Here is a 71812-nt window from a genome sequence, read left to right on the forward strand (position 1 = left end):
GTCCTCGTCATGCCCGAGTTCAACTCGGGTTCGAGCAAGAAAATCTTGGTAGACTTTTGACGCGTTGCAAAGTCCGTGCGAGAACCGCCTTGAAGTCGAGACTGATTTGGATGCTGACTGGGGCCGTTGAATCTGAAGCGAGTCCGACCCTGAGTCCAGGGGTCGGCTGAGCCCGACCCTGTGAGGGAGTAGCTCCGCTTCGCCTGACCCTGAGTGGAAGTCCGTCTCGCCCGACCCCGAGTCCTGGGGTCGGGAGGGTCTGACCCCTGAGCGAGACTCCGCCTCGCCCGACCCCGAGGCCTGGGGTCGGCGGAGCCCGACCCTGTGGAAGGGTAGCTCCGCCTCGCCCGACCCCGAGGCCTGGGGTCGGCGGAGCCCGACCCTGTGGAAGGGTAGCTCCGCCTCGCCCGACCCCGAGGCCTCGGGTCGGCGGAGCCCGACCCTGTGGAAGGGTAGCTCCGCCTCGCCCGACCCCGAGGGATGCTCCGCCTCGCCCGACCTTGAGTGCTGGGGTCGGCGGAGCCCGACCCTTAAGCGAGACGTTGGCGTAGTCCGAGGCGAAGTCGAATCCGATGCGTAGTCGAACTTGAGCTTGTTGACTTTGAAATCTTGATTTTTTCCGGTCACTTCTTCTGGTTTCATCTCCTGAGTGTTGACGATCTGGCGCCGGAACGATCCCGAGCCTTCGGCGACGCAGAGCCAGGATCCGAAGACGAAGGTGGAGCCGGCTTCGATGAAGAAGACGGGCCTGATGATGACTTTCGCCATTGAGTTCGCGCTGAGAAACTCGACGAGTCCCCCTACCTAGCGCGCCAGCTGTCGGTGTTTTAGACCGGCAACCCGCCTAGGGGGTACCCTAGGTGGTCTTTTATGCGGTAAGGGTCGTCGAGAATCAAGGAATCAATAGTGACGCAAGGAACACGATTTAGACAGGTTCGGGCCGCTAGATCGCGTAATACCCTACGTCCTGTGTGTTGGTTTGTATTGATGTATGTTCTGGTCCTGAGATTGTTGTTTGAGGGGGGTCCCTGCCCGACCTTATATACCCGGGAGGGCAGGGTTACAAGTCTGAGTCCTAGTCGGGTACTATTACAGAGTTCTACTCGGTATCGGCCCGAGTAGTTTTCTATAAACATACAAGACTAGTCCAAGTAGGATACGCCCATCCTTATTCTGATCAAGTCCGAGTACGTCCCTTAGTGGACCGTCCGAGGCCTACTCGTGGGTCTAAGGAGTAGTCCCAACAGGCCCTTTTCTATTGTGCCTGTGGTTGTTCCTTGTCATCGTCACCGTGGATTACTTGCTGCCATCCCATCACTTTGGCTATCATCCAGGCCTTGGTGGTCTGCTGTGCGGAGTTGGCTTTGGGGGCCTTTGGCGAAAGCCTGGCCGGGCATTTGCTGGGGCTGACAACGGTTGCATCTTTGGACGTAGCTTACCTTCTTGGGGGCGTTGTTGTAGCCTCCAAATCCAGTAGTGTTTGCCCAGTGAAGACTTGGTTTGGTCCCCCAAGGACAGACGGGCAATGGTGGTGTTGGCGTCGCTTCCTCCCTGGAGGCATCGTCTTGCAAGACCTTCTCACTCTACCTCCGCTGGCTTCTGGTTGTTAGGCAGGCGGTGATGTGCATGTGTTCGTAGTGTCTTTGTCTCTCCTGCAAGTATCGGTTGTCTTAGTTCATATTGGGTGTGTTGGTGGTGCCATGGTTTTCTTTTCTGTTGTTGTGACTATGTTGTTTCTCGCCGGTGGTGACTCTTGTAACTCTGTGCTTTGGGGTTTCTCCTGAAGTTGCATCATTGTAATTCCCTTCTTCTTAATGAAAAACATGATATGCACATCTTAAAAAAAATGCAATGTATGATATGTCCAAACCAACATTCCCCATCAGGAACTCCAAACTTTTGCAAACCCTTTCCTCAGTTAAATCGAGGATTGTTGGTGCCTAGCTCACTGCTAATGAAATCTCATACCTTGACCATCCAAGCCTCTTAAACAGTTGTATTTTTTTGGCAAGCTTCTCACAACTGAGGATCGCAAATATAGCAAGTGCCCAGGAGAAGCCCCCCTGCTCCGCTGAATTCCAAATTCATCAACACGTGCCAATTAAAGCTTCCTGCAAGTGCTTAGTGTTAAACAAAGTAGCGTGTATATCTTCAAGGTAGTTTGTATTAGGTGCCGTGTAGATATTCTTGTGAAACAATCCAGGTTGTATCGGCTAGAGATAGATTAGTTTGTGTAGATTTTCTGTTGTAACAAACATTTAGCTAGATCTCCTGGATGGTTATCCTCCTATACATGGCGCCTATGTAAAGCCACGCGAGGGGCTGTTCCTTGCTCATTGAATCAACACGCAACTCACCGCTGACCCAAGATAGGCCACGGTGTTTCCATCAATGCGCCTATGATTTTACATGCTAATCAGAGCCAAACCTTCCTAGTTCCCGTCGATCATGTCATCCTCGTCATCCTCTTTCCCATCTAATCCCCTCATTGCCAACTCTGTCACCGAGAAACTCTCCAAGACCAATCATGCGCTCTGGAAGGCTCAGGTGCGCACGGCTATGAGAGGTGCTCACCTAGAAGGGCATCTCACCAGTGCGACGAAGGCCCCTTCGATGGAGATCACTGACAAGGAAGGGAAGAAGACGCCTAACCCAACGTTTGAAGAATGGGAAGCAAGGCATCAACAGATCCTTAGCTTCCTGTGTGCTTCGCTAGGGAAGGACATCATGACGCACATTGCTTATGCAAAAATGGCGGTAGAAGCGTGGAGCTCCATCGAGGCCATGTTTGCCTCGCAGACTTGTGCGAGGGTCATTAATCTTCACAGTGCCTTGTCCACTACAAAGAAAGGCAATATGTCTGCGGCTAATTATTTGGCTAAGATGAAGGGATTTGGCAACGACATGGCGGCAGCAGGACGCTCGCTCAATGATGGAGAACTCGTCGAGCACATCCTTACCGGCTTGAATGGAGAGTTCGAGTCGCTGGTGTCGGCCCTTCTTGCAAGGGTTGAATCCATCTTAGTAGAGGAATTATATTCCCAAATGCTGACCTTCCAGACTAGGATGGATCTCATACATAGAGGAGAAAATAGCTTGGCCAGGGCTAGGTGTGGCGGTCGTGATAGCGTGCCAAGCGGGCACGGTGCTGGACGTGGAGGTCATGGTCGGGGATCCTTCCTTGGCCGCGGTTGTGGAAACGACAGCACCAACAACACCGGGCATGGAGGCTCACCAACAACCGCCAGAACAACTACACCAACAAAAAGCTTGTCCATCAGGTTTGCTTCAAGAAGGGCCACACCACTGTAGAGTGTTGGCATTGCTTTGAGGAGGACTACGCCCCAGAAGAGAAGCACACTGGCGCAGCTACAAGCTCATATGGAGTTGACACCAATTGGTATACTGATACCAGTGCAACCGACCATGTGATTGGAGAGTTGGAGAAGCTACAAGTTAGAGATAGGTACCATGGTGGAGATCAGATTCACACAGCCAATGGTTCATGTATGAATATTAGTCACATTGGTCGTACTACAGTTCATACCCCTAATCGTGATATCCATCTTAAAATATTCTATATGTTCCTGAAGCTAACAAAAATCTAGTATCTGTTCACCGTCTTGCTACTGACAACTCAGTCTATCTAGAATTTCATCCTGATTTCTTTTTGATCAAGGACCAGGCCACAAAGACCATGCTCCTTAAAGGAAGATGCCACAAAGGTCTCTATCCTCTTCCATCGCCCACAATAAAGCAAGCATATGGTGCTGCCAAGATCTCGCTTTCTAGGTGGCATAGTCGGCTTTGTCATCCATCTTCTTTTATTGTTAAACAAGTTGTTAGTAGGAATAATCTCCCATGCTTAGATACATCTACTAGTGAATCTGTTTGTGATGCATGTCAAAGAGCAAAGTGTCATTAGTTGCCGTATCCTAAGTCCTCTACTAGACCCAAAGTTTTCCTCTAAAGCTTGTGTTCTTTGATGTCTAGGGTCCAGCACCAGAGTTTGTTGGGAGAAAATAACATTATGTTAGCTTTATCGATGATTATAACAAGTTTACTTGGATCTATTTGCTGAAGTATAAATCTGAAGTTTTTCAAAAATTCCATGATTTTTGAGCTATGGTAGAGAAGCAATTTGATCAAAAAATTCTCACCATGCAAACAGATTGGGGGGGAGAATACCAAAAACTCCACTCATTCTTTGATCGAGTTGGCATTATTCATCACGTTTCTTGCCCTCACGCTCATCAACAAAATGGATCTGCGGAGCGTAAACATCGCCATATAGTAGAAGTAGGCCTCTCTCTTTTGGCTCATGCATCAATGCCTTTAAAAATTTGGGATGAGGCTTTCATCTCTGCAGTATATTTGATCAATTGAATTTCTAGTAAAGTCATCCAGAATACTACACCTATGGAACACCTCCTATACCAATCTTCTGACTATGAGTCCCTGAGAACGTTTGGGTGCGCATGTTGGCCACATCTTTGGCCATACAATACTAGAAAGTTAGAATTCAGATCAAAACAATGTGTTTTCCTTGGGTATAGTGATGTGCACAAGGGTTTCAAATGCTTGGATGTTGCTTCTGAATGAATCTATGTCTCACAGGATATAATCTTTGACGAAACCATGTATCCCTTTAGCACTCTTCACTCAAATGCCAGCACCAGGCTAAGATCGGAAATTACCCATCTTCCTTCTTCTCTTTTAGAGTAAAATGCATGGATGGTACATGAACTTGGCAGGGAGTGTCATCCAGGTCCCCGAACTCTAAAAATGCACATCTAAGTCCCCAAACATGCTAAACGGTTCACGTGACGTCCAAATCTCTATAATCCGTGTTAAACTACATACATGGCATGCTGACTCTCTCTCCTTCTTCCTCCCCTTCTTCCTCTCTCTCCCCGTCGCATCGATCTGCCGCCAGTCGGTTGCACTCGAGCTCGGGGCATTGGTGAGGTTGAGCGCTAGGGCTAACATGCCCGCATTGGCTCACAGCCCTAGCTGACCGCCCGCGCAAAGCCACCGTCCTCCTCGATGGGGCCATCGTAGACATTGTTTGCCTAAGCCAGGCCGCTGTAGCGAGTTCAATCCACATCCAACCGCCACCACCATCCATCCCACCCGAGCCCACCACCATTCACTCCATCTGCGCGGGGCCATCGCGGTCATCCACTCCTCCTGCTCCCGAGCTCGACTACTGCTGCCACCACCGCCCGCTCCCGAGGAGGGCCCGCTGCCGTCCGCTCCACCCGCGCGGGGCCATCGTGGCCGACCACTCCTCCCGCTCCTGGGTCTGCCACCAGCCGCAACCACGAGTGAGGCGAGCTCCGTGTGGGGAGCTCAATCTCCATCACGGACTTTGGCCATGGGTGTGAATGGAGGGGAGCCGTCGTGCTGCTCAGAGCCACCCCTACCCTACCGCTCGAGTTCAACCGCAACCAAAATGCACATTGAGAGAGAGAAAGAGAGAGAAAGGGATGGAGAAGGTAGGGCCTACATGTCAGATCCACATCATCATACAGCCAGCGTGCCACGCATGCAGTTTAATACAGACTATGGAGATGTGGACCTCACGTGAACCGATTAGCAAGTTTAGGTACTTAGATGTGCATTTTCAGAGTTTGGGAACCTAGATGACACTCCCTGCCAAGTTCATGTACCGCTCGTGCATTTTACTCTCTATTTTAAATCCAGGCTATGGGGAAGAGCTTGTAGTAGATCATGTGTCTAATAATTCATCATCTGAATGTACTAATGACTCTCATGGAGATTGCAGTGAAAATCAGGAGGAAATTCGACATCCAACAACATCAAATAATGCAGGAACGGAGGCCTTGTGCACTAGCACGCAGCTTGGAGAAGATCTTCACGGAAACTCAGGGCATCAGGGGATCCAATCCGCTCTGGGATCGGTGCTTTGTCTGGTGTTAGGTAGCAAATCTGCCTCAGCACTTCCTCTATCCACAAATGACGGCATAGGTCGCGACACGTGCGCCCCGGTTCCCCCGTCTCCCGACCCGCGGCGAGCTATGCGCGAACTAGGGGCGACGCGCGTCACCAGTCTCTACTGGCCAGTGGGGACATTGCTAGGCACCAACGATAGGATCCGCCTCAGGATCAGGCGACTCCTCTGACCAGATCTAAAAGAGCATCTAGGCCCCTAGTGGGTTTTGGTGTGTTGAATGACAACATGATTAAAGGTCTAATGGACTTGTTAAGTTTATGAGCAGGTTAATTACATTTATGTGTAATCTTTGTGGGAAGGATTGTATTAAAAGGCTCATACAATGAAAAGAACAAGTATGGCATATGACATTATTCATTCAAGCTAGCAATGATGTAAAATAAAGATTGATTCTTGGTTGATAGCCTCACATTGCAAGATTTTTCCTGAGTTAAAGACGAATGTCATAAAAAGAAATATTATGTGGATCCCATGATAGTTATATGCGATATGTGACAAGCAAATTGAAGAAAATATAGAGGCACGATGGCATTGGGATATTAGTTAGTCTCTAAATAAAATGAGAAGCTTGTTGTAAATAAATGGGATATAGAAGTCAAAAGAAGATATGATCTTAACTGGATTTCATTCATGATGTCAAAATATAGCTAGACTCAAATGTGGCAGCGATTGGATGAAAAAATCAAGGAAGTGATTAGCAATGAGGCACTAGGCAAAGTTTGGTCAAGTGGTGACTTGGGCAATGAGCTTTGCTAGGGTGAAGGGGCTAGTACTTAGAGGATTTTGAGGTATCAAGTCAAGCCTTACCGAGTATAGCAATGGGATGCATCAAATATTTACTGAGTCATACGAAGAAGTGACTTGTGATCTAAAATTGGGTTTTCATTCATATGTGATTGAATATTGATCCAAGTCACTAGCTCAAAGTTGAAGTGCTCAAACCAAAGAGACAAAGGTGGATGCAGCTCTCAAAAGGATATGCTTATCAAGTATGGCATGGTTAATGATAATGAAGCTCAAGAAGATGAACATGGTTTATTTATTTTGATCTTGAGCATAGTTGTGTTGTACTATCAAGAGGGAAGCATCACATGGTCATTTGACATAGTCTCAGTGCTCAACTATCCTAGGTGAGGGAAGAGACACAAAAACCACACATAACACTAACGGTTAGAATGTTCCGAAAGTTTCCGGAGATGTTTTCGAAACATTCCGGAAGTTCCAGAGTTTCTAAAGAAAGTTCCGAAAAAAATCTGGAACTCAACTTCTAACGGCTAGTTGGTTAGAAAAACTGGAGATTCCGGTTTTGGGAAACCAAAAGTTTCGGTTTCGGTCTGACAAGTCTAATGGCTAGTTTTTGGGGAGTAGGGTATTTATATCCCATGACCCCCTTAGTGGCTGGTTGTTGTTTTGCAGTTGCTACTGTGCTTCTTGCCTGTTCTAAGCTGAACCAAAGCCAAATAGCTCTCCCCAACCCCTCTTTGTGAGGTAGTGTGATCTTTGCTAAGATCTTGTGAGTTGGTGGTAGAGAGGAGTTTTTTGAGAGCACTAGAAGAGCACTTATAAGCTTGACCACTTGTTTACCTTGTCAAGTTATAAGTGAAGAATTTGTTACTCTTCCTCCTAGACGGCTAGGTGTCGCCCAAGAGCTCCCAAGGTATGGTGAGCCACGGGACAGTTTGTGTAGGTCAAGCTTCACCTCCAAAAGGAAAAAGCTAACTAGTGAAGTGGGGAAAGGGTTGAGTGCAACCCGGCTTCCTTGGAAGCACCCAACGGAGATGTAGGATTCATCCGGTGGTAAATCTGAACTTCAGTGAAACAAATCATTGTGTCTCCTCACTGGTTTGTATACATTTGCACTGCACTTCTACTTCATTGTTGATCTCATTACATTGGTTGATCTACTCGGGTGTTAGTGTCTGTGAAGTGCAGGAACTTTATCTTTCTACTAAGATACACCATCTAAGCACATTCTCTAAACCTGGTTTGATCTGTACCTCTCTTACATTGCATAAGGTTTAAGGGGTTCTCTCTGCCCGTTGCAAAACCGGAGGTTCCAGTTTTGAAATCGGAAGTTTCGGTTTCAAGGCTGACAGATTTTCTTTCGCTGTTTAAAGCGTGTGTTTCCTATCTTCAGAGATTCCAGAGATTTCTTCAGAGATCCTGTAAGTTCTGAAAATCTCCGAAAGTATTTCCGGAATATTCCGAAATTCGCTGACAATTTTTTTAATTGGCGATATTTTTAGGTTACGCCTATTCACCCCCCTTTAGGTGACATCAAGATCCTTTCAATTGGTATTAGAGCCTGGACTCACATCTAAGTTTAACCGTCGTGAGATAAGATGTCGACACCATTTGAGGTAACATTTGACTTCAAGCCACTTGCATGTGACGGCTCGAACTATAACTCTTGGTCTGCTTATGTACTTGATATTTTTAGGGCCATGGGTCCTCAAATCGACCTAGTTGTAGTTGTAAGCATTTCTTGTCAAAATGTTGACCGATCAAAATTAACCCAAGAGGAAGAGAAATGCATACAACTCAACACTCAAGCATCTTATATTTTAATTCGTGCTTTGAGTGAAGATGTATTAGATGCTATCATGGATGAGGATGACAATTATCATACAAGTCATGATGCGCATCGTATATGGATTACTCTCAAAGATATGTGTGGTGCTTGTGAAAACTATGGTCAAAACGCAAGTGAGTCAGAGGAAAAGATTCAACGAACTCAACCGAGAGATCACAAGAACTCCTTTGCCTTAGATGATGGATTGAAACCGGAGGTTCCGGTTTTAGAAACTGGATGCTCCGGTTCTGACAGAGTGGCCATTAACTGCTCCATCAGTGAAAATGATTCACGTCATCGGCCTCATGAAGAGTCCACAGCTCCAAGCCACTCTTCTTCACCTCAGTACACCCATAAATACTTCATGGCTAAGGGTGAGAAGAAAAGGAAAGATGAAGATGAAGAGTTTGAGTTTGAGTTTGACAAGATGTCCAAAAGAAACAAGAAAAGGGTGGTCAAGCTCATGGAGACTATGTGCAAGCAAAGAGGAGAGCTTGAGAGACAAGAGAACCATCTTAGTGAAAGAATCAAGGAACTTGAGTCGCTCAATAAAGAAATGAAGAAGCTCAATGAATCCAATGTATCCTTGCTTGATAAATGCACAAAACTAGAAAAAGGGTATGCATGTGCTACTAACTCTCTTTCATGTGTAGCATCATTGGAGGAAGCAAACCAAAAGCTCAAGGTTCAAATTGAAGAGCTCACTAGCAAGTATGTGAACTTGCAAGCTACTCACAAGGAACTAGAGTGTTCTCATGAGAGGCTTGTGGATTCACATACTATGCTTGAAATGACTCATGAGGTTATGATTGCCACGGTAAAATTGTTAGAACCTCAATCGCACAAGTGTACATGCTCAATATCTAGAAATAATATATCTTGTGCTAACCCTTGAAACTCGCAAGCAAAAGTTTCTTGGTATGATCAAGTTCTTGTAGAATCATGTGATGACCTCATTGCACAAGAGAATGATTATTTGAAGCAAGAGGTCAAAAAGCTCAAGATGGACTTGTTCGGGCTAAAGGGCAAGAGCATTGCACAACCTTCTCAAGATAACCATGATGTCATGGTGAAGAAGCTTGAGAGGGGATCAACCTTGCAAAGCTCCTGCAACAATGGTGACAAGTCCACCATAAAGCAGAAGCAAGACAAGAAGAAGAAAAGACTTGATCACAGTAAGTGCTTCGAGTGCTCAAAGATGGGACACTTTGCTTCTATGTGTCCAAAGAAGAAAGAGGACAAGACAGCACTCTCCAAGAGACAAAGAAGCCTATCAAAGAAAAGATGCTTCAACTATCATGAGAAAGGACACAAGATTGCATCATGTACAAGCAGTGGGTCTCACTCTAGGAAAACAGGAGGTTCCGGTTTGGAAAACAAGAGGTTTCAGTTTGGCAAAACTGGAGGTACCAGTTTTGGTTGTGAGACCCCATATCAAGCTAAACAAAGGCTTCCTTAAAGCTCAAGAAAAATATATGGGAGGTGTTGCTGTCAGAAGTCAAGATAAGAAAGCAACAGGAAACATCAAGCACAAAATTTACTATGCATGTCAAAAGAAGGGTCATCTTGGTAAGAATTGCTCAAATGGTAATATTCCTAAGCCCAAGTCCATTCATAATGATTCTAAGGAGCTTAGGAAGAACTTAAATGACTCTTGTGCTGCCAAAGTGACTCACTCACCTAAGGTTAGCACAAAAGCCATTTGGGTACCTAAGACTTTGTTGACTAACCTTAGTAGACCCAACATGGTTTGGGTACCAAAGTATGCTTGAAAGGTCTCTACATGTACTTGTAGGTGCATTGGAGCTTGGCACACTTGAGAAGAGATTTATCTTGATCTTTGGCTCAAGTGGGAACTTCATGTCTATTCGAGAAACAATGCCAAGAGGAAACCTATGAACCATTCTATTCTTCAATGCATCCTTGGTAAAAAGTACCTCGCTCCTACCTTTCTAGCTGGTTGTATATGAACATGCTCATGTGCTAATCACTTATAGAAACTAGATAGCATTCTTGGTCTAGTTAAGTAATATTTATCTCTCATGCCATTAGATGCTCTTGACCGCTTCTTTAGAAGCTCTTGTGATAAATGTACCTGCAGATCATAAATGACAACATCATCTTCAAGAAAAGAAGTACAAGATGACACCAGAACCTCAATGCTGATTTAGCAAAAATCGGAGGTTCTGGTTCCCTATCCGGAAGTTCCGGTTTCTGTGAAAAAGTGGAATCTGCAGAAAATTCCACAGCTTTCTTCAGAAAATTCCGGAAAGTGCGAAAATTCCGCAAGGTTCTACGGATTCTCCGGAACTTTTGTCATCATCGATCTTTTCTGATTGATTAAAGTGGATAAATTGTCATGTGCGTCACATTCACTCATTCTGTTGGTATAAATATCCAAAGAGACCAAAAGAAATTCTTTGTTAAATTTCATCATAGCATAAATTGTCTCCCTTATGAGCCTTAGCTGAGTCAAGTGCATGTTTCAAGAATTCCATCCTTTAGCACTTATTAAGGGGGAGCTCATCTCATAACTTGTGCTCCTGCTACTAACATTTTCCCTTGAGAAGCATTGTGCTTATATGATAACAGGAGGTAAAAGAAGAAAGGAATCACCCAAGAAAAATCATAATATAAAGAGGTTTAGGATACCTCAACTGAAGTTAAAATATTCAAACTGGAGAGACAAAACCGGCAGTTCCGGTTTGGAAAACCGGTGATTTCGATTTTGGTAAGCTGGGTCTAAATCAATGGAATAAAAGTGCAAGTCAACAAAGGTGACTATATTTTTATGATTAAACCTCATGCTTCACCTTAGGTTACATCACTGTGAGCAATTTTAAACTTAATTAGTTTCTTGGCATAATTCTACCTTTGTGACTCAAAATATGGGTCAAGCTTCTCTTGTCCCCTAAATGAACTAAAAGAGCATGTTTCAAGATTCAAATCCTTGATGCACATATTAAGGGGGAGCTTATCTCATATTTTGTGTCCTAGTTACTAACTCCATTTTTTGTGTACCAAATATTTATGTCATATGCTTAAATATCACATCTTCAATAAGAAGCAATATAGTGTTATATTTGAGGGCTTGATGGGCATCTAATGGATCTAGTGCTTGGGTTCAAAAGAAATATCTTATGCAAGAAAATGATGCCATCATTCTTCTAAGTGAAGAAATCTTGTTCTAGGGCTAAGGTATGAAATTTCACAAACTTCTTGTTTTACCTTATGCATCTAGGCTTACTCATGCCAGTGTGTTTGGCATGCAAAGATTACTAGACTCGCCTTTGTGGTTGTGATGGGTTTTGGATATTTAATTGATGTCTCTCTATATTTGTTGATTAGAATGTGTTCTATGTTCTTTTAAAGGGTGAAAGAGGGCATGAGTTAAACATACCAATCCTTATGTTGTCTATATGATCATTGTATGCTCTGAGTGAGATAGGATAGATTTTCAAAAAAAAATTGACTAGCATGATAGGAAGTGTGCCTTTTTGCAAAATTTTTGGATCTTGGTCTTTGTGGCCATGTTGACCCATTTGTGGTTATGGTTATCCTTGCTTGTTTGTTGGCTAAATACAAATGGTGAAACTTTCTCAAGTCCACAGGATCATCTCTCTATCTTATCTCAAGGGCTATATTTTAGACATTCTATCCCAAATCTTATATCCATAGGAAATGTCATCCTCTGTGTTCAAGAACTATCTCATAAGGAACAAATTGATATATGGATCCCAATCTGAGTCTCTAGAACCATCAAATCTAGCTAAGACGAGACAACTTGAATTTTCTCTACGAATTAAGTCAAAACTGGAAGTTCCGGTTTCCCAAAACCGGAGGCTCCGGTTTTGGTCGCCCCCCCCCCAACGGCTATATTCCTGTGGGCCCGTGACTTACCCCCTCTCTCTCTCCCATTCACCCTCATACACCCAGCCCAACCAGAATAGTAAGGAGGGGCAAAGAGGGGGCGATTCAAGGAGATCCAAGGATTCAACGTGGGATTTGAGGATTGGTGGTTGATTCTTGCGATTCAAGATCGGAGGATCCACTTTCCCCTCTGTTTTCTTCCTCAAGAACTCAGAAACCATGTCTCAAGGTTCCCTAAACCGAGTTCATCCTCGATCTACTTTTCTAGGGTTTGTCTTTGAGTTTCCCTTGGTCAAATCATCTACATTTAGACCCTAGATGCTATTCGTAGCAGTGGATTCAGTTTCCCATGGTCAAACAAATGGATTCATGACCTAGGGTTTCCCGGCCCAAATTGGAAGTTCCGGATTTCAGAAACCGGAAGTTCCATTTTTAGCAGGGAAACCCTAGTTCATCCCTCCTCTCTATTCGTATCATGTTCTTAGCTCAAGGAATAGTCTGTTCTATCTATCAGAGGACCTTTTCTGAGTTTGTTGCACCTGTTTGACACAGATCCTCCAAGGGGGAGCAAGGATATTTTTTTCGGAGGAGGGGCAAAGATCTAGAGAAGGCAAATGATCCACCCGTGCAGCCTAGGAGATCACAGAGGACCGCCATCACATGGAAACTATTTAGAGGGACCATCCGCATTGAAACTCAAAGCAATGATGGCAGTGACACATCTAGTGATGATGAGGAGATCGAGGATGAGACTTATGTGGAGCCATCTCATGAGAGTTTGAAGAGGAAAGGCAAAGCCATAAGGACTAACAGCCATAAGGACAGTCAAGGTACAGGCAGCGGTAACAATGACAAAGAAGGTGATGATTTTGATGTGCCTACATCTCGTTTTCAACCTTCTCAAACAAATGTCCTTAGAGATGCAAGGATGAGAGAACCTTAGGCAGCTATTTATAGAGTCAAAGTAAACTGCAAGGCTGCAGGAATGACAGAAATTTACCGGAAAAAGAGAGCAAAGAATCCTTAGAAAATTGGAAAGGCAAATGTGGACTATAGATTCTACACGGATTTTCATCAAAATTTCTATGAGAGTACTATTCTTGCTAAAGGTATTCCAATTGCTCGCTCTCAATTCATTGATTGGTCTCACTTGGAAAATTTGGGAGACCCCATGGTAGATGAAGTCATACAAGTGTGCAAGGACAAGAATGTTTATCACATCATGGGCTTTGAGCATAGTTGGAATAAAGAAATCATTGCACAATTCTATGCCACTTGCTACTTTACTGAGAAGAACCGTGTAAGGCATGTGTATTGGATGACTGAAGGAAATTGGTATGGAATATCCATAAGGGATTTTGCTACATTCCTTGGTTTTCTCGCGGATGATCTTGACCTTGTGAGGATTCACATTGGTAACACCCTCTCAAAAAGTGAAATGTCCGGAATGTATCTCACACCTCAACCGATCTACTATGGAGAGACACACAACATGATCCCATTCTCTGGCTATCTAAACCGGTTGTTTAGAAAGACTCTCGCACCAAGAGAAGGTGATGCTAGAAAGATAACCTTTTATGGTAGAAATTTGCTAGAGGCCATGTCACTTAGTGCAATTGATTTTAGTGTGGTGGATTACATTTGGGAGGAGATAAAGGAGATTGCTAGCTCTTCACAAAAGTGTTGTGGATATGCTCCCTATCTTATGTATGTGATTGAGCATGTGACAAAGGTTCAGTTTAAATATGATCATCCTCACAAGCCTTATCATTTGAAGAACGACATTGTTGGGCCAACACTTGAGCAGCTTTTCAACCCTCCCGGAGATGTTCCTAGCCCATCTCTTGAGCTGGAGGGATCTTCTAGTGCTGCTGCTCCTTCCGATGCTCCTTCTAGGACCGCTGCACCATCTAGGGCAGCAAGGACCACATCTACACAAGGTGGTGCGAGTGGCTCTCAAGAAAGGTATAAGACTCCCTCCCCTCTTTGCAAGATGTTCAACTTCTTCATAGGCATGTGCAATTCTATGAACATCAAGTTGCACAAGGTGAGGCAAAAGAGAAAGAAGGACACCATTTGGCACAAGCAAATGCAAGAGCTCAACATGCCACACAATCCTCCTTCTCCCATTGGCTCATATGGTCAAGAAAGTGAGCCAGAAACTATTGAACAATAGTAGAAGAATGCTCAATCCACTGACTATTGGGGAAGGACCTTTGGTTACCATGATCCCGCTTATGAATCTATGCCAACTGGTGATGGTTCATCCTCCGGTGTTCCTTTTCTTGGTATAGGCACTCCTCAGCCCACCACTATTGATCCTAACATCCTAGAAGATGCAACATAGCAGTTTGCATCGATGTTCTTTGGAGTGGCACCACGTCCTCCTCCTCCTCCTTTCAGTGGCCCAAGTGACAATAATGGTGATCGGGAGCCTCAAGATGATCCACCTGATGATTAGAAAGCTCAGAAAAGCCTCCAGGAACCTTTGTGGTGATGGATGACAAAGGGGGAGATAAAATTCAGATTAAAGCTTCGGGTTAGAGTTTCTGTCAGTAGCAGTATGGAAAAATTGGAGGTTCCGGTTTTCCAGAAACGGATGTTCCGGTTTCTGGTTGTTGGATGCAACAGGCCCTTGTAATATACTCTATCCTAGCTCTTGTGGACTTGAAAATTTGTAATGTGTGCTACTGTGTGTGTTGAACCTGTTTAAGCTTTGTTAAACTCATTTGCATGCTAGTGTGATTTTATTGATTGATGAATGTCTTTGGACAGTGCTGTCAGGTAGAAAACGGAACTTCCGGTTTTCCAGAATCGGAAGTTCCGGTTTTGGCCTGACAGACAGCACCACTTTCCCTCATTTTATTTGATTTTGTGACTATTTACTGCATGCATCACGTGTTATATGTTCACACACTTGTTTTGCACCCCCACGGATGCTGAGATTTAGGGGGAGCTCCATGTTTGTCTTGAAAAATGTGCATATTGGCATTTTAGGCCAAAATTGATGAAAAAGAAATCTATGCACATGTTGAGGGGGAGCTCTATCTAAATCTCAGTACTCAAAAGCTTTAATGTTATATCTTTTGTAAGCTTTAATCAAGGTTGTCATCAATCACCAAAAAGGGGGAGATTGAAAGAGCATCTAGGCCCCTAGTGGGTTTTGATGTGTTGAATGACAACATGATTAAAGGTCTAATGAACTTATTAAGTTTATGAGTAGGTTAATTACATTTTATGTATAATCTTTGTGGGAAGGATTGTATTAAAAGGCTCATACAATGAAAAGAACAAGTATGGCATATGGCATTATTCATTCAAGCAAGCAATGATGTAAAATAAAGATTGATTCTTGGTTGATAGCCTCACATTGCAAGATTGCTTGAGTTAAAGATGAATGTCATAAAATAAATAGTATGTGGATCCCATGATAGTTATATGCGATATGTGACAAGCAAATTGAAGAAAAGATAGAGTCATGATGGCATTGGGATATTAGTTGGTCTCTAAATAAAATGAGAAGTTTGTTGTAAATAAATGGGATATAGAAGTCAAAAGAAGGTATGATCTCAAGCGGATTTCATTCATGATGTCAAAACATAGCTAGACTCAAATGCGGCAGTAATTGGATGAAGAAATCAAGCAAGTGATTAGCAACGAGGTACTAGGCAAAGTTTGGTCAAGTGGTGACTTGGGCCATGAGCTTTGCTAGGGTGAAGGGGCTATTACTTAGAGGATTTTGAGGTCTCAAGTCAAGCCTTACTGAGTACAGCAATGGGATGCATCAAATGTTTATTGAGTTATATTTATACCCCACGACCCTCTCAGTGGCTAGTTGCTGTTTTTGCAGTTGCTACTGTGCTTCTTGCCTATTCTAAGCTAAACCAAAGCCAAATAGCTCTCACCAACCCCTCTCTGTGAGGTAGTGTGATCTTTGTTAAGATCTTGTGAGTTGGTGGTAGAGAGGAGTTGTTTGCGAGCACTAGAAGAGCACTCATAAGCTTGAGCACTTGTTTGCCTTGTCAAGTTATAAGTGAAGAATTTGTTAATCTTGGAGGTGTTCCTCCTAGACGGCTAAGTGTCGCCCAAGAGCTCCCAAGTTGTGGTGAGCCATGGGATAGTTTGTGCAGGTCAAGCTTCGCCTCCAAAAGGGAAAAAGCTAACTAGTGAAGTGGGGAAAGGGTTGAGTGCAACCCGGCTTCCTTGGAAGCACCCAACGAAGATGTAGGATTCATCCGGTGGTGAATCTGAACTTCGGTGAAACAAATCATTGTGTCTCCTCACTGGTTTGCATACATTTGCACTGCACTTCTACTTCATTGTTAATCTCATTACATTGGTTGATCTACTCGGGTGTTAGTGTTTGTGAAGTGTAGGAACTTTGTCTTTCTACTAAGATACACCATCTGAGCACATTCTCTAAACCTGGTTTGATCTTTACCTCTCTTGCATTGCATAAGGTTTAAGGGGTTGTCTCTGCCCGTAGCAAAACCGGAGGTTCCAGTTTTGAGACCGGAAGTTCCGGTTTCCAGCAGACAGATTTTCTTCCGCTGTTTCAGGTGTGTGTTTCCTATCTTCGGAGATTCCGTAAGTTCCGAAAATCTCCGGAAGTGTTTCTGGAATATTTCGAAAGTCACTGACAATTTTTTTTAAGTGGCGATGTTTTCAGGTTACACCTATTCAACCCCCTTCTAGGAGACATCAAGATCCTTCTAAGGGTTGGAGTTTAAGGAAATTAGATGTTCAGAATGCCTTCTTGCATGGCATGTTGGAGGAAGATGTTTATATGGCACAACCTCTGGGCTTTGTGGATGTCACCAAACCAAACTATATATTGCAAACTTGACAAGGCATTGTATGGACTAAAACAAGCACCGAGGGTTTGGTATTCCAGACTCAGTGCTAAGTTAATTACTCTTGGATTTCAAGCATCCAAAGCTAATACATCCTGTTCTTTTACAGCAAGGGCAATATAACCATGTTTGTGCTTGTGTATGTTGATGACATAATAGTAGCAAGCTCAACAGATAAGGCAACTTCAGCATTACTGCGAGACTTGAAGGAAGAGTTTGCATTAAAGGATCTAGGCGATCTACACTACTTCCTTGGTATAGAAGTGAACAAGGTACGTGAAGGTATTGTTCTCACACAAGAAAAATATGCTACGGACCTCCTGAAACGAGTTGGAATGGTAGATTGTAAACCTGTGAGCACACCTCTTTCAACTAGTGAGAAACTGTCTTTACATGAGGGTTCTCTTCTTGGAGCTAATGACGCATCACAATATAGAAGCATAGTAGGAGCTTTACAGTATTTAACTCTTACTAGACCTAACATTGCATTCTCGTTCACAAATTTGCCAATTCCTTCATGCTCCAACTACAGTACATTGGGCAATAGTCAAGAGAATTCTCAGATACGTTAAGCAGTGTACTCAGTTGGGACTCAAGATCCAAAAGTCTATGTCTACCTTAATAAGTGCCTTCTCTGATGTAGATTGGGCAGGATGTATAGATGACAGAAAGTCAACAGGTGGGTTTGTTGTGTTCTTGGGAACAAATGTTGTATCCTGGAGTGCACAAAAGCAGGCAACTGTTTCAAGGTCCAGTATAGAGTTAGAGTATAAAGTCATAGCTAATACAACAACAGAAGTCATGTGGATACAAACGTTGCTTCGAGAATTGGGGATAGCAAGCCCACGGGCAGCAAAGCTCTGGTGTGATAACATTGGTGCTAAATATTTATCTGCTAACCCTGTTTTTCATGCCAGGACCAAACACATTGAGGTAGACTTCCACTTTGTGCAAGAAAGGGTGCTTGCAAGGCTCTTGGAAATTGATTATGTGCCATCCGGAGATCAAATAGCTGATGGGTTTACAAAAGTATTGTCGGTAAGGTTATTGGAAAATTTCAAGACCAATCTTAACCTTAGCTCGGTTATGATTGAGGGAGGCTGTTAAACAAAGTAGCGTGTATATCTTCAAGGTGGTTTGTATTAGGTGCCGTGTAGATATTCTTGTGAAACAATCGAGGTTGTATCATCTAGAGATAGATTAGTTTGTGTAGATTTTCTGCTGTAACAAACATCTAGCTAGATCTCTTGGATGGTTATCCTCCCGTACATGGCACCTATGTAAAGTCACGCGAGGGTCTGTTCCTCGCTCATTGAATCAACACGCAACTCATCGCTGATCCAAGATAGGGCACAGTGTTTCCACCAACGCGCCTCTAATTTTACACTTCGTGCAGGAGGATAAATAGGTTGGACTTGGCCACCGTCTCGAGGTCAATGCTGGAAGAGAGCATTGACGACCTGAAAGAGCTTGTCGAGGGAGCCAAAAATCCCACGCTAGAATTCAAGATTGTGAAACAGTGTTGTGCTGCGCTGCGGAACTAGTTTTGGGAGGCAAGTAGCAGCCGCCCGATCTTAGGACGTGACAGGCTGAGGTCGCTGAGCTTGATGACGCGGGGAGCCAGGGTTTTTTCGACGTCGGCACAGAGCAAGAGAGGGTCGTTGGTGATGACGGCGGCGCGGGTGGGGAAACAAAATCCACTTCTGGATTTGGCCTTTTGGGTGTGTTATCTGGTGGAGCTTTTTGCCGATTTGCTAATTCAAAGCATTTTACATCGGATGATAGTTCAATGATAAAATTTCTCCCAAAATATAAACATTTTGGTTTTGCATTGGATGCCTTCTCATTATCTAACACCACACTTTGGATTATTTAAGACCATAAACATGCCTCTTTTGTGATCTCAAGTTTAAAGAAAAATAATTCTATGTTTTCAGTACCTCATAGTATACCTTTTTTTCATCAGTTCATTTACTTTGCGATGCCAATACACTTGTGTTTATCTTGAACGAACTCTTTACTTTGCCACTGCAATTAACAGAGTTTTTATCATGGCACTTAGGCCCTCTTAGTTCCAAGAACTAAAGTTTCGTCCCTATCACATCGAATATTTAGATACTAATTAGAAATATTAAATATAAACTAATTATAAAATTAATTGCACAGATGGAGGCTAATTCGCGAGACGAATCTATTAAACCTAATTAATTCATGATTTGATAATGTGATGCTACAATAAATATGTGCTAATCATGAACTAATTAGGCTTAATACATTCGTCTCACGAATTAGCTTCCATATGTATAGTTAGTTTTATAATTAGCTTATATTTAATCCTTTTAATTAGCATCCGAAGATTTGATGTGACATAAACTTCCGATCATGCACCCGGCTCCGGTACACGTTCAGCGACACAAAAGATTTTATTTTTCGGGCAACCCAAAAGATATTTTTGGGGGGTAAAGAGAAACTTTCCCTCAAGTACACGTAGCATTCTCGCCCCTACCCTCGCCGCCGCCGCCCACTGCCGCGGCCGGCAGCCTTCCGCAATCCGCATCGGCCATGCTCCACCTCCAGAAGCGCCTCCTCTTATCGCGCCACCAATGGCTCCTCACCCTCACCCGGTTCGCCGCCTCCACCGCGTCCTCCTCGGCCTCGCCTGGCCACGCGCCGTTCGCCGTCGCGGACTACCTCGCTGCATCCTGCCATCTCACCCGGAACCAGGCCCTCAGGGCGTCCCGGAAGCTCTCCCACTTCAAGTCCCCCTCCAAGCCCGACGCCGTGCTCGCTGCCCTCTCCGGCTTCGGCTTTACTCCCCAGGATATCGCCGCCGCCGTCATCCGCCACCCGGAACTCCTCTGCTGCAAAGTCGACAAGACCCTGGCCCTGCGCTTCGCTGCGCTCAAGGATCACGGCCTCTCCGCTTCCCAGATCGCCCGCTTACTCGTGCTGGACCCGAGAGGCTTCCTTCAACCCGCCATCGTCTCGAAGCTCAAGTACTACGTCCACCTCTTCGGCTCCGTCGACGACCTCGTCAAAGCGATCCCGCATTCCAGGAACCTCCTCAGCGCTGATCTGGAGAACGTGGTGGAGCCCAACGTCAGGCGCCTGGGTGAGTATGACATTTCCAGGATATGCCGTGGCGCACCGAGGCTGATCTGCACCAGACCAGAGCACATCCAGGCGATAGTGGCGCGCGCTGAGGACTAGGGCGTACAACGCGGCACCCCTATGTTCATTTATGCGCTGCGGTGCGTCTCCTCGCGCAGCAAGGAGTCTATCGCTACAAAAATGGAGTTCCTGAAGACAACGTTCCAGTGGTCAGAAGATCGGGTGCGACTTGCGGTGTCCAGGGACCCGGGGGTGCTGACTGTCTCCAAAGACAAGGCACTCCGCGTGTCCAAGTTCCTGATGTCAGTTGTCCGGTTGGATCCGGAGTATATTGCTTACACACCGGCAATGCTCAAGTTTTGCCTGCAGGGCCGCCACATACCGCGGCACTATGTTATGAAGTTTCTTAAGGAAAATGGATTGCTGAAGCATGACCGGAGCTACTATTCTGCAGTCGTGGTGACTGAGAAGGTCTTCATGGAGAGGTTCAATTCATATGCCCTTTCAAGGAGGCTGCACCGCACCTTGCCGAAGACTACGCTGCTGCACGCAGAGGGGAAGTGCCCTCTAGATTCATATTGTAATTTCTTGGTAAGTGTGTAACTTAGTACTAACTGTGCATTATTGCACTGCTGAGGTTGACTAGCAGTAGTGAACTGGCGATCCTAAGTGTTTAGTCTCCTAACTGTACCCCTTGCATTCTAGTTTTTTTTTCCCCTGAAGTACATTGTAGTTGGGCTGTTCCTAATGCCCTATGAAACTCCCCTTGCATTCTAGTTTTTTTCCCTCAAGTACATTGCAGTTGGGCTGTTCCTAATGCCCGATGAAACACCGACGTTTTTTTAATGTGATACTGGTGTATTGGTTGGATGGATACAATTGATTGATCTGGGAACAAAACTACAGATCAAATTTCAAAAGATTGGTGGGATTCGGTTATTCCGAAGAATTATTTTTGCCACTGAAGCAACTTTGATCCTACTGCTATCTCACATACTCAGGTCAGTACTATTATCATCTTTTTATGCGTCTCACCTCATCCTGCAGGGATTTTTTTTCACTTACACATGTGTACTACCTTAGTTTCCGGTATCATCTTATTTTTGTATATCATTTCCTTCGGTTGCTGACCATAGTGCTATTTACCAACCGAACCATTTTTAAGTTTCCAAGAGTATAGTATTCTGAACATTCTAAAATGTGCAAGAGAAAGTACCTTAGAGCTTCACTAGTACCTTTGGTTTTCAGTTTTCACCTGTTGCAGAATTTGAATCTATTCCAGTCCTCAAGTTAATTTTGTAATTTTTTCTTTACGCTGTCTGACTTCCTTGAAGATGAATCTGTTAACTACTCAAATATGCATGCATTGCTTTCTATTTTTAGATAATATCTTTCTATCGCAATTATGAAAGTGCCGATAAATTGTGTGAAGCTGTCAATTCTAGCTCATTATTAATCAAAAAAAGTGTGACCTTTGCTTGTGGCTATTCTCTGTTATTTCAACTCACTGTGAATTTTCTGAAGCTTGATCATAACTTTCAATTAAAAGTAAAGTACACTGGTGCATCTAAAAAGTTCAAGGCCATGAATCTTGGATTTTTAATGTTTAAGTACCTAGGTGACACTCCATGACACTGCTACAGTTTGTATTAGTTATTATCTTTAGTAGTCAGCTGTAGTACAAGCTACTCCTGTGATTATTTATTTATTTTTTGCTAAAGCAAGTTCTGCACCAACTGTAGCTCTCACTCTGCTAAAATCTGACCTTTCAATGGATTTACCCTTAGGAAGCCCAGGTTATTGCCTTATTAGTGCGCACAAGATACTTTTGCTAGAGAAGCGTTGGTAACTCAATGTAGAGCATGGGATTCCAGCCATATTTGATGTGTGGGCTTCCTGCATTCAGTTGCATACCTTACTCATCTGTAATGCTGATCTTTTGAGACAAGTAACTAGGCACAGTTAATTGCTATGACTTCTTGTAAACTGGAATTGTTCAGCAAAAGATTTTTGGTTCTGGAGAGCTGTGACTTCAACTGTATTGTGTAAACTGGTATTTCCATTAACTTTGCTTTCTTAGAGCAGGGAAGGGAAAAAAAATCTTTTGGCTAAAAAATATGTTGTTGTAGCCAGTTAATTTTCTCAAGCAACAATTATTGAAGCTGTGTACACTAAGAAGTGTTCATTGAGAATATCCATAACATTTCCTAGGACATATTTGAAAAACACATTTTTTCAAAAGTTTCTGGAAGACTGGAAAATAGTTATGCTTCGTCTACCATCCCTGAAAATACCAAAGCATGTATAACCCCGGGAAAATTGCTAAATTGAGAATATCCATAACATTTCCTAGGACATATTTGAAAAACACATTTTTTTCAAAAGTTTCTGGAAGACTGGAAAATAGTTATGCTTCGTCTACCATCCCTGAAAATACCGAAGCATGTATAACCCCGGGAAAATTGCTAAATTAACATGCATTTGATGCTTACTTTTTGGGTTTGCCTGGTGTGGAAAAAAAATGATGTCTGCTTTTAGATTTCTTGATTGTTGGGAGCAAAGCAACTATTTCAGGTTAGTTGAAAATAGGTACATGATCAAGCTTGCTGATATATGTTATTGAACGGATGGGAAATAGTCAAATAGACCTATGCTTGTGTTGCAGGAAGAAATTGTTGGCATCTGACTGGAAGGAGATGATGAATAGCATAGTCACGAACAGGGTCCATGGAGACTCAAAGGAGTATGAGTGCATGACAGTACTGTTGCTGCAACTGCAACGCCTAGCCAGGCTGCCTCATGCAATTACCAGATGGTGGACTGCTGGTTTACGAACACAATGATTATAAAGATTTAGTTATTGTTGATGCTGTTACCTTTTTGTGATGCTATGTGCTAAATGGTTGGAAGTCATCAACTAGATTACGTGTTTCGTTGCCTTTTTGCATCCATGCTGTTATTCAAAATTGCCTTGATTTATTGCCCAACTGGCATCTAAGTTCTTGGTAGCGGTGGTGTCATGTGGTACTGGCTTTGCACAATTAGTTCATATGTTGTTGGATGATTAGGGTCTTCTTAGAAATTACCTGCTTCATGTTTGTGAACACAATTCCTTTTCCGTATGATGGACGGTACCCCAAAGAATTGGACTGTTGCAGCTTTGGAGAAAAGCATAATAGTTCTGATGCAGATCCTATGCGGTCATGCGCTCTTATTACCATTTTCATTTTTTTTGACTTTTCCCTATTCTCCAATATTATTTGCAGCGACCAAATCAGGTGACTTCTTAGTTAGTTGTCTCTATTTATGAGTGATGATGCAAAATGAACAGCAGTTTCAAGTTAATATCTTATTATGATTCACCCAGGCAGGTTTGCCTGCTGGATCCGATGGTTTCGAGTAGCAGCATCTTCTGCTGACTCTGGCCTCGGAAGTTATGACTTTTGGTATGATTATGTTGATTATGACAAAATGCAATGTGTTTTTGGTTTCTTGATCAAGAATATACCCTCGTATATTGTAGGACTTGATTAGCTACTTCACAAATCTCTAATTTTTTGGCATTACTTTTTGCGAACAAACAATTTGCAGTGTGCAATTGTGTTACTCTATCAACTAACAACTATACTTCGGGCTTGTGGAGCTAACAGTCTGTTTAAACAAGGAGCTTGTATACGGATTGTCCTCGGTCATGACATTCTTGATACGCGGCGGATGCGGCAGCGATTATAATGGTCGCTAAGAAATACTCCTCTTTTCTTAACAAGGCAATCAGTTTTTAAAATGAACTTGTTAGTAGGGGAGGCAGACCGTCAGGACTATAAGTCGCGTACGCGACAAAATAGCACTCGTACGCGACAAAATAGCACTCGTTGCTTCAAGACGCTGCACGCGTGGGCTGATGATTTGGCCCAACTCCGCCCTCCTGCTGTTTTTTTTTTCCTGCTGCAAGCTGGCACGTGGAGGGAGAGGTGCCTCCGGTTTCCTTTTCTTTTCTTCCGTCCGTTATTTGTTTCATTCCTTCCGTGTGTTTTCTTTCATTCGTTTTTTCCTTTTCCCTATTTATTTCTCTTCTCCGGTTAGCATATTCTCTTCCTTTCTTTTTCCTTTTTTAATGGAAGCTTTTCCGTTTTACTCTTTTTTTTCTTTTAGTCAGATGACAACCTAGCATACTCACTTATATTATAATTTGATTCGCAACTCATATAACTCTATTATGACTATTTTTTCTTTTTTTCTTTTACTTCAATTTTCATTTCTTTTATTTTATCTTGTTTTTATCTTCGACCTTATTTCCATTTCCTCATTCCTTTTTCCCTTTTGATTTCTTTTCCTTTTTATTAGTTTAATTAATTATTTTTATATTTTAATTTAGATTCTCTTCTATATATTTCTTCGTACGTAATTTATAATTTTTTTGCTTATTTGATTCATTTTCCTTTTATATTTTTACTCTTCTCTTGTATTTTTTATAACACTATATATTTTTCTTAGTACATAAAAAAGTACATTCAAGATTATTACTTAGTACATTTAGTTGTTCTATATAGATTTATTAGTTTGGAGTGTAAAATTATGTGTTTACTAGACTCGTTCGTTGGCGACATTGACTCATTTATTCCCTTTTTATGATTGAATTGGTCAACTATGTAGACTCGTGGATTAAAATAATATTATATATCCAAAATGTATTTGTTCCAAGTGTACAAATTTTTATTCAATGAGTCCATATAATTTATTCTATGTGTATAAATACTTGTTCTATGAGTTCCGGCAATTTGTTCGAGATATATAGATCTTTTATTCTGTGAATTCATATGATATGTTCGATGTGTACTACTATTTTGTTACATGAGTTCGTATAATTTGTTCCATATATATTTATTTTCATTCCGTGAGTTTATATAACTTGTTTGATTAGTATAACATTTGAGTTCATATAATTTGTTCCAGTTGTATGTAGTTTAAAAGATTGTTCTAAAATCAAATTTTCAATTTTTGTTTACTATACATCTATTTTTTTTTGCATCATGCAAACTTTGTGATGTTTAGTATTTCATTCGCTATTTATAATCATTTGTTCACCCTGTTATTTTCTTCATATTAGACAATTATTTATTCTAGTTATTCAAATATTTGTTCGCTGTAATCAAATTTAATATTTCGCATTTAAAAAATATTTTTTTTATAAAATGATCCAAACATAATCGAGTGTGATCTTGTTTTAAAGATCTTGTCGTAAGAAACATAGTGGTGCAATCGGAATTTAATTTGGATGCTCAGTTTATGATTTATGAATTTTTTAATTTTAAAACTGCATATTGTGTTTACTTGCATGCATGCATAATCTTTTCTTTGTTTTTAGTTTTCTCTCGTAGGTGAATACGCGTCAAACAAATTATTGTGTCTGGTCCACAGAAAAACGCGCCGACCCACTACTCCCTTGCATGTACGGACGCGCTAATTAGAAAATGATAAACACAGATTTGTCACCTGTAATGACATATAACCGCGCCCGAGGCAGACCACAGGTGTCCCAATCTTCAGGTGTTTTACGGTTTATGTATCCCTCTCTGCCGTCTGCCCCTCTTACCATTTTGTTTTGGAGAAGACTCTTTATTTACCGAAGTTCTAGTCAAGGAAAGGAGATTGTGCTTGTATTAAGATTCATACATAACAGTTTTGCAGACTGAATCCATTTTGGTTAGATTGAATCTATTGCGGATTTGTGGATTTGAAAAGAATCCTCCATAACACGGCAGATTATGGTCTGTGGCTCCTCCTGAGAAAAAAAGGAAAGAAAGCAAAGAAACAAAAAAGAAAATAGAAAAAAAATACCTTTCCTTCTCCTTTGTTTTGCCCAAGTTTTGGATAACCTGATTTTTCATCTTTTATAATCCAAAACAAAAAAAAATGTGCATTTTGTGTGATAACCGCTAGCCTATAGCGCTTCCTCTGTCCCATCCTCGGCGACGCCGCGTGCTTCCCCGCCGGCGCCGGCGCCGGCAGCCATGCTCCCCGTCCAGAAACAACACCTTCCTCTCTCCTTCCGTCCCCGCACAACCGTCACGCTCCTCTCGTTGCGGCGCCACCAATGCCGTCTCCCAACGACACGATTCTCCACCACCGCCGCCGCCGCCGCCTACTCGGCTAGCAACGCCGCCCCCTTCGCCGTCGAGGAATACCTCGTGGCCACCTGCCATCTTACCCCTGCGCAGGCGCTCAAGGCCTCCAAGGTGCTCTCGCACCTCAAGTCCCCCTCTAGGCCCGATGCAGTGCTCGCCTTCTTATCGGGCCTCGGTCTCTCCGACGCTGACATCGCCGCCGCCGTCGCCTACGACCCGAAGCTCCTCTGCTCCGAGGTCGAGCGCACGCTGGCCCCGCGCCTCGCTGAGCTCCGGGACATCGGCCTCTCCCCGTCCCAGATCGCCCGCCTCGTCCTCGTCGACCCCGCGCGCTTCCGCCGCCCCACCGTCGTCTCCAAGCTGCAGTACTACGTCCCCCTCTTCGGCTCCTTCGATAACCTGCTCCAGGCTGTCAGGAGCAACGCCTACCTCCTCAGCTCCGACCTGGAGCGGGTGGTCAAGCCCAACGTCTCGTTCCTGATGGAGTGCGGGCTAGGTGCTTGTGATATTGCCAAGCTGTCCCTCCCCGTGCCAAGGCTGATCACCACCAACCCTGAACGCGTCCGGGAAATGGTGGAGCGCGCCGAGGCTGTTGGTGTGCCCCGTCGCACCGGGATGTTCAGGCACGCGCTGCTCGCAGTCGCGTTCCTTAGCGAGGAGAAGATTGCTGCAAAGGTGGAGTTCCTGAAGAAGACATTCAGGTGGTCGGATGCTGAGGTGGGCATCGCAGTTTCCAAGTTACCGTTGGTGCTGAAGCACTCCAAGGACAGGCTGTGCCGCATGTCAGAGTTCCTGATCACCCAGGTCGGGTTGGAACCAGAGTACATAGCTCACAGGCCTGCACTACTTACATATAGCTTGGAGCGTCGCCTGATGCCTAGGCATTATGTTGTGAAGTTCCTTAAGGAAAATGGATTGTTGGAGCAGGACCGGAGCTACTATACCGCTGTCCAAGTGAGTGAGAATGTCTTCATGGAGAAGTTCATACGTCCTTACAAGGAAGCTGCACCAAGCCTCGCCCAAGACTATGCTGCTGCTTGCAGAGGAGAAGCGCCGGAACCCAACACTGGCTCGGCAAGTGTTTAACTGTGTAGTGCTTAGCAATGTTTTGACACTGAGCAGTGAGCTGGTAACTTTGTTTCAGTGTTCTTGCCTAACAGTAGTGTGTTGCTACATGCTGGATCAGTTGTGGTTAACACCCAATGGAGCTAGTATTTGGTTCCTGAATCCTTGTAGACTCTTCTTCTGGTAATGAGGACAGTATGGCATAAGTATGACCACGACTAGATTTATCTTTGCTCTCTATTAATCAAGTTGACTAAGATCTTCAGCATCTTTGCTGTTGTTATTAAATTTCACAAGAATGTTTGGCCATAGTTTTAATTTGTATATGATTTCATCTTTATGGACCTAGTAAGCATAAACTTTACTCATGGTTTTACAGACTGATGCAAAAGGGTAAAGACTGTCATGAGACCCATGACACACAGCGAGGGGATACATGGAGTTGTCCCTTTGCACTTGCACTGCTAACCTCTTATGCTTACTAACCATTTATAGACTCGTGCAAAATACTGTCATGAGACTCATTGATGTGTGACACACGGTAAGGGCTTACATGGAGTTATCCCTTTGCACTTGCACTAAAAATTGGATGCTTGTGTAAACTAATTTTCTGATGAAACCAAAGACGCTGTAAAACAAGAAATGAGAAACCAGAGACAACAGTTTTGAGCTGTTTTCTACTAACTGTTTCGATGAATTCTGCTTTTATAGCGATTTCTGTCCAGAGTAGCTGGACTTTCATTTTCATTCCATCGTTCTTGTTCATTTTTCTATCATAGGCCAGTTACTATCAAAATTTCATGTTCAATGTTCAGTATTTAGATTGTGCTCAGGTCATACATGTGTACCTTATGTTCCTTGCGAAACTTTAAGAGCATATTCATTTTTCCTAATGTTACAGTATGAGTAAATTTCTGGAAAATATGATGTCACATTTATGAATAAATTTCTAGCAAGCAATGCAAACTGGCTATCAGATAATTTTCCCTAATATGCTAGTGATTGGTTAAGCTTGTTCCTAGTATCATCACTGATCTTTATGGGGGAAATGGCCTTTTTCTTTTTTGAACCAGGAATTTCCCAAATTGTGATGGATTTTGATCTGACAGAAGAAACCAAATCCACCGTTTTCCTGTTGCACATGTGTGGAGGTATTTGTCCATTTTTTTCTGGAATTTCAGTATATATTATGAAGTTTATTTCTTGGGTTTTGCTACAATGCGCTGGGGGAATTCGTTAATGCATCTACAAAGCCTTCCTTTTTGGGCGTGGTGGTCTCGGGCGACTACATTTTCCACTTGCCGATGCAAAGCTGCTGAGACCTGAGAGCTCTCGTGCTGCTGCTCCTCCCTGTGCTCCACCGAGTCTACCGCTGCCTTGTGAAGATAAAATCTGCCACTGTTAATTTCCAGTGTGTTCCAGATGTATTATGATCTGCAGTACAGATTGGTGCCTTTGTTGATTGATCCAAAGACAAATTACAGAAAATTGAAATATGGGTTTGCTGCTTGTACCCACCTATCAAGAATTCAAACTGTTATTTAGATTTAATCATATAAAGTGGGAATACTTTTTATTAAATAAATGAGCGAAAATATCGATAATTTGTATATTATTCTGTTTTGAAAAAACTATCTGCTGTAGTTATTTGTTCTAGGTATGTCTTAATCAACTTTTTAAGTTTTGACCATCAATAACTAAAAATACAAATAGTTACATGAGGTTGATTCTACTAGATTTACACGAAAAATAATTTTGCAATGTATACATTTTCCTATTTAATAATATACTTTAGAAATGATGGTAAGAATTTCACCTTCTAGACATGTCCTTATCAATATTCCAAACAGCTTATATTTGTCATTGGATTCATTGGATGGTTGAAGAAATGTTGGATACTTGGATGAACAAACTCGACAACACCCAAGAGGCACTGGCACTTGGATGCATACATTTTTGTTGCACTTTTCAAAATTGATGAATCATTAAACATAGTTGACTACAACAGAGTAGGAGGTTTGGATTATTCCATATCACATTACTTTTCCTTTATATATGCGGGCGTTCGATACATGCATTCTGGATATTCCACTGCCACGGCCACACATCAGAATTGCATAATTCAATAAAATTCCAAAAAGTCATTTTCCATTGTTAGGTGGTATAGCAACCGTGCCTCATTTTCCATCCATGAGCCAAGCTTATGCGTCAGCAAACCTCTTTTTTTTCTTCAAAAAAGGGATAATCTCAGTTTTTCTTGAAAGCGCCTTAGGAAATTTCTTCATCACTTGGTATTGCCAATTACACAATTTAGACAGCAAGAACTCACTCCAAAACACATTTAGATAATTGCTACGTCAGAAGCTAAACAGGAAGATGGCACAAAAGAATGAGACTACTTGATATAATGAGATATGAAGGGATGGAATATACCTAAAGATTTAGCCCTGCTTGGAAAACTGCTATCCATGCGCCTGAACCTTGATTTATGGCTCTTGTTGGGTTTCAACTCTAATCTACCCCAGCTTGCTTGGACTAAAAGGCTATGTTATTGTTGTTGTTGAAGTCGAGGACCCTTCCTGCCCAAAAGTTTCCCAAACACAGCTCCATATGGACCGGTAATGCAACAACCAAGCAAAATATGGTTCCTGATTCATTTTCACCATAAGGAACAGGAAACATTTTCTGTACACACACTTCTTTACAATACATCTGCTGATCTGCAGATTGTACCTGTTTTGGGGGGAGACATTTTGATATTTGACATTAAATTTGTAAGCCTTTCAAGATTTGACACTCATATTATAATGACACGTGGGGTCACTCTGAGTCATTGACATGGGTCAGGGTGTCAAATCTTGAAAGGCTTGCGAATTCAGGTCAATTTTTGAAATTTCCAGACAGGGACACCCTGAAACTCAAGAATTTGTAGAGTGAGCGAGTTGCGAAGTTCTTGGACTTAACCAACTCCCAGAACACCTTGTATTCCTCACTCTACAACTGATCACGCCTTAAGTCCGAAACAAACCTTCCCAAGTTGAAGCTCCAGGTCACCAAAGGATCACCCAATACCTATAACCCAATCATACCCATTCCGGCAATTAGAATCCAACACTAGTTGTCTACTGGAAGACAAAGTCTTCAAATTAATATGCAAGCATGATAGTTTCATCGGAGACTAGCAACAAAGCCAAACTAGCATTGCATAACCGATGCACCATATTTAGGCAATGAACAATGAAACAGGATCACCATCTCTTCCTGCTGCTAACTGTCAATTTATGCAGTGCGGACTTGCAGTACAAAGTTACACACTTGCCAATGCAGTACCCAGCTCCTGCAATCTAAATCTAGACGGCATTTCCCCTCTGCAAGCATCAGCATAATCTTCAGCAAGTTGTGGTGCAGTTTCCTTGTAAGGATGTATGAACTTGTGCACGAAGACCTTTTCAGTCAGCATGACTGTGGTGAAGTAGCTCCGGTCATGCCCCAACAATCCATTTGCCTTAAGAAACTTCACGACATAGTGGCGGGGCATGAGACGCCCTCCAGGCTAAATGTGATTAATGCCGGTCTCAGAGCAATATACTCTGGATGCAACCCGACCTCAGCGAACAGAAACTGATACACGCTGTGCCCTATCTTCAGAGATCGTCAGCAGCGACGGGCACCTGGACACTACACTAGCCACTTCAGCATCCGACCATCGGAATGTCTTCTTCAAGAGCTCCATCTTCGCAGCGATAGTCTCCTTGTTGCGGTTCGCAACAAATTGCAATGCATGCCAGAACATTGGGGTGCCACAAGGTATGCCGATGTCCTCAGCGTGGGCCAACATCGCCCGGACATGCTCCTGTTTGCTGTAGAGCAACCTCGGCTGATTGATGGAGGTCATGGAAATCTCGTGAGCACGTAGCGTGCACTCGCGCAGGTACAAGACATTGGGCTAGATCACACGCTCCAGATCAGCGGTCAGGAGGTAGGAGCTTCTCTTCAGCGCACGAAGGAAGTTGTCGAAGGAGCCGAAGAGGGGGATGAAGTACTGGAGCTTCGTGACGATGTCGGGATGGCGGAAGCCTGCAGGGGCCAGCCGGACGAATTGGACGATCTGGGAGGGGCGGAGGTCGAGATCACGGAGCTCGGCGACGCGCGGGGCGAGGGTCTTGTCGGCATTGCAGCAGAGAAGGTACGGGTCGCGGATTATGGCGGCGGCGATGTCTCCTTGTTGCAGCAGAGAAGGTACGGGTCGAGAGGCCGAGGCCGGAGAGGAGCGCGAGCACGGCGTCAGGCTTAGAGGGGGACTCGAGGCGGGAGAGCGTCTTGGCGCGCCCGACGGCCATGGCGACTTGCGCTGCGGTGAGGCCGCAGGTTGCGACGAGGTAGTCCTCGACGGCAAACGGGGTGGGGGCTTCAGCTTCTGCCGCGGTTGCGGCGAACCGGGCGACGGGGAAGAGCCACGGGTGGCGGAATGGGAAGCCGAGATGGTTCATCAAGTGGAGCATTGTCGATGCGGGAGGGCGCCAGCTGCCGATGACCGGAGGGAGGAGAGCACCGCGGCGGCTCGGGTGGGGTCGGAAGGCCGGAAAAGCAGGGTTGTTGAGAGGCTTCAGGGGCGGGGCAGCTGCGACCGGCGAGAGGATGGGAGAAGCGGCTGCGGCGGAGGGGTTTAAGGGGAAGCGGATGCGGCCGGGATGGATCAGGCGGCGGCGCCCTCGAGTGCTCCCTGAGGCAGCGATGGCGGACGGCAGGGCTCCATCTCCATGGGCGGCGCCGGGGGGGGGGGGGGGGGGGGGGGGGAGGGGATCCCTCACGATGCGGTGCAAGCACCACACGGGCCGCTCGCCTGTAAGTAACATGGGCCTCCTACTCGATCAGGCCTTCGAGTGGCGCAGGCCTAGCCTGCATCACGAGATAGGCTGCGTAGTAGGCCAGCAGTTTGGTGGACGCTGCGTAGTGTTAAGATGGAACTTTTTTATTTTTTTATTTTTTATTTTAGCACTTTACAAAAAATATATAGTCGGATGAAAAAATTGCAAAACTAGTCTATCGTCGCCGGCTGGGCCGGCGGAAGCTGGGGTAACGGTACACCCCTCCGCACCATACTTTCAAAAAATCATAACTAATTCATATCAATTCGGATGGAGATAAACTTTATATGAAAATTGTAGATCTCGACGAGATCTACAACTTTGATATGAATTAGTTATGATTTTTTTAACTACGGAGAGGTGTACCGTTACCGCCGGCTGGCGGTCTTCCGTCGGCCCAACCGCCGCCTAGGCCGGCGGAAGCGCCTTACCGCCGGTCTAGCCGGCGACGGTAGACTAGTTTTGCAATTTTTTCGTCCGACTATATATTTTTGCAAAATGCTAAAATAAAAAATAAAAAAATAAAAAAGTTCGTTAAGATGGATCCGGTAGAGGCGATTGCCCCATCTTTTTTGGTTGCGGCGACTAGCCGTCTAGCGAGGGAGGAGGGTTTTTTTTTTAAAAAAAAATCAATCGTAGTTGGCTGGAGAACGGGACAGGTCGAGGATGTAACAAAACCGTCGGTGGAAGTGACGTAAAATAAAACTAGAGATCACTTGAATGTGCTAAGGGTGTCAGCCAGTGAAGTCGAACCTCAGCTGTATGAACGATCCTCATGCAAGTTTTTTAAACTCCCTGTCAAAGAGTCAATCCGTTGACTCTTGACTGAAAAAGACAAAAAATGGCATCGGAGTTATTTATTTGCAAATATGCAGAAAGGAGAAAGGGGCAACAGATGATGCCCAATAACTACACCAAGTGTCCAGCTTATGAAAATGAAATGATGACAAGAATTCGTGGTAAAGTTGGATCCTTGCTTCGATCCTCTTTTAGGCCTTACCTCCCAACTCCCAACTTTGACACTATGCAAAAAGAAGATTCCCCATCACATCAACTTGCAGTATATGCATAGAGTACTAAATGTAGATGAAATTAAAAACTAACTGCACAGTTTTATTGTATTTTACGAGACGAATCTTTTGAGCCTAATTAGTCAATATTTGGATAATAATTCACAAATACAAACGAAACGCTACAGTGTGCTACAGTGCTGGCACAGTAATTTGGCACCTCCCAATTTGGCCAACTAAACAAGGCCTTAGAGAATATACTGCAGAAGCCAGTTTAGTGGAACATCCACTTTACCACAATAGATGTTTGATGCACAACAGTATTACAATTAGAGTATTACTTCCGTCCCAAATTATAGATCGTTTTGGCTTTTCTAGATACACATATATTATTATACATCTGGATATAGAGTATATCTAAGTGCATACTATGAATTAAAAAAGCCAAAACGACCTATAATTTGGGACGGAAGTAATACTCTATCTATCTCCTCGCTTGTAGGTTATCACCATAGACAAGAATACTGCCATATTTTGTACCTAGTGAAGCATTACCCTTTTTGAAGTTAAAGTTAAACAATTGCATAACATGGAAACAGTCAGCAGGAACTCTAATGACCATATAGACTGAGGAGAAATAAGCAAGTAGTATCTATCAATCACCAAAGTTCAAAGGACTCTTCAAAGACTGGGATGCCCTCTTACAGGTCTGCAAATTAGTAATATAGATATGTCGTATCTAACAATTCCGCATTAGAAAATGCAGCGAATGGGCTAACGACACCAAATGGATCGAATCATTGGAAAGAACATCAAGTATGCAGATATTGCAGCATTCATAAGATAGCAATTCTGATGTACAGAAATAGTATAGTTCTCTCAAGGGAACAAGACAAAACAAGCACACAAATAGGCTTGTGACATTATGCATTTGTAAAGTTATAATACACATAAAAGTGAGTCAAAATTATACATTATCAAACCAGGAAAAGACATGGACCTGTACAGGTCATCTTACTCAGAATGGTATTAAGTCTTAACGCAATGATATGCCGTTCCCCAGCACATTCTAGAAAAAAAAAAGAATGGTATTAAGCAATTTCCAACGAATTCAAGGACAATAAAACAAAAGGAATTTGTACACTTCAATATAATTTTGAATTTCACATGAATTACTTCAAGTTTGCCCCCCCAAAACAGTGTCCATCATGTTTAACTTTCTGCAACTTCAATTGTGGTGTGTTATATGATTAAAATGCAGAACTTCTAACTCCATAGCCTTGAGGATTACAAGTAAATTCTGGCCGATATTCATATCAAGTCATTATCTCACACATATTTAACCTTGATGGTAGTCTGGTAATGCAAACGTGCTACAAGGACTCCATGTATGCTCTCATAGTGTCGTGCTTTGGTTTAGGCCGGGTCTTCCAGAGTAATAATTTGTACCAACAAGGAGCAAGAACATGAAAGCATATGCAAATTAAGATGACGACTTGAACAAACTTGAGAGCATAGAAAACTTTATATCAGTAAAAGATATTGAACGTGCAATAATATATATAAAAAAACAAAAGAGAAATAGAGAGCATAGAAATTTTTTTAGTTTTGCAGAAAAAACCATAAAAGCATACAAATATTTTCAGATCACAATCCAGATGTTGAACGTTAAATTTGAAGATTTTTTACTGACATAAATACACGATGGAAAAAAGAAAGGGATGATGAAAATAAAATGGAACATTCAAGCAACTCTAGAACATGCCATAAATACAGATCTAACAATCTTGATAACGTAAAATAATCCTCAAATGGTTTTATCTGCTTTCTCCCTTCCAATTTTAGTGATCTTAAAGGAAGCACAAATGGATTCATGGAATGCTCACCATTCAAGATTTCTAGTGAAGGGCATCAAGGTAGTAGTGCAAGTGCCATGCAAGAACCACATGTCTATTGTCATTAATCATGACATGCCTTCGCCTCTTTGGTGCCAGCCTAGAAATGTAGTGCCATAGTTTATAATCTAGGTGAATAACATGAAAGGATATGCAAATTACAACAATGATTAAAACAATCCAGTGAAGCTATTCATAGATGCTGAAGGTTCAAGTCAACTTGATTAGATAAATGAAGCGATAATAATCTAGTCCATGGTCACAAACGAACGTGTGAGAACATGACATGAGGATGAACAAGTTTATAACCAAGTCATGTTGCTATTTCTCTTCTGGAAGATAAGACTACATATTAGATTAAGAAACCAAAATGCTAGTTTCATTGTGCATTAGCAATAGGCGAACCTGACGGACACTATAGTAGGCAAAGAACATTGAAGATCACCAGCTTACTACTAACTGGCAAAGTTTGCAGGCAATGCACAGTTAAACACTTGCCAACCCAGTTCTCAGTTCCTGAAATCTGAATGTAGAGGCCACTTCCCCTCTGCAAGCAGCAGCATAGTCTTCAGCAAGGTGTGGAGCGGCTTCTGTGTAAGGGTGTATGAACTTCTCCATGAATTTCTTCTCAGTCATCTGGACCGCAGTATAGTAGCTCAAGTCACGCTTCAACAATCCGTGTGCCTTAAGAAATTTCAGAACATAGTACCGGGGCATTAGGCATCGCTCCAGGCTATGCATGACTAATGTTGGACTGCAAGCAATGTATGCTGGATCCAACCTGACTTCAGAGATCAGGAACTCAGATACACGGCGCAGCCTGTCTATGGAGAACGTCAGTATTGACGGCACCCTGGGCACGGCAGTACCCACCTCAACATCCAACCACTGGAATGCCTTCTTCAAGAACTCCAACTTTGCAGTGATAGAATCCTTGCAGCTGGGTGTGACCAACTGCAGCGCATGCCTGAACATTGGGGGAACCACGTGGTACGCCAATGCCCTCAGCACGCACCACCATCTCCCGGATGCTCTCCTGACTGCTGTAGAGCAGCCTTGGCGCAGAGATGCAGATCTTGGTAACATCTTGAGGACCTAGCCCGCACTCACGCAGGCACGAGACGTTGGGCTTTACCACCCTCTCTAGATCAGAAGTGAGGAGGTAGAGGCCTCTGTTCAGAGCACGGAGGACATTGTCGAAGGAGCCGAAGAGGGAAAAATAGTACTGGAGCTTCGAGATTGTGATGGGTCGGAGGGAGCACTGGGGATCGAGCCGAACGAAGCGAGCGATCTGGGAGGGCGAGAGGCCGAAATCACGGAGCCCGGCGAAGCGCGGGGCTAGGGTCCTTCAACCTCGCAGACAAGGAGTGGCGGGTAGCGGGCGACGGCGGCGGCGATGTCGTGGGCCGAGAGGCCGAGGCCGGAGAGGAAGGCGAGCACGGCGTCGGGCTTGGAAGGGGACTTGAGATGGGAGAGCGCCTTGGCCTTCGACACCTTCCGGGCCTTGTCCCGGGTGAGGTGGCAAGAAGCGACGAGGTAGTCTTCGACGGCGAAAGGGGTGGGGTCGGCCGAGGGTGCGGATGCCGCGGTGGTGGCGAATCGGGTGAAGGAGAAGAGCCATTGGTGGCGGAATGAGATGCCGAGATGTTTCTGGAGGTGGAGCATCGCCGGTGTGGGAGGCCGCTGCCGGCGGATGGCCGGAGCAGGGCGCCGCGGCGGCTATATGGTGGGTTCGTGTATGTTTGTTATCGAAGGGGAAAGAAAGAACAGTGGCAGCGGATGAGATCAGTCGCAGCGTATGTTTTGATAATGGCAAGTCATCAGTTGATAAAAATTAGGTAAAGCTATCACTCACTCGAGGATTTGCGGCAATCTATCCCTCATTTTCCTCCCTCCCAATCTGCACGTAATTTCACATTTCCTCTCCAACTCTGGTCAAACTCCGGCGAGATTAGGGTTCCAGGGTTAGGGAGCTGGGGTTTCCGAGGTTCGAGGGTTTTCGGGGAGGAGCTCAACGGAGGCCGACGGCGATAGGCCAGCCTAGCGGAGGTGGTGGGCGAGGGGGCGGTGAGGCGCGACGGTGATGGCGCTGCTGGCCGGGCAGTGGAGGAGGCCGGTTGGGTAGGGCAGGGGTGGGAGCGATGATGGTGATGATGGCGGTGTCGGGAGGCGGCGGGGGAGCGGCAGGAAGGTGGCTGTCGTGGGCGGGCTAGGGTGGGCGCCTTTCTGCGTGCCAGAGCCGCAGCGCATTTATGGCGAGGTCGATAGGGGAACCCACGAGATCCACGCCCTGATCTTCCAGTCTGCGCCCGAGGCGAATATTTGTCCTGCAGGCCCAGATGAGTCCGACCCCCTGCGCCCTGGGTCGGGCGAGGTGGGGTCTTGCGGCGGGGGGTCGGGTGCTCCCGACCCTAGGCCCCTGGGTCGGGCGAGGCGGAGTTTGGTCATCAACGGGTCGAGAGCGTCCGACCTCGGAGCACTGGGTCGGGCGAGGCGGAGCGGGGCTCTCCCCTCCCATGTTGGGCCGACGGCAATCTTTATTACCTCAGGTAGGTCTGGGCCTTCATGATCGTTATTTTAATGGGCTTTAAGGGGTCGTTAATATTTCCCCCAACACAAGCTCTACAGACGAGGCGCCTCATCAGGAGTACTCATGAAATGCATCACACGAGAAGATGGCAAGGACATACTGGAGGAGATAAACAAAGGAATCTGCGGCAACCAAGCATCTTCGCGTACGATCGCGGGCAAAGCTTTCAGAGCAGCGTTCTACTAGCCAACCGCCCTAGAAGACGCTGAAGAACTAGTCCGTCGGTGCTAGGGTTGTCAATTCTTCGGCAAACAGCAGCATGTCCCCGCCTACAACTTATTACCATACCTCCAACGTGGCCCTTCGCATGCTGGGGTTTCGACATGATTGGTCCACTTCTAACGGCACTTGGAGGATTCAATCGAGTACGTAGCCATCAACAAGTTCACTAAGTGGATAGAGGTGAAGCCAGTAACCTGCCCCAAGGCAGATAGAGTACTCGACTTACTCGACGAGATCGTCCACCGCTATGGATTCCCCAAACGGATCATCACAAACCTGGGTTCCAATTTCAACAACCACGAGTTATGGAAGTACTGTGAAAATAGCGGCATTGATATTCGTTATGTTTCTGTTGCTCATCCGAGGGCCAATGGCCAGGTTGAGCACGCCAACAGGATGCTACTAGAAGCTCTGAAGAAAAGGCTGCACGACATTGGCAACACCAAAGGAAGCAAGTGGTTCAAAGAATTACCCAATGTTCTCTATGGGCTACGTACTCAACCGTGCAAGCCCACGGGGCAATCGCCCTACTTCCTAGTCTACGGATCAGAAGCTATCCTCCCTGCTGACGTTACATGGAAATCCCCAGCAGTCGAGCAATACGACGAAGAGGCAATAGAGGAAACAAGGCGTCTGGATATAGACAGCCTCGAAGAATCATGCTGTGCAGCACTCGTCCAGTCCGCAAGATACCTTGAAGGGCTCCGTCGCTACAATGATCGAAACATCAAAGAACGTTCTTTCCGCATAGGCGATATGGTACTCAAGCGTATTCAAGACACCAATGGGCTCCACAAGCTTAATTCACCATGGGAAGGGCCGTACATCGTATCCAAGGTCACAGGCCTAGGATTGTACAGGCTACAACATCTCTCTGGCAAGGACATCGAGAACTCATGGAACATCGAACATCTCTGTCGCTTCTACCCATAGTCAAAAGACTACAAATCATTGTAAACAAGCGATCAAGCCAACTTTGCAAGTCTTTCAGCATAATAATGCAATTATTTTCAGCGACATTTGGCTACTCGTCCTCGCCTCAATCGCGGCTCGCAAAAGCGGGTCAGCAGCATCTTATAAGCCATTGAGCTCTCCGGGCCACAACGCCCCAATACGACTTGTAATTACAAGTCCACACGAAATATTCAACTCACCTGGCAGTTCACAAAGTGGACTAGCGGCGCAAGAGCCACCAAGTCGTCTGAGTGTACATAAACTACTTGTTCGACTACTTTTTTATGACAATTTTATCTCGAGGGCATCTCGTATTAACGAATTTTGCAGCTCCAGGATTTCTAGGGTACATCAATGAAGAAGTCGGGGCAATAAAAATACAAGAATTAACTCAACAACGACTACAAGCTCCTGCTTATTAGCAGTTACAACTGAAGTCCTAGGCTTTTACAATATCACACAAAGCATGTATGAATAGCCCCAAGACTACTCTACACCTCGGAGCAAGAAGCGTCGAGGCGGAAAAAGGAAAAAGAGCACACGCAAGAAAGCTACGCTTAAGGAAGTTGTACTTCAATCCTCCCTTAGCAGTGACCTGGATAAAGACCGGGACGCACAGTGATCACTGCTTACAAGAATTCTTCTAGCAACATGACCTCCGGACTTGGCCGCAGAGACTGCGGAGGGAAAGAGCATCTGGGCACTCAATACAAGAACTCTCCTGGCATCATGAGATTTAGTGGAAGCTACCCCTAGCGAAGAGCAAAAGCCTCAAACCAACTATCTCTATAACCCGAGCCATGAGCTCTCCAAAGGCAGAAGCAGCGCTATTTATAGCCAAGGCAACAAGCTACCATCCAGGAGGGATACACCACGTGCCCATGACCACACAGTAAAAGTTCCCTGAGCACCAAACGCCAGTATAGTATTCACGTGAAGCTTATCCTTATTGTCAGGAATCTGGAGCCCGTGCTCACATGCGGCTCGTCCCTTTTACAACCAGATAAGGGTGAACAAGTACTCCCATGTGTCCTTCCTGACGAAACAACAATAATGCAAATCCTCTGCTACGAAGAGTTGAGGGAAAAAGCCCTACTGTGAGAAATCCTGGAGCCACTACTCAATGATGACTACCGGATAGCTCGAGTACCCAAGTACTCAGCAAATCGCTTCCAAAGAGGCTCATAATAGTTGCTTTATGCGCAGACACTCAACTTGGTTGAACGAACAAAATCAGGACCAAACTTTGAGATGCACTAAATGTTGCAGATAACTAGTCAAAGAGCAACAAATCGCTTAAAGACTTAGAGTTATATACATAGCTATTCCATTACAAGACTAATGCTTTTCATGCCCAACAAAAAAGGGAAAAAAATATAAGTCTCCTGCAGATCCAAATACTTGGCCACCTCTTCAGCATTGGGATCCTTCTCTTCCAGATACTGCTGAAAGACTTCATCAGTACTATCCCCAATGATCCCCTCCGCGACAGGAGACAGGTCGGCCTTGGGGTAGAAGGACTTAACAAAAGCCTAGCAGCTGCTTGGACACAGACTTCGCCATCCCTTGGATATAGCTGGTGATCTTCGTTGGCTCATCTCGGAGTTTTTCCACTAGTGGGCGAGGTTTTGTGCCTTCAACTGGAGACTCTACCATATCAACCAATGGCTGAGCCACCTCAGTCCACTACTAGAGTTCAGCTTGTTGCGCCCGGATAGTAGTCATGGCTTCGACAAGACTAGCTTCACCATCCCGGTGCATTTTGGATTCCTTCTCCAGATTGTGCTCCATCTTCTCCACCTATCGCACCAACTTATCATGCTAATCGGTCAATTGGTAGAAGGCATTCTTCCAAACGGTGACAGAGTTCTTCAGCACAGTTTCTTGATTTTTATATTCTGCGCAATGGAAACAAGAAGCCAATAAAAAAACTACAGATTACAGATAGACGAAGGCCACAAATGTGAGTACTCACCTTTAGTCTTGTGGTACAACGACTTGTTATGGGCAACGAGGTGGTCTTTTTCACTCATAAACTCTTGCCTTTCCGCCTGGAAGGATGCCGCCGTACTGTCAAACTTCATCACGAGTCGGGAGGATTGCAATCGTTCTTCGGCCAGTTGTTTCTCTAGCACCTCAATCCGGCACAAAGATTCGCCATGTTCCCACACAAATTGAGCATTCCGGCGAGAATGGTTGATCAGGTCTTGTTCACCAGAAATTAGTACTCGGAGGATGTGCAGAAGACAACTCGCAAGATAAATAGTACAAGACCAAAATCAGAATTTACCTCAGTATACGACGCGACACGTAGGTTCATCTCCAGAATGGTAGCCACCGTCTGCGGATCCAATTTGGGGCTCTCAAAGGTCTGGATCTCCTCAGGACGCAGCAAACCCTCCATGGGCGACTCGCTCCTTATGCTAGGTACCGAGACTAGCTCGCGGCCTCCTGATGTCCCCGCCTCAGACGACGTCCCAGCTGCAGTAGCCACGGCTTCAAGAGTCCATGAAGCCTCAAGCTCAGAGACTCCAGGATCAGCAGCGTTGAGAGGTATCATGTCCAAGACCTCTGACGTAGGCGGATTCTCCACAGGTACGGCTTTAGGGAGCACTATGGGAATAGCGGGCTCGGGAGCTGGCACCACAACATCCCTCAGTGAGCTGATCACATCACGCATCAGCACAGCGACAAAGGATGTGGCGCCCGCCTCTGATGCTGGAGCCGAATTCTCCTTGGATGGGACTATGGTAGGCGCGAGGACTGGACCTTCAATTGAGCGGCTTGCGCCATCAGTTGTCGACCCCAAACCTGATGCACCAAGGTCCATATTCAAGGATGTCCTACACAAGATAGAGCATAAGAAAAGGAAGACAACCAAGTACTCGATACAAAATTGGTACTCAAATAACAACAGAGTACTCATCTGGTGGATCTCCGCAGCTTCAGTGACGGGTTCCCCACCAAGCGCATCGGCTGGATAGTAGGAGTGGACACCCTTGGAAGAGCTCACGACAGCATTTCCTAGGTGTTGGCAGCTAGGATAGTACCAACTTCATCCCCTACAAGTACCTCTGTACCCGCAGGGTTTAGTTCAGCAGCGGGAGGCTCGCGATCATCTCCAACATTAATGTCCTCCCCAGCAGCTAGAACTTCAGTTGGAACAGTATCGGCTGTCGTCTTCGTTGTCTCAACTACATCATCGGCCGCTTGCAGGAAAAAGAAGCCATGATCAATAGTTGTGGCATTACTATACAGGCTTAATCGTACCCGCACCTCAGGGTCTTGCCCTTCCTCGAAGGTTATTACCGGCGGAGGAGCATCCTTGACGATGCGAAGACTACGCGAAACACGCCTTTTGACAACCGCCGTTCGTATCCTCCTCGGCAGCGGGGCTAAACTGGCATCAAGCTCATCTTCAGCAGGACACTTCGACGCGCCAGAGGATGCTCCGGCCTGCTCAAAGGTTCGATGCTGCACAACAAAATCCTTAGCAGCATCAGTGTCAGAGTAACCCATTCCAAAAGTACGCCGTGCGTTTTTGCTATCATCAGCACCGGGGGGAGGAAGGGGTGAAAAGAACACGAGTACGTCTTCCTGCATAAAGGGAAATAAGTCGGCAAAGAAGCTCAACAATGAATAGGTACTCGGGGGCTTCGACCATGAGTACTTACTTCTCTTGGCAGGTCAGAAGCATTGAAGGGTCCGACTACCTTGGGGATGTCCTCAACATTCTTGAACATACGCCCCAATCTCTCCATCACTTCATCAGTGGAGATCTCTTCAGGCGACATCCTGGATAGGTCATTAAGACCCGAGTACTCGTAACCCCACGTGTGGCGAAGTTGCAGGGGCTGTACTCTCCTATTCAGGAAATTGAAGGCCATCCCAATGCCTGTTAGTCCCTTCGTCTTCAGATCGACGATCTTGGCCAGAAGCTTGGGTACTTGAATACTTTCGCCGATCGTCAGCTCGTCGATCCACCTACTGTTCCACACCGGGCAGTGGCCAGTGACCTTAGGCAACATTGGCGCATGGTCTTCAACATAAAACCACTTTGCTTTCCACCTTGGGTGCGATTCGATGGTCTTGTAATCCAGGTAGAGACTACTGCTTTTCTCCCAAATTTGGATCCCTGCGCCACCGACTACCTCGGTGTGCTCCTTACTGGGCTGCGGCTTCACGCGAAGTATTTTGCGAAACAAATTGAAGTGGGGCTGAATCCCCAGAAAAGCTTCGCACAGATGTACAAATATGGCAATATGGAGGATGCTATTGGGGTTGAGATGAACCAATTGCAGATAGTAGTATTCCAAGAGACCCCGGAAGAAATCAGAAGTGGGCACAACAAAACCCCGCTCAACAAAAAGCCCGAAGGTTACCGTCTCATCTGGGTGTGTCTCCAATGGCCACGGATTCCCATGGGCACACCTCCAACTACAATGGCCTTGTCCTTCAGCAGCTTCGCCATCAGAGCTCTTGGATCTCCTCCTCCTTCACGCTCGACTTCTTCCAGGCCATGGCCTGGTTCGGCAACGCAGTCTGGTTGTTTTTCCGTACTTCGGCGGCGGCAGTTGGGGTTCCTTCCCCTTCCTGGATCCCTTCTTGGAACCCTCAGGACTCTTAGAACCAGCAACTTTCTTCCCCATCCTGATGCTCGCACGTCTCTTCACCCAATATATGCCCGGAGGCTCGGCAGGGTGGGGGTAGGGGGCGATGCTGGCGATCTGAGACTAGATTGCAGCGACGCTCGAGGGTAGGGTTTTTTCACAAGGGCAGATAGCAGATAGCAAATGACAGTAAACAGGAGGGGTAACTTCTCTCATCCCTTTATAACAGTGACAGAGTTAACGGAGGTAATGGTCCGATGTTTCCGCACTTGGCCAAAAATTTTGCACTTGTCCGGCGGTTACCAGATTTATTTCAAGAGATAGAATTGACTGTTGGCAAACGGTCATGATGATTAGTGGTTGACCCTTATACCTCCTGGAGCTAGTCGTGTAACGGCTCGGGGGCTGCATACACCATGCCCATTGGTTAAAAAATTCTTTTTCTTCAAGATCAAGATGAAGACAATACAGATGTAGATTGATCCTCAGCCTGATTCTTCGATTCAACCTAAGGCTCGGGGGCTACTCCATATAGAGTGCGATTTTCATTGCACTTCCATATAAAGATTCAAGGACAGATGTTCAAGGGCAACGTCAGATGAGGCTTGAGCACATTCCAGCCGCATGACAGTACTCGAGTTACTTGAAGACTCAACCCTGACAAAGTACTCAAAGAGCACCATAAACTAATCGAGCGAAGTCTGTAAAGGTACTCGAGACTGCTTCATTTGACTCAAATGTACTCGGGGGCTTGTCATACATATATCTATGGGGCCCATCCGAAGGTTTGGACAGATCCGCATATGGGGTTGTACACTAAGATGTACTGGACATGAAGACTACGGTGCAGGATGGCGTAGCCTTTATGGAGTACAAGGAACGAGTCGAGGGTAAGGAAACTACTCGTAGCAATTGGAGTAGAACTCTCTAGTCGAATCCAACTAGTACTCTTCTAAAACAACCGACTTGTAATCCTACTCCCTCAGTTTATAAGGGTGGGCAGGGACCCCCTCCAGACATGTTCAATCCAATACAAGCAAATAACACACAGGACGTAGGTTATTACGCGATCTAGTGGACGAACCTATCTAAATTGCGTGCCTACGTACACCATTGAGTTTCTGATTTCGGCGACACCCACCAACCAAAACTCTACCTCGGGTACTCCCTTGGTAGATTGCCGGGTTTAAATACCGACACCATCTCACAAAGTTGTGACACAGATAACAAATTGTAGTCCAAAAATTCAACCAAATAAATATTGGAAATTGAATGATCGGTTGAGATGGCAACATTACCTAGACCAATAACGGTTCCTTCACTATTATCACCAAATACTACCTTCTATTTTGGATTTTTCTTCATTTCACATAAGGATAAACATCTTTTTCTCGCCGGTCATATGATTTGTACATCCACTATCAATCACCCATTTCGTTCCACCAGCGGAGTAAGGCTACAAAACAAATTAGGCTTGTATTTTAGGTACCCAAAGAAACTTGGGTCCTAGAGCGTTAGTCACAAGGATCTTGGGCACCCACACACTTCTAAGAGTTCTTGGTGCGGTTACCCACATACTTAGCGATCACTTTACCCTTGTGATCCCAAGTCAACACATAATCGGCATAGAAACCATTTTGTGAAGCATATGGCTTGGGCTTCTTGGCTTGTCTTTCTTGAGATTTGTAGAACCTGATAGGCTTGTTGTATTCAAGTTGCTTATCATCAACTCTTACACCTAGTGGCTTCATACCATGTACCACGTTCTTTGACCCCGTGCCCGTGGTGTGGTTGTTCTTCACGAAAGGAATATGATCAAGTGAGCCTTGCTCATACTTACCTAGTCTCTTTCCATCCTTAAAGCCAAACTTCTTCATGTAGCTTGACCCAAAGCCTTTTGTGTGATTCTCAAACTCACCCCTTTTGGAAGTATTATTTTCTTCATTAAGAAGTGAGTTTGATAACCTAGCAATTCTTTCTTCATAGCATTCATTTTGGCAATGTTAGTGGCACAATCATTTACATCAACTTTATAACATCTTGCACAACCATTGTTTCTAGAGGTACTAGAAGGTATGGATGCATTGTTTAAGTTAGATGATGTACTCTTCTTAAGAGTGTTGAGTTGGGCTTCAAGTGCCATGTAATTGGCTTCCAAACTTGTGAGGTTCTCTTGAAGCACAACCTTTTCATTCTTAAGACTAGCACTAGTGTCCTTTAGCTAAGGATAGTTCCTTAGTTAATTCTTCCACTTTATCTTCTCTTTAGCAAGAGATTTCTCAAGGCTAAGAGTTGTGTCATTTTTAGTCTTAAGCAAGTCCTCTTGCATCTTGAAACCCTTCTTTTCATTTTTAAGGGAATTCTCAACAGCAATGGTTTTCTCTCGCTCAAATCTAAATAACTCTTCTTGCACCTTAAGAGTCTCATCCCTATCCTCTATTTTCATCATTAGTTTCATTATTATTTTAGAAGCACGTTTGCGTAAACCTTTTAGCCCCTTTTCATCATCACTATTATCATCATCATCAACAGAAGGTGTTTTGGGATCTACCTTAGGTTCTCTAGCCATGAAGCAAGTATGAGTGAAGTCATCTTCATCACGGTGAGATCTTCAAACAAAGATGACTTGGAGGTTGGCACTCCAATAGCTATTGTTGTCAAACCCACTTCTTCATTGGAGTTCGAGCTTTCTTCATTTGAATCTCATTCTTGACCCAAGTGAGATTCACCAACATTCTTCTTGTACTTGCTCTTGTCAAACTTGGATGAGTTATTTTTCTTCATCTTGACTTCCGGGCAATTTGCAATGAAATGACCCTCCTTGCCGCATCCAAAGCATGGCCTCTTTGACTTCCTCTTGGTTTTGTTCTTATCTTTGTTCTTGTCAAAGAACCCACCCCTTTTCATCACCTTATTTATTCTTCTCATGAACAAGGCTATCTCTTCCTCATCCATACTCTCACTATCACTATCATCACTATCCTCCTTGATAGTTGCCTTGGATGATGTGCTTGCTCCCTTCTCTTTGTTCTTGTTGCTTGCCTTGAGAGCTACCCCATTGTTCTTTTCTAATTGCTCATGAATCTTGAACATTTCTTGGGATAGCTTGGATTCCTTTACAGTGATAAGATGTTCTTCAATTCTTCCAATCATATCCTCCAGAGTGAACTTCTTGAACCCTCTCTTCTCCCTAATCAAGATAGAGAGTTGAACATCTCTAGACATGTAGAACGAGAGAATCTTGTCAACTACCTCTCTTGTTCCCCACTTATCACTTCCAAGAGATTTTATCTTGTTGATGATCTTATTCAATCTATTGTACATCTCTTGTGATGTCTCATTTTCCCTAATGATGAAGCGGTTGAGTTCACTTTCCAATGCTCTTATCCTTCCTTCTCTAAACCTTCTTGTTCCTTGATGGTTGATGAAGAGAGTGTCCCATACTTCCTTGGTGGATTGCAACCCATCAATCTTATCAAATTCTTCGGCACACAATGAGTTCTTGATAAGATGCAAAGCTTGATAGTTGCATTGAATATCAAATCCTTGGTCTTGTGTAAGAGTAGCATCTCCACGTGGAAAGGTTATACCTACTTCAACAACATCTCAAAGTGCGGGGTTGACCGCTATTAAATAGTCCCTCATCGAGTTTTTCAACTTGGAATAGCTTACCCCATCAAAATGAGGAGGCTTTCCCAAGTTGATAGACCCGGATGAGGTGTTAAGATTTAAGGGACCATAATTGAAAGGGATTTGGTGAAACTCCTTCGTGGACCACAACGTCCGGAGCGAGTTGATCTTGCATCATCATAGTCGGAGTCGTCGTTGGAGGAATCTTCAATTTCTTGATGCCCCCTTGCACTTGTGCTTACTCCACCGGCATCTTCTCCTTGAGCACTTGTTTGTGCTCCTTGTGGTAGTACGGGTTGTTGAGTGATATTTGGATCGGTGACATCATCTCCGGGAGGCACCTCTTGACCACTCGGCGTCAACATCTTGATACTCCAAGCGGTTAAGCTTTAAGCCGGATACCAAAGCTTTGATACTAATTGAAAGAATCTAGGATGTCGACTAGAGGGGGGTGAATAGTCGAACCTGAAAATTTTTCACAACTTCGAACAAGTTTATTAGCAACATCCGAAGTTTCCGAGGATTGTTCCGGAAATTTTACAACTTACGGAATTTCGGAGAAATCTACGGATTTTCCGAAGAAATACTACTTTGAACTACGACCTTATGCAAGCCTTGCTCAAATGTAAATCATTGAATATAGGTTAAGCAACAGGATATTATAGGCCTTTGGCGCAAGATAGAACAACTGAAAACTTTCTAGAAAAGTGGATCGAGTACAAACCCAAGAAATATGTTTTATGCTTGAATATGAACAAAATTAAGAACAACGAGCACAAGAGACATAAGGATTTGTTTACCGAAGTTTAGCTTCACACCTTGAAGTCTACGTCTCTGTTGAGGACCCATGAAAGGTGGGCTTTTCACACCTAAGTTACTTTCCTCACTCTAGCGACCACAAAGATCAAACTAGAGTCACTTACTCAATCGTCGGGGTAATACAAACTTCCCGTAGGTAGCCACAACCTTAGATGCTCCACGGGCAACGCCTAGCCAGCTAGGAGCTTGAAGCTCCAAGAGTAACAAACGCGAAATCACCGGCTTGACGAAGAACAAGGTACTCAAGAGATGGAAAATCAGCTCACTAGCCGTCTCTCTTGCCCTTCCCTTGAATCCCTCCTTAGATCCCCACCAAATCTCACCAAGAATGCCAAAGGGGAGTAAAGGGGGACTAATGCTTTTCTGCAGCTTAGCACGAAGTTAGGTCAAGAGAGTGACTGTGGGAGGGGGTGAGGGAGTATAAAGGTATTTATACCCCTTCACCCCAAAACTACCCGTTGGGGTGAAGTTCTAGAGTTTTCTGGAACTTTATCCGGAAACTCCGGAACCTCCAGTTTCTTCCTGAATATTTTCCGGAAACTCTGGACCTTCGGAGACTTCTAGAATATATTTTGGAAACTTTGGAATCTCTGGAATATTCTGGAACAATCTCCGAAAAAATCCGGAGCTCTCAAGTTAGCATCATTCTAAGTATTCTCATGTGATGTGCAGGTGCGAAGGTATCTCTTATAGGTTGTTAGATCATCTTGAGCACTTTTTTTCAACATACCAATATTTACACGTCCCTCTTAATAGTGCGACATTCCTATACTCAAGTTCAAACAAAAAGAAATTTAGCCTTCAAGGTATGCCCTCTATCTATTCATTTTCTTTTTGAGGAGTCAATCATAAGTGCTGCAAGTCCATCATTCCTTTTAATCCTGCTTATGCATTTGAAAATTCATTAGACACTTAAGCTTGTGTCATATTAAACTACCAAAACCCACTAAGGGGGCCAAGATACTCTTCATGGCTCTCCAGAAATATAAGTATTTTAAATTTATCTGAAATAAAATTATTATTATTTGATTAATTTTGTAGAAAACAGTGTTAACATATATAACATCAAGAAGTAAACTATGAAAAAATACTTCATAACGGATCCAACTATACTCTTTAATATCCTAAATATTATTGTATTTTCTAGAAATTTGGTTAGATTTAGAATAGTTTGAATTAGCACAAACTTTTTTAACTAGTTAGCACAAACTAAAAAATACTTATATTTTAGGATGGATGGAATATTTGTTTTAGTCTATGAAAAAACTTTAACGGTCACTTCCTATGCAAGCACTGTGACATATGCTTTGCAACTTGTAGAAAAAATAAAATTGTTGGATAATAATCTAGAATTTTGAGTCCTTTTTTTTTATCTCTATGGCACTGATCTGGCGGTGTCATGACTCGTAGCAGTCAGCAAGGATGCGAGTCTGCCTTCTTTAGGTTAGTGCTCAACCCAAAAGTCATTAAAATAAGCTAATCCAATTTCAAAACAGTAGAAGTGGGTGCAGCGGCGAGGCGGTGATACTCAATTTCTAACAAGCATGTACTTGTCTAGCATCAAGGTCCATTGCTAAACAGCACCATCGTCATTATTCTTTTACACTACGAGCGATTCTTACGGCGCTTTGAACCGAAGTTCGAGGCCCACATGAAAAGGCCGGCGATGCCGGCCGCTACTCCAAATCCTGACCGGATGTCTGCAATCAACTCACGCAGATCTCTCACGGTGCTAGCCAGCAACGACTCCTCTGCCAGGTTCTTCTGATTAGACATCCTCCGTGCGGTTCCTTAGTAGAATCAAGCCAAAAAAATCAGGATAAATTTGCTTGGATCATCTAGTTAGTGCCATCAAACAGGAGATCACCTGGCAAGGTAGGGGGCATCCGCTGGGGAAGTTGAGCATCGGCTGTATGAACGATGCTCATGGAACTTTTTACACCCTTTGTCAATTCTTGACTAATCTAGAAAACAATGGCATTAGTGGTAATGTTCACAAACGAGGAATAAGAAATGGGCAAGTGATGCTGAATCCCTGCAACAAATTGCTAAGTTCATGAAAATGCACCAGTAAGGAAAGAATTCATGGTAGTAAAATTGTGCACTTGCTTCAGAGATTGTTCACCCTTCTTCCCACTTAGACTCTTTTGAGAATATATGGCAATTTGGTCGTCTCTATGTAAGCAAACATATATGATAAATGTTGCTGAATTATGTGCACAATGACATCCAATTTATCATAACAGATGTTTGATGCACGGCCACACTGGACTACTGGAGTATGGAGGATACAAGAATCTATCTCCTCCATTCTATTTCTAGGTAATCAACATAGCCAAGAATATTGATATATTTGCCTCAATAGATTGCTGCATTATGTACCGTGTGAATCATCAATTGCAGTTAAACAATTGCATATATGGATACAAACAAAAGATGCTCTGGTAACCAATAAGGGAAGAAGAGCAAGGGAGAAGTATCACTACGTTACCTTAGATCACTAAGATCTGCAGCTAAGTCACCGACCTCCCTTCCAATCAGTCTCAATGAAGCCATAGTTTCAGGAAGTTTTTCTCTTGCTGAATCAAAGTATTTCTCGAGAAACTCTGCCTCCCTCTTACATGCCTGAGAAACATGCTCATCAGTTATTAACAGTTGCCTTCCTCCCGTGAAAATCTGTAACGTATAAGCAACATACCAGCATAGAGCGAATTGCCGAAAAGAATATCAAGCACGCAGATACTGCAACCTACATAAGATAGCAACTGTGATGTGGAAAAAGTAATCTTCTCAGATTATGCATATGCAAACTAAGGGTGCACATACAAATGAAGAATGCAGTCCAAATCATGCATCAGCAAACTTGGCAAGATATGGAGCTATATGAGAATCTTTAATCAGAATCTCAAATAGTTTAGTCAGATAAAAATGGAAGATTTAATACAAACTAGACTTCATGTTTGCAGTGAGTTTGAATATGATGCACAAGAAGCGTTCAAGCGTTTGAATTTACAGAGCCGAACTCCCAGTTTGATGTCATGTGGATAACCGCTAAAAATTCAGCGTCATACTAAATTCGAACACATATGAAGTAAAATCTGGTCTATGTGCACTGGAACTCAGAGCACAGATTGAATAGACCCCCGCCTTCAAATCTCAATTCTCAGTGTCTGAACGGTGTTCATTCGGTAGCCATCTGGTGGAATCAAATCTATACGCTCGCTGAGTCGGGGACAGGGAAAGGGCGTACCGCGGAAGCAGTGAGGGTAAGGGTGACGAGGTCGCTGCCGCCGCCTGCGCGCTGTGGGGAGGTGGAGGGTGCGGCGGCCACGGATGAGTGGTGGGAGCAGCGGAGGCCCGAGGATGCGGCTGCGTGAGGCGTCGCAGCGGCGGCTCTGGACAAACCGCAGACGAGGAGTTGCTGGGCGCGCGGACGCAGGAGGCACGCGGAGGCGCCGGTGGTCGGCAGCGTGAGCGTTGTCGAGTGGCCGGGTAGCGGCGGAGGCGACGACATGGGGGGCGCTGGGAGCCTGGGAGCTCGGGGTGCGGAAGGGAAGCCGACTGGCTTCTCGGCCTCAGCGTTCCCCTTCCTCCTCCCTCCGGCACAAATACTATGGTAAATATTATTGTGCTTGTAAACATAAATTATAATCGGATGATATTGGAGTGATTCGAAGGTATCCTTACACATTGCTCTCTTACTCGGATTTTTAAAGGAAAATTGAACCATTTACCATGAATTTCCTGCGACCTTTCTACGAAATTCATGTCTCTGAAACGGGCACTCTGCCGGATAGGAGCAAAGAAAGCTTGTCGAAAACCAACGGGTGGACACTGGACTTGGTAACTGTAACAACCTTTTTTTCAGCCGTGGAGCTTCTGTCATTGGCTCCCTCCATCAGTTGTTCTATAGTCTATACTTCTACATTTCAGATTTATTTTCAATATAAAGAACAAATAAATATTGTAGAGCGCTATCTCTACTGGTACATGAGGTCAAAATTCTACAAGGTTTGTATCCGGCGGCTCTGAGAATCAACTTGGCCATGGGATGTGGGATCTTCAGTGACGAAGTTTCCAATCTTGAGTAGCGCCTGAAATGCAGCATGGCTTCGAATTAGGGTAAAATTACTCGAATTGTGACAACAGTGCAGAGTGTCAATTGAACAATGATGGTACAGTACCTCGATGGCGATATCGGTCGGTGTCAGCTTAGAAGCATCACCGTGGCCCTGCTTAGCTGCAATCTCTGCACAAATAAATACAGTGCGATGTGATGTTAGTCTATGTTTTATCCATGAAGAGGGAAAAATCGATAGCACAAGAATGAGAATAATACCTTCAAGAGAAACTCTGGCATCAGCATTTGCATAAGCGTCGCCTCTTTGCTCCAAAAGCATGCTCAGTTTTGTGAAAGCCTGAAGCAAACTTTAGTTCAGCTATTTGTGCATTTTGAACATTGCAAACAATAGGACAACTAGTAAAGATACAAGTAACTGGAAGTAGTTTTTCATTGCAAGTCTTTGCTGGAAGCTTAAGTGCCTGACTAGCCTTACAGTTGTGACTTGTGAAGTGGGTTATGGATGGGATTTGTCTTATGCAAAAATTGAAACATAACGGTTTTAAGGATGAAAATAGATACCGCTGTGTATGGATCATCGGACGGCTGGTCTAGAAGAGGACGAGAAGCAGTCCCCACTTGAGCAATACGCTTTGCAAGTGCGTCCAAAGGCACATCCAACCAAACAGATAGACCTTTCTTCATGTAATTCCTGATTTTTTTTTAAGGAAAACAATCAGAATTATTGTTTTTCTGACAACAAACTGCAAGCTCAAATCACAAGATGGGGGAAACCAAAGTTATTCCAGTACCAGTTGATTGGCCTGATAACAGCGCCCCCTCCAGTGGCAACAACTAATCGCCGCATTGAGGACAAGTCCCTCAATACACTACTCTGCAACACAGGAAAGCAGAGAAACAAGACAATGTCATTCCGTAAGTCTTTCTGTTTTCATTACTAAAACGACAATAACAGTTCAATGGATTGCATAAGAAAATATTTAAAACTTGTCAAAAGAGCAAACAAAATTCAGCAAACATTACCTCATTCTCTCTGAAAAATGCTTCACTATGAACCTTAAATATTTGAGCAACGGAAGGCATGCCAACTGCTTGTTCTACCAACTTATCACTGTCAAAGAATGAATAACCCAGAACTTCAGCCAAGATCTTCCCCACCGTGCTCTTTCCAGATCCCATCATTCCTGCAGTAGAAACTCAAAACTATTAATTTCTGAGGCAAAGACGACAGATCGATATATAACTGGGTCAACAGAGATGTCTTGGTAGTTCAGAACTGACCAACTAGGTAAATGCACCGCCCATTCAAGTGGAACAGAACTTTTTCTGATATCCTCTGCAGATACAATGGAAATACATCACAAACATGTCCAAAAAGCAAGGAAATCATGATGGCACATTTGATCTAATTCATATTAGAACTTTGGCGTACTGTTGTTTACCTTTAACAGTAGGGCCTCATCAACTGAGTTATGCGAGCTCTCATTGCCTACATAAGATGAGGTAAGGAAAGTTAATTTGAGTATTTGACTAAATTCCAAGTAATAAAAAATAGCAAACAGCTTGTGTAGTCTAAAATGCAATAGAATATTTCCTGCAGGAAAAAAAATGCCTTTTCTACTACAGCTTAACAGCCTTTCCCACGCAACTCCGTGCCTGCCTCTTTATAATAATTCAACCATCCCAATCGCAACTAATTATAATCACATCAGTTCAAAGGCAAGAATAGTCTCCGGTTCGTGGATTTGACCAAGCCAACCATCACCTACTCCGAAGCTTCAACCAAGCTCCGTTACCAACCCACAGCGTTTACTCCAAGTGAACAACAAACCAACCATTTTCCCCACCAAACCCGCCAAGGCGCCAAGTTATGAAGTTAATAAGGTTTTTTTTTTTGAAGAAACGCCAAGTTAATAAGTTATCCTTCAGAACACGATCCACACACAGCGCCAAGAAGACACTCTTTTTTTTTTAACCGAATCAAATGCCAGACGCATGCCCACCTCCTAAATCGCACTAAATCCAACCCTGAACAGCTCGTGGTACCATCGACCCGATCCCCAAATTAGCATCAACTCGACAGGAAAGAAAAAGGGCGCTCACCTCGCGATGCCCTGACGCAGCATAGCGGCGCGACGGGCTTGGTCCCGCGAGCCCGCACAGCCACGGCTGACGCTCCGGCAGTTCCTCCTCCAACCCGCAGGCTCCCCGCCCGGGCCTGCTTCTCCCGGCCGAGGAACAAGCACCGGCGCCCGCCGGCCCCGGCCCCGACGACACCGACGCCAGGCGCGCGCGACTGCATGGCCATGCTCGCGCCCACCTCCATTGCTCTCGGCTCGTGCGGGCAGCCTGCGACGCTGGAGGTACAGAGAGGCACGAGAGAGAGAGAGGACGATCGGACGGAGGGCGCGCGCGGGGGTGGCGGGGAGCGAGCTGGTGGGTTGTTGCCGCTGGCTCGACGGTGAAGACGGAGGCTTGCTTAAATAGCGCGAGCGGTCAAGGCGGCCAGCGAGGACGCTGACGTGTCGTCCACTCACTTCGGACTAGGAGCAGGAGGAGTAGTGTGCAATTACGGTCATGCCCCCTAATTTTTGTTGATCGGATCGCGTCGGTCTTCTGTGACTTTGAGCATCCTCGCTGCGTGGCATGCGGCTCGGATTTAAAGCCAATTTGGTAGGACATTAGGAACCGCTCCTGAAGCTGTTTTTGCCGAAGCTATATACAAAGAGAAAAATAATAAATGGCTTCGGTGGTGAAGCTTGGGAGAAGCTCCTCACTCACTTCCACTAGGAGGGAGGAGTAAAAAATTGTAGGTCCTACCGACTTCACCTTCACCTCCCGTGGTTCTCGGCAAGAATACCTTTAACTAGCGGTGAAGGGAGGGAGGCGATAGCCGACGGCATGCGCATGGTGGGGGCACTTGCGTGGCTGGGTCCGGGACAAGTGGCGGTAGCGTAGCACATGGATGGGACGCAGCGGTGGAGGAGACCGGATATGCGGTGCACGAGGGCAGACAGGAGCGGCGGGGCATAGCGAAGTGCGCTGCCCGCGGTGGGGAATGGCGGAACGAGGCATCGAGAAGAAAGAGATGAATGAGAGGAGGTGATGTCTGGTTTTGGTGGACCCCTTACTTTGGATAAGGAAGAAAACAAATAAAGGGCCACCGGGTAAGTGAGGAAAAGAAGGTGAGAAAAGAGAAAAATAAAAAGAGGGAAAGAAAAAATATAAAAATAAAAACATAATGGGAATGAAAATAGAAAAAGAAATTATTAGTAATCTATATTATTTTAATTAATTATTTTCGTTTCAATTGAAACCACACTGCAAATTTATTAAAATCATAATACAAAATAGTTAGGGGTATAATGAACATTTGACATCCTCATCAACTCATGACAAAACACGAGGAGCCGTTTTACCAAACATTTTACATCTACACCAGAAAAGCTACTGGAGCTGTTTTAGGAAGAGTTGAAGCCTTGCCAAACGAGCCTCTCATATTTTATTGTTTGTTTACTCCCCCACGTGAGAAACGAGATTCGCGGAGGGTGCCGTTGGATTCCTGCACCGCGTTGCCGCTATTCCGGGTCAACACCAAGCACAGCTTTCACGTTTGTGTTATATTTTGTTGTTTTTTATTAGATAGCTACATGTAAAAAACTGTGCAACCAAGGATACCACCCGAGCATTATTATTACTAGAGTCTGGAGCGTGACACCAGCGCACTAATTTTCCGACCAATTATGTAAAATTTTCCTTAAAAGGATTAATGTTCGTGTATTAGCATCAAGAGTGTGATATATTTTGGGAAAAAATAAAATTGGTGGTACAGTCAATTGCATGCACTTATGTTTACGTCTTTATGTTTTGATGTGACGAAAGAAATTATGATTTTAATAATGACGATTAATTAAAGAAGTTGTGTAATTAATCCTATATATTCATCAATGTGAAGGTATAATAATCACAGTTACGTTGCCTTTGCTCGTATGGAAAAGTAAACTAGTTGTTATTTCAATAAGTGATATAGTAACATAGTATATAATTACATAGTAGTGATAGAAGGTGAGTATTAAAGTAAATAAGCACATCTAATAGCAATGTTTGTTGACCAAGTGGATAAACTGGTCGGTAAACATCTCAAAAGTTCATTGTGGAGGAGTATTTCCTGTGTATGTAAGTGTGATGGCGTTCAAAGCAATAGCATTGCCTGTATTTGGGAAAATTGCAAGAGGAAGTACGTTGCTATAGTTGGCGGATAGCTCTGCGATCTTAGCAGTGAAGTTGTGATGTTGATTTTCTATCTTTTTCAAGCGTTTCATCTGAGCGACATATGTGTCTTCAAAAATCCATGCCTAAGACATAGCTGATTCCTTCTCTTTCTAAGTCTTCGATAGGTTGGCGTGGTTGTGATCGACCAAAGTCAATTTCCCTTCACTGTGATATTGTGAATCGCATTGTTGTAGGCTGATTTGATTGCTCTGCCTACAATATCTATGAAATCGCTGTAGTAAGTTGCTTTCTTATTATGTGGAGGAGGTGTTTGCTGCGTTGGCATAATAGTAATGGAAGCAGTGAAGATGGAATGACTCATTTCTCTCACATCCGTTCTAGACACATAAAGGCCTAGTTCTTGCGCAATTTGATCGAAAAATAGCTTCTTTGGCATCTGAACGGATGACATAGTTCTGCGACATTTAAAGTAATTCCTCAGTTTTCATGGTTGAGTAGTAGGGATTTGATGCGTTCTATGACGGAAGAAATGATTTGAACAATGGAAAATTCATACCAGCACTTTTGGTTGTCTATGCCTTCGTATTTACTTCGTTCTCAAGGTGGTTACCATTTGGAAAGATCGTAGTTTGAAGAGATGAAAGTGCATTGCATCTTGGATAGCTATTTATATAAGATAGTTCTAGTCATGAACATCTGTAAGTAAAGGTGGACACATATGAAATGTCGTGGCGGCTAATCTTCTTGTTGTGTAGTCGTCGTGTCATGCAAGTACTGTGCATGGAAGTTGTGTTTATCTGTGTATCTATATCTTGTATATGTGTGATATCTTTCCATAGACAACGTGGTATATGTTAAATTAATTAATTGTAATTATTTATCCTCGGTTTGCTGAAAATATTTTTAAGTCCAATTTTTTTGATTGAGATCGTCGTGAAGATTAATTAATTGAAGAAACGATGATGTTATCTGATACGTGACCACCAAGCAACGTTTAAGGGAAATAGGTAGCTGTTAAATTTTAAATGAAGGCTAAGGTTTAATAAAAAATAAGTTTATTTTGCGACAATCATTGAATTCGGGCCGTGTTGAACTCGACTCAACTATGAGGTCGCAGTGAAAGTCTGTACATATTCAGGCTTTATTCATTGGACCGACTATGAAGTCGTAGTAGAAGACTATACATATGTGAATTTTATTTATATTTTTTCCCCACTCTATCTCTAACTTCTGAATTGATCGTCATGAAGGACCTAAGCAAAGTTGGGACGCAGCAATATTGAGGTATCTGGTTGAAGCAACGGCGGAACTACCATGATGTGTGTCTATAACTGAAATACCTAACTTTTTTTAACAAAAAGTCAAATATACTTAAATAATTTTTCTTATTTAAAACTTTGTTTTTTAGTTGCGATTAGGGCCCAACGAATTGAGGCCAGCTTCTCACGTTATTTCCACGTATTGGGTGGGACCAGCCCATTCGCCCCAAAAGGCCCAGCAGTTGGTGTAGTAAAGAAACACAAGAGGTGTAGTAAAGAAACACAAGGTCACCGGTAGCTTCAACCGTGGACGTCTTACTTCCTTCGTCTCCTTTCACGTGTTGTGCTGCTCACTCCGTACGGATTCGAACCTTGACGGCGCTCAATATCCTCCAAAACCTAGGTCTAGGAGGGGAGCATCGATCCGGCCACTACCTAAGGGGTAGGTGCGCAGCGGCCGTCGATAAGAGAGAGGAGGCCGGTTGATATATGGTGGATAGTTAAGAGCTATGGAATGGTGCTTGTTGGATTTGATTCGACTAACTGATCTGTATTTTGTTTCGAACAGATCGGAGTAAGGAGGATGGGGAGGAAAGGTATGTTGGTCTCTTTCGATTCTCCCACTAAAATGAATCGTTCGCCGACACTGTGATAGGATTATCACTGAAATCCAAGTGATTCGCAGGTTAGTTCATCAGTATTTAGTTTCTGCATATAAAGATGGGAGTAGATCTATATAATTTTGCTTACTTTATACAAACGGACACGAATATTCACTGTAAAGAAATGGAAAAACAGTTGACTAAGTAGGAAACGCCATTATTTGAACTAAAGGGGTCATAGATATATGAAGTTCTCCCACAGAGTAGGTGTATAGATACTTGTGGATTGTAAATCATGACCATATTTTTTGTGAGACTCAACGTGATTATAGTAGGTTGATGTTGTCAATAAATTGTTGATGTCAAATAACTATGTATTTACTATTATGTTGCTAAGTTAAATTGAAGACGTAATTTCAGTTATGTCAGTAGCATTGCAGTATGCAGCATAGCCGTGGTATGAGTATAATTTAGGTAATGTAATTACAGGTCATTTAATTTTTATTATGTCGTGATTGTAGTATAAAAAAATAGATCAGACGGTTATGTACACAGTGTTAGTGTTTGTACCCCATATTTTATATGACTATATTTGTTCATTGCAAACTCTAATTTGTTCATGCTCAAATTGATTAGATTACGATTACGATTCATCCTTTTTATATTGACCTGTGTAGAATGGCAACAGAAGAATTGTGTCCTATGAGTGATATTGGAAAGACATTCCAATGGTGCGATGATTGGTACGGAAATATTAGTACCAATATTACTGGGAAGGTACAATACTATTAGCTAAATATTGTTAATTGACAACACATTAATATCTGATTTTTTGAAACATGGGTTTTTCTATTTCAGGAAACGATTAGGGTTAATGGAGAGTTAGTAGTATGAGAGCTGGGTCGCCCGCTAAACAGCACACAACTGTGCTTTAGCCGTACCTGCATAGAGAGCAATAATTGGCAAATAAGTGTTTCTTTTTAGTTTTCAAGAAATGGCAACATGTTTGAGAGTATGATAGATGTGTATATCTGCAGTGATTTACATGACAATATTGAGGATGCGAAAGCATCTTTGTATAACAAAGTTGTGGAGCATCTGGTGCAAACTCAAAGAATTGGTATTGCCGATTATAGCAGCAGACAAAGAGACGCCATCTATGTAGAATGGGAATCAATGCATGAGAAGATGTGTCAACTATTCTATATTAACTCTGATATTCTATCAGGTTGGAAAGCTGGACTGGTTGAAGTAGAAAGACTATATCAGGTATATGGTTACAGTTTGATCGATTCTGATCTCAGTGGTATTGAAAATGCGCCAATGAAGGTACGTACTCGGTTTATAAATGTACTCAGAGATAGAGTATTGATATTTAAAGATGATATAGTTGAAAGCAAAGTGAGGCTAAAGAATTTGAACGAGCAAAGAGACATCTATGTAAGCGTGGTTAATGTCAATATGCGTGAAGCTATAAAGGTATGGGTTGTGGACACAATCGTTTCTTACATGTTCCTCTTAAAATGATTGTAGCATGGTCAATCTAAAGAGAGATTTTATCATTGTACTTACTGTTGTTAGTATATGCAGAAGTGGAGAAGGACTATTTCTGTTTCAAATGAATTCATCTTTGATGGTATAATTGATGGATCTCAAAATGAAAAGGCAGAAATGGAGATAATACAAATGGGAAATCATGTGTTTGCTAGTGAGATGGTATTGCATGTAGTAGATCATGACAATAGCGAAGAAGATGTTCTATGCAAGAGAACATTGGAAACTGAAATGAAATACGACTTTGCAAGTGTAGAAGAAGATGTGTATAAAGAAGGCATTGCATTTGTCGAAAATGTGAGGAATGGTGTTTATTTTGGACATAATTATCGATCAATGGCTATTGCCATGGAGAACAAATAAAATGGAAACAAATTGAAAAATGAAATAGTGGAACTTGGATCCAAGATGATTTCAAAGTGGAAGTCCATGATTGCAGCAATACAACATATTCATACAGTTTGGAGTGAAGCTCATAATCAAGTGGCCCAATCTCGAAATATCATAGGTAAACATGAAATTGTATCAGAAATAGTAAATAATGTTTCTGATCTAGTCGCAAGGAGCTCATATGGATTAGAACCTAATATGTGTAGATTTGAGGCAGCATATGCCTAAGTAGATTGTAAGGGTGAACCTGTATGCATAAGACATTGTAGGTGTACTTGGTGTAAGTGTAAGTTTTGTAATTGTACGCTCAACTAAGTATTTTTCATTTTGTTGTGGTAAAGAATTAGCTGTGCTGAATTATATTTGCGAGATATATGTTTACTTATAAGTTGTAGTCCATTATATAGTAATGGTAATTAGTAAGGAAAAATTCGCCTCATGACCTGATGTTTGGAGTGACACCAGTCTATGAATTTATGCATGTATCACCTTTTTGTGATGGGACTTTCACAAATTTGATGTACGTCGGTATGTGAAGTAGCCGAAAGAAAATAGAGGCTAGCTGAAGTCGTAAAACGAGGACACCTGGTGCTACGTGGCTTTGTTTGGTGAGCTGGGCAGCTGCATCATGTCAAGCTGCTCTTAAGAGCGAATGCAGATATAAATAGGACCCTGTTCTTTACTTTTAGAATAAGGTAGCCCTGGTTCTTGAGTTTGGCTGGCTCTACTGTTTTGCAAGTTTGGCGTCGTGAAGAAGCCTGATTGCTCGGAGCCTCGGAGCAACACATCTAAAAGTTCCTCGATGGCACTTGTATCTTCCACGCTTAGTTCCAAGATGTTTGTAAAAAATTAATGAGTACAAGTATTACAATTTGCAATAAATATGTTTTGTATTTTCTCTATGCAGTTTCAACACAATGTAAGTGTTTCATTGTGCATACAGTATTCACGAATGAGGTGATGAAGTTTTGTTTTTATACTGATCATTGTAGAGCAACGCAAGCAAAGTGATAGTTATTCGTCCTCGTGTCATTCGATGCGAAGCAGTCAACGGATTGAACGGATCTAACCCTGTGTTTACAAACACGTCTACATGCGTAGATAAATTCAAGTATTCCATTTCATTTGATCTTCCAACCTCTGAAGAAACAAATGAACTGGCAAGAGTTGCTGCTAGTGGCAATCTATTCTTTAATAGTCACGATGCTGAAGATAGTGCCGTTCAAAATATTTTTATGAAATTGTATGAAGAATATGGATATATAGTAGAGGACTATAGTTCTATCCGAGGTAACATATGTAGGCTGAGGTATCGGGATTTCATTCGTAAGGTAAATGAAAGCAAGGCCAGATATCAGGAAATCAAGGATAATTATCTGAATGTAAGGAAACAACTTAGGACAGTGTCCGATATGTTCGGCGCTGCAGCATACAACTTGGATCAATCCGAGATAAATCAAAAATATGCAGATGCACTCATGGCTTGTTCAAAGAATATGGATCCGTGATGCTGGTATGAAGCATATGGATGGATTCAACACACGCATGTTCCCGAATTGTGATGTAGAAAATTCATCATTTCCAACTCGTGATGCAGAAAATTCATCATCCACTACAATTAGTGGTGTCGAGCAAGTATCCACTGGGTATCCTTTTGCAATTATAAATGGTGTAGTAATATAATAGGAAGTTGTTTTCCAATGTACCATTTGATTATTAGTGTAATGCAAGTATTATTCGATGTAGGATAACACAACTGAGGTTAAACATGCTCTGAGAGCAATCTTGGATGAAGTTGTGAAAGTAATGGGATTTGATAAGCCTATCATCACAATAGATGGTAACCATCAATCATATAACCATGTGGTGACCGTGACCATAAAAAACATAGGTGCAAACGAAGCAGTGCTGAAAGGAATTGAGGTAAGTACTTCACGCAGAGGTTCCCAATACAATGCCATCTATGATGAATTCCATGTGGTCATAAAGGACGTGAACTATAGCTATTATTCGATGATGTTTGGTCACGTGAAGGATATGGAAAATATCTTAAACTTAATTGCCAGTATCTGTAACGAGGTTGATGGGGATCTTCGTCAGGTAGGTTCTTTAGTTAGCATGAATGAATGTAGTATGAATGAATGTAGTAATAGCATGCTTGTTAATCACTGTGAATTTGGCAGTATCTGTACTCAATGGTTTCAGATGGTGAAAACAGCATTGGAGAGAAATCAGGAAATCATGAGAGCAAAGGTTGCTATGGTTATGGAAAATGCTCGTATTGGAACTATCCAGTTTTGACAAGTAACAATATCTGATGAAGGCAGCATTCTCTATAATCATATGTGGTTTGAAATTATATACGTAGTTTGGATATTTTAATATATCCGAGTATACTTAAGCCCAATCGTGTATTAAAAATGTTGCCATTGTGTGTTGTTTGATTTTGTTTTACATTGTTTCGTGTTGATTAATTCCATGTGGTATATGAATTTATTAGTCGTTAGGATTCGTCAATTGTTAATATATGTTGTATCACTAGATAGGTCATCGGAGAGAATGAATGTTATTTATCCATTTATTTTGCAAAGATGCTGCATATATTATAAAACCATAAAATAAGATGCGAATGCAATAGTAAAATTCAGGATCGCAGTCTGATTGGCTCTAGCATAGAAGATCTAATTTTCTTTGACCTTAGATAGTTGACGGGCCACACAATTGTTGGGCCTGTTTTAGACGCTATCTAGTTGAATACTAAGGGGGTGTTTGGGAGACAGAGGGTAAACTTTAGCCCTATCACATCGGATGTTCGGATGCTAATTAGGAGGACTAAACATGAGCTAATTACAAAACTAATAGCAGAACCCCTAGGCTAAATGGCGAGATGAATCTATTAAGCCTAATTAATCCATCATCAGCGAATGATTACTGTAGCACCACATTGTCAAATCATGGACTAATTAGGCTTAATAGATTCGTCTCGCGATTTAGCCTAGGGGTTGTGCAATTAGTTTTGTAATTAGCCTATGTTTAATACTCCTAATTAGTATCCAAACATCCGATGCTCCCAAAAACCCCCTAAAGTGGGTTGAATAATAAAGTGGTTTAGATTTGGATCCAGCAAAATCGTAATTCTGGATCCAAAAGGATACAATGCCATGTTACTAAACGGTGCAAAACACCTGTGAATAGAATCATCTTTTCCTTCGGCCCAATTAAGGTGGTACTTAGTTTAATGTGCCGAGAAACTATCCAATTTAAGAGACATACTTGTAACAAATTTCAAAATTCTCTAATTGTTTACACTGAAGTAAATACGCATGGAATCTAACTATTCATTCTTGTATATATTTTTATTAAGCATTATTAATCTCTTTGTTTCTATGTACCACATTCTGTTTTATGAAAATACTTAAATATCATACGTAAGTGGGGATTGTATAAGGTTGCTTCACAATCACATGAGTAAATGAATAATTTATTTTGTATACCACAATATTATTCTTAACTTCAAATCTAATTTACCACGGTAAGACTTGGCTGATTCACCTGTTATTTACCACGTGTCGTAATACGAGTGAAATGCCATTCTAAGATGACATGTAATGCGTGGTGACATATGTGTTGTTGCTTTTAGAATCAAATTAGACGTGCATGGCTAGACGCGTGTCGTTGTATACTACGAACAAATAAGTATAAAGCGTCCAAACCAGCACTGCTAAAAGAAATTGTGTACAAGGGAAAAGAGAAACTTGGTAGAGAACACGGAGAGTTCAAGGAAAGCAGAGTTGAAGCTGCTTTTGTTGAGTAGCGTCCAGCATGGTGCCTCCACCGCACCAGGTATCATCGCTGTTCGTGTCTCATTGTTAATTAGGAATCATGTGTTGTGCATATTTTTATTCAATAATCAACTATGCGTGCCAGGAATATGTTCCAATTCTTCAGTAGACGTGTTTGTAAACACTGATTCATGTGCATGTAGTAGCGTTCTTTTTTGGTTGACTATTTAATTCGATTGTCAACACTGATTGAGTTATCTATGATTGAATCGATGAACGGTTGACTATTTAATTCGATTATCAACGCGGATCGAGTTATCTATGCTTGAATTGATGAAGATGGTGAAACATATATCTACTGCTTTTTTATATGTGGATCTATGCAAGTGAGGTTTAAATAGATGTTCCATGTCATGTAGGCTACTCAAGTTGTAAAAATCAGTCATCAACTTTTACTTCGTGAGCTTTGCAAGGAGCTGAAACTGGATGCTCCAAACTTTGGAACCGAGTCCTCTACTGGTACCAATCTTGTTGGTTGGGTTTGGATTATGTATCGTAGGTCTGATGAAGAAACCACATTATGGCACTACAGAGTTACGGGCTCGGTAGAACTGGATGCACCTGCTGCTCTAGAAGCTGTCTCTAAAAAAGCAATTGAATTTTTAAAGAGCAAAATGAGTGTTGACTTAGACGATTTCAACTATCCAAAACTTCAGTCTCTACCTTTTACCCAGATCTGCCTACAGAAAGATGGTGAGTTTGCGACTCAGAGCATTGCAAACATAAAGGAAGATGTAAAGATGCAGCAGCATGGCTGGACAGAGACTATTCGTGAGTTGCATGTCCTCCAGCGCGCCTGTGCCAGTGGATCAATTATCCATGATCAATCAAGTGGAGGTTTGCTTCCTGCTCTTACTACGGGAGGAGTCACAGAGATACAAGCATTGCCAGTTCTTGGCCGTGTGGCTGAAAAGATCTTTCATACCCAATGCAACTCAGCAAAGAAGCGTCGATCATTTGGTTTATTTGAAGCATAGATGCGCACGTGGAGTGCATCTACATAGAGTGCTTCAGCGTATTGGTGTTTTCCTTTTAACAGTTGCTAGAACCTGTAGAATTAGTGCCTGACTTTATGTAGTGGAGTTAGAACACTCTGTTATATTATGTAGTGTGTGTGAATTAAGTGTGGGTCACTTTGTAAGAAGTACTTGCAGTATGTAAAGTATGTTAGTCACTATCGAGATTGGATCGTTTGCAAAACAGTGTAAAATAAAATAGTAGAGCAACACCGAAGTACTGTAAGAAGCAGTTTGTAATTTTAATATCCTTTCTGTTATATATATATGTATATATATAAGTAATATCATCTAGCATTTTTTTTACATAGTGATGAATCATAACTCAATTGTTTGCTACATTGCTCTGTTTTCTAGTGATGAACCCTAAGGCCTAATTGCAAAATTAAGCATGAATTCAAGTATAATCTGAGAACTTAAGCATGCAAGTACGCACATTAAGATCTAATCTGGCCACATTAATATAAATGATCAAGAACTTGCACTTATACTTTAATTTAAGCATAAATCCCAAATAACTTAGAACTAATAGCACTTGAAATTACACCTTTTCATTTCTATGTCTTTGATTTTCTAGTATACATTGTTCATATTGTACCAGCCGTACCTTAAATCATGAACATGCTAATTCCTGAAATCTAAACGTACCATTTCTCACTAATTGTACTGCGGTACTATTTCTCATTGTGACAGGTAGAAGCTTTTGAAGGAGCATGGCTAGCAAAGAAGGTTGCGTGGATTAGTCGAAGGATTTTACTGACTGAAGTGTGCACCAGTCTGAATATCTATCCACCCTTGTAAAATTCATGATTAGCTTCTGGTGGCATGTACTTTGGATCGATTATCATCTACATTTCCAAGACCAGAAAACCCGATGGAATGCAGTCTTGCAGACTAACCTCATAGCCTGAGAAAACCAAGGAAGAAGCACTAGTAGCTGTAGTTGGTCTAGCTATTAAACACTTAAAGCGTGAGCTTAAGATTGAAATTGATGATCTGAGCTATGAAGCAAAAGAAGTTCATGAAGAGAGGCAGAAAGTTTCAAAACTCAAATGTCAAGGCTTGATGCAACATCAGCTGAACTGATAGAGCAGGGAAGGTCAGCAAGGAACATATGGGCAACTACACTCGAAGAGATGAAAGGTATGGCTAATTTGTGTGCCAATGGTTCCATTGTGCATCAAGGAGCAGATGAGAACGCTCCACTACATTCTGATATTGTGGATGGCGGTATTGATCCAAATCACACCAAAATCATCCTTAAGCAGTGTGCAGATGCTATAATTGAAGCACATGGTGGTCTCGAAGCTGACTACAATAACAGTGAGTATGTAAAGAGGGATGACTTGGATTTTCTTTCGATACTACATTGATTAGTTTAATAAAATGATACGTTAAAATAATTGCAGGTGGCTCCAGTAATGGGAAGGAAATAAGGAGGGATACACTGAAGATGCATGGTCTATAAGCAGCAACGAAGTTCTATTGTATAAGTATGAGGACAGTCTAAATCGCCGTCATCGTATCTGCATGTGCACTGCATCCTGTCTCAAATAGTCTATGTAGTTTGGAAGTTTGTGTATTCTAAATAACGTAAACTCCGCAGTGAAGTAGCTAATTTGTTATGTCTATGTATTATATAATGCATGTTGTCTGTACACCTTAGTATTGCTGCATCATATGCTACTGTAAAGTTTGAATAAATTAGTTTGCATATTTTCGTGCATGCGCAGATTTTATATGGTTTTATTATTTATTTTTTAGAATTATTAGTACAGTCAATTTAAATGTAATATGCTTATAATTTGGAATGTTGACATAAGTATAATTAAATTAAAAAATTGTACCTGAAAAGTGTGCACGCAAAAGTTCAAAGAATGTGCAGAGTATGAGAGTCAAAGTTTGGTAATAAAAACTTGGAATGTCAACTATTAATTCAAAATAATTGTCCAAAATTTGTATTTAATACATATTCATTGAGTAAGAAATCAACAATATTGTCTCATTTGCGATTTAATTAGCATCTTCGTCTATCTGGGAATTAGAGCCATGATTCTAAATACTAATATAGCTGGGCCTTCAGTCCATGTGTCATCACGGTTGTTCACACTCACTAATCCTGAATGACACATGGCAGCAGCACAATGCAAGACATTATCATCAGAACTGGAAAAAATAGAGAGAGGGCAACTTAAATCTATGAAGCAGTGTTTCTATTTTGTACAGAAACTCCAAAGAATCGAATCTGGTTACAGGCAACGAAACAAGGTTAACAAAAAATTGGAGTTCTCGAATCCTACGTTCAACATTTTTAGCGCCTACAGTTGCTGTCAATTCAACAACCTGATTTCGCAAACCACATGAAAACCCCTCCAGCATAGCACCTGATGTTCTTGAAAATTCCAACAATCTGAGTTACCATCAACTTGAAAATGAAAAACAAAGCCTAAAAATGTAGTAGTGATGCTCCTGTTCGAATATATCAATACATCCTTGTAAGATACTCGAAGAAAAGATAAGGGAAATAGGATATGGATTGGCAGGGAATGGCATACTATCCGTACAAGTCCTAAATGGAAGTCCGATAATAATTTACAAATAAACCAATTTAAAGTACGGTGCATTCCTAAACGTAGCACTACTAACTTAAAGTTGGAACAGATATTTTCTAAGAAAAAGTGAATCAATTTAGAAACACATCACTGATAAAGCGTGGACTTTACAAAGACATCAACTACGAAATAATTACTAAGATGCACTAAAGGGATAGATCCCACTCCCTCTCCGTTCAGGCTAATATTTTCTTCTTCATGTGGACATGATTACTTCTTCCTGCCACTTGCAAAAGCATACGAAGATACAGAATTCCTATACCGCCTCCCGTGGATTGAAATAGAAACGCATATTCTTCAGATTTTCATTATCCAATTCCAAACTTTGCTCATCTTCAATTTCACCAAAAGCTACTTAATATGAATAATGTAAAAGTTAAACAAAGAAATGAAGTTCAAGCAAGTAAAGTGAACATAGCTCATGATAACCTATCAAACAATTCAAAGGCAATACTCTTGATTTTACTAAAAAGACATAGAAGCTAGAGGACAATTATGCAAACCTATATAAGCATCTAAACTGAAACTGCTAGTGTAGTAAAAAAAATAGAGAATAGAACTGAAAGCTGAATCACTGCAGATCAGTAATGGTGAAACCATAAAGTGAATTGGAGTAAATAAAGCGCACACAGCTCATGTTAACCTACCAAACAATCCAAAGGCAGTATTTTTGGTCCTACATCAAACATATAGAACCTGGAGCACAACTATGCAAACCTATGTAAGCATTTAGACCCAAATTGCTGGTACAATAAACAAACTAAAAGATAAAACCGGAAGCTGAATCACTACATACCATTAGTGGTGCCACCATGAAGTGTGGAGTATCCATAGGGAGTATAGTACCATCACTATTAAGTACACCAAGTGAGAAAAATTTTGTCACTTTAGGCCTTGATGTCGAGCGACCACTTTATTTAAATTCAGGGTATTCGTCATCAGAATCACTCATAGTTGGATCTGGTAAGTAATCTCCATCAGCCGACGAGTCTGATGAATCATGCCAATCATGAACCTCAAGAACCTTAATAGCAACTCGATATTGCAGCCCACGCTGTTCATGCTGTATAATGTCCTCTGGTTGCAAATACAACTCTGCACCAGCATTCGGATCATCTGGCTTTGGTATGAAAATATCAACCTCGTTAGGTAATTTGTCAGGATCAACACACTAGGTAACACCTCTAAAAATTGTCAAGTTACCTTTTGATAATGTGCTCGAAGTTGGTTTGAAACCACTGCACGATCTACTCAGAATCCGCTCCACAACGGGCAAAGACTGAGAATGTGATGGAATCCCCTTCAACTCTAAAAGTGTTGAATATAGCAAACGGTGCTCAGCCGCCACGGATTGACGACTCCAATGTTTGAATTTGAATACCAAGTATACTACTAGCAAAGGAGGCGCATGGAGGACACGCTCCAATGTCTAACGCTCAAAAAATATAATCAAGAAATTTTGGTCATAGTAAAGATGCAGAGTGTAGTCATTCTCTGTGAATGCCCCTACTATTGATGCGATAGGGGACTCTATAGAAAATGACATACGGGCGGCTTTTCGCAAAATGTTGACCAAATCGAGATCTTATCTTTTTGGTATTCAGATGTCTTGGAGTACAAGGCCTTAAATTAAAAGAAACAAATGCATCCATTATTCACAAAGACTTTGTCGGATTCAAAATAGAATACAGCAAGTTGACGAGGTTTGTTTCGTAAAATGTTGTGCCTATGGGCCGTGTAGCCTCCGCACGGTTGGATTGAAAGGAGCGTCGGTGGCCCAGATAACCACTTCTATGGTCCCTAAACTTACACAGACTGTCCATGTGGACCAGCCAAATTAGAGATAGAGTTCTAGTCGGTTAAGAGATTGGTTGTAACAGGCTATAAATAGCCGCCTTCATAGATCTGTAATCATCATCAAATCAATACAACAACCTACTATTTCCTCGTACTTTACTTTCGAGTAGGCAACTTCGCCAATACTTTTCTTCTTTTCACGAGTTCGTACGGGTTGGCGGGGCTACATCAACTTGATCTCCGGCCGATTCTGTAAGTTCCTCTTATCGAGTAACATCTAGGCTTTAACTTCGGGCGTATCGCTGTCGTTTCGTTTAGATTTATTCACTAGTTATCGATATTTACTAGAATTCTAGGTTTTACCTGTTGTTCTAGTTCTATTACCAGTTATCCAGCTTGGAATTAGAACTTTCGGCTTATTTGTATCTCATTGCTTAAATCTAGCGCTTTTAGCATAGCCGATTAGATCTGTTCTTAGTGTTGTTACTGTAGCGTTGCTTGGTTTACTTTAACAGTATTTTTCACCAACGCTACTTGGTGATCGGCTGTATTATAGCTGATTTCTTTATTACAGCAAATCGGCCGATTCGCTGATAAGCTTTCTCGAGGTTGGAACCTTAGCTGATCGCGACCTCCGGGATCTGACACATTTCTTTCCTTGCCAATCGATAGGTCAGATTGGCTAGCACGCCGCGCGAACCGCACAGGGCGATCACCTGAACAGGAGTTAAGCAGATTCTCCTGGGTCGTGTGTCCGACGCTAGAGATCCAATTGACCGATTTCTAGTGCCAACACATTCAATCTATTGTACAATAGAGGAGCCTGATCTACCAGTGTAGCAATGTCATATGCCTCTTCATCATCAATAAGACAATTTCCAGAACCTAAACCCGGTGCTAAAGATGGCAAATTGTACTTTGTAATTGAAACCCCATTTCTAGAGAATAACTCAGATAGTTCATCAATTACCATACCTCTCATCTGTGAATCTGGTACAGAATAAGAAGAATTACACATACACTTTTGAAGAACATACTCCATATGAGCAGCCATGGATTGCCAACATCTATCAAATAAAGAGGCTTCATCAGAAACACCACAATACATCACCATTAACACGAATAAAGATCTTAATTGAGATCTAGTAGCCTAGCAATCTGCTTCAGTAAAAGTAGCAACCCATTCATGATCATCACCCAATAACCCTCGTGCTGAGCAAGCCTCTTTGAAAGTGTCATACAAAATTCTGTCAATTGTACGTACATCCTCATAACATTGAGCTCCTTTAACAACTAACATAAGCATTCTGAGATAGTAATTCTCACCCTGAGAAGGATTAATATTATACATGCGTCCAATCTTATAGGTCCCATTGCCTCTGGGTTTCCAAACTCGTGACGAGCTATCCTATGTCCACCTCGTAGGAAAATCACAATAAGATAATTCATGAGCAGTAGGATAATTATGATTTGCTACAAACCATTCAGTTAATGTGGTCTTCTGGAGAAAAGGAGTAGCAATTAAAGATGCCAAGTTAGCTCTAGTAGGATATGGCACCGAATTCATGTTAGGTAAATGATTTGCCAATCTCTCAACAGCTGGAATCTTGTGATGCAATTCAAAACCAAAAATACGCTAATATGCTTCCTTGTCACATTATATCAGCATTGAATATATTCCATTATTTCATCTTTAGCATATGGCACACCGAATTCATCTATTGACCGCAACCTTTTACTCACCAGGAGAGTGTTACTCGATGAAGCCTTCCTTTTCCCACTTCTCCGAAATGTAACATTTGCCTGATCAGGTCCTTTTGTCACATACTTAAACAAATACTTAGCAATGTTTGACTGGTTGCAAAATTCAACATTTATATGCGCTTGATATTTCTTCAACAAAAACATATTGTAAGGAACTACATAATGATTATCCAATTTAACACCATTCTTATTAATGTACCGTCTCGTATCATGTCGCTTGTACATAATAAAACCTCTCCCATCAATAGTAGTTTCTGCTTGAAATTGCTTAGGAAAATGCTTTGAGCATGAACCATTCTTCATACTAGGGCAATTTTTATTGTCATCACCACATGGACCATGCATCATAAATTCTTCCACGAGTGCATACCCAAGTGGATCTTCTTCAGGATCTGGTATTTTAGCGCATAGATACTTATCAACAACTGAAATAATGTCTACCACCCCTATATCTTGAAGCCAAACCAATATATGAGCATATGGAAACCCTC

At 42.9% G+C, this 71812-nt stretch overlaps 3 protein-coding genes and 3 pseudogenes across 4 annotated transcripts; 2 read left to right on the forward strand and 4 right to left on the reverse strand.

Annotated features, from left to right (window-relative positions):
* Nucleotides 1-19834: 19834 nt before the first annotated feature.
* Nucleotides 19835-21129, forward strand: LOC117853390 (uncharacterized; annotated as a pseudogene).
* A 5146-nt stretch (nucleotides 21130-26275) lies between these two features.
* On the forward strand, nucleotides 26276-27861 carry LOC117851314 (transcription termination factor MTERF8, chloroplastic). Its single transcript, XM_034733109.2, has one exon. The coding sequence runs from the start codon at nucleotides 26395-26397 to the stop codon at nucleotides 27592-27594; it is 1200 nt and encodes a 399-aa protein (XP_034589000.1). The 5' UTR covers nucleotides 26276-26394; the 3' UTR covers nucleotides 27595-27861.
* A 2891-nt stretch (nucleotides 27862-30752) lies between these two features.
* On the reverse strand, nucleotides 30753-32333 carry LOC117851847 (uncharacterized; annotated as a pseudogene).
* A 1918-nt stretch (nucleotides 32334-34251) lies between these two features.
* LOC117851305 (uncharacterized) lies at nucleotides 34252-37157 on the reverse strand (annotated as a pseudogene).
* Nucleotides 37158-49615: 12458 nt separating this feature from the next.
* On the reverse strand, nucleotides 49616-51901 carry LOC117853897 (uncharacterized). 2 transcript variants are annotated; one of them, XM_034736177.2, is made up of 5 exons: nucleotides 51422-51901; nucleotides 50870-50920; nucleotides 50663-50796; nucleotides 50039-50130; nucleotides 49616-49961 (listed from the first exon to the last, which is right to left on the reverse strand). In XM_034736177.2, the coding sequence occupies exons 1-5, from the start codon at nucleotides 51899-51901 to the stop codon at nucleotides 49777-49779; spliced, it is 942 nt and encodes a 313-aa protein (XP_034592068.1). In that variant the 3' UTR covers nucleotides 49616-49776. The 2 variants fall into 2 exon arrangements, with proteins under 2 accessions (XP_034592068.1, XP_034592069.1); XM_034736178.2 differs by lacking the exon at nucleotides 50870-50920 and having other exon boundaries at nucleotides 50663-50847.
* A 110-nt stretch (nucleotides 51902-52011) lies between these two features.
* LOC117853898 (shikimate kinase 2, chloroplastic) lies at nucleotides 52012-54718 on the reverse strand. The gene is made up of 9 exons (XM_034736180.2): nucleotides 54356-54718; nucleotides 53695-53741; nucleotides 53534-53588; nucleotides 53276-53436; nucleotides 53044-53126; nucleotides 52814-52943; nucleotides 52511-52589; nucleotides 52356-52420; nucleotides 52012-52265 (listed from the first exon to the last, which is right to left on the reverse strand). The coding sequence occupies exons 1-9, from the start codon at nucleotides 54576-54578 to the stop codon at nucleotides 52176-52178; spliced, it is 933 nt and encodes a 310-aa protein (XP_034592071.1). The 5' UTR covers nucleotides 54579-54718; the 3' UTR covers nucleotides 52012-52175.
* Nucleotides 54719-71812: the final 17094 nt, after the last annotated feature.

This window comes from Setaria viridis, chromosome 4 (genome assembly GCF_005286985.2).
Source record: "Setaria viridis chromosome 4, Setaria_viridis_v4.0, whole genome shotgun sequence".
NCBI lineage: Eukaryota > Viridiplantae > Streptophyta > Magnoliopsida > Poales > Poaceae > Setaria > Setaria viridis.

Excerpts from the sequence above, each read along its gene's own strand:
- LOC117851314 (XM_034733109.2), top strand. The coding sequence starts at position 26,395 with ATGCTCCCCGTCCAGAAACAACACCTTCCTCTCTCCTTCCGTCCCCGC.
- LOC117853898 (XM_034736180.2), bottom strand. The coding sequence starts at position 54,578 with ATGGAGGTGGGCGCGAGCATGGCCATGCAGTCGCGCGCGCCTGGCGTC. Across the intron at positions 53,437-53,533 it reads GCGGTGCATTTACCTAGTTG|GAATGATGGGATCTGGAAAG; the intron begins GTCAGTTCTGAA and ends TTTCTACTGCAG. Across the intron at positions 52,266-52,355 it reads CGACCGATATCGCCATCGAG|GCGCTACTCAAGATTGGAAA; the intron begins GTACTGTACCAT and ends GCTGCATTTCAG.
- LOC117853897 (XM_034736178.2), bottom strand. The coding sequence starts at position 51,901 with ATGGTTCAATTTTCCTTTAAAAATCCGAGTAAGAGAGCAATGTGTAAG. Across the intron at positions 50,848-51,421 it reads TTACCCTCACTGCTTCCGCG|ATTTTCACGGGAGGAAGGCA; the intron begins GTACGCCCTTTC and ends TATACGTTACAG. Across the intron at positions 49,962-50,038 it reads GATGCCCCCTACCTTGCCAG|GAACCGCACGGAGGATGTCT; the intron begins GTGATCTCCTGT and ends GATTCTACTAAG.